This window comes from Protomyctophum parallelum (assembly GCF_964188405.1).
Source record: "Protomyctophum parallelum genome assembly, chromosome: 20".
Lineage (NCBI taxonomy): Eukaryota > Metazoa > Chordata > Actinopteri > Myctophiformes > Myctophidae > Protomyctophum > Protomyctophum parallelum.
This window is the reverse complement of record NC_139718.1, coordinates 19,331,540-19,392,356: the sequence shown is the minus strand read 5'-3', so window position 1 is coordinate 19,392,356 and position 60,817 is coordinate 19,331,540. Positions and strand designations below refer to the sequence as shown.

The following is a 60,817-nucleotide window of genomic DNA, read 5'->3' as shown; positions in this document are numbered from 1 at the left end:
CGATTAAAACAAATAGACCAAGGAGCAACTTATTATTTTGAATGTAATGGCCAATAAAGTTTCCTTTCTTTATTCGTCCCAGTTGCATCCTAGCGATGTTTTTTAGTTCTCTTTATCTTTAAAGGACCACTTCACCACTTTTCAACCTATCTTCATATAGTAGGTTCTCAGTAATAATCATGATGGCACAATGTTTTTCCTACTCAGTCTGTGTCTCATAGGTGGGCTGTGGGCAGTTCAGAAACCCGTCCACCAGTGACATCATCATCGATGGGGAATCCAAGCTAATAGAAACGGCAGGCTTTCTATTCCTGAAAGTGAAAAGTTGCAATGCGAAAATGGAAGCCATTGTTCTAAACATTTTTGTAAAAAAATATTGATTAAAAAAAACAAATCTGCCTAATGATGATGTCACTGGTGGACAGGTTTCTGAACTGCCCACAGCCCTCCTATGAGACACAGACTGAGTAGAAAAAAATTGTGCCATTTTATCATAATTATTAGTGAGGAGTGAGGACCTATTATATGAAGATAGGTTAAAAAGTGGTGAAGTGGTCCTTTAAAGATAAAGAAAAACTTTTTTGGCCATTACGTTCAAAATAATAAGGTCCTTGCTCCTTGGTCTATTTGTTTTAATCGATTAATGTAATAAAGTAAATAAACCATGATGACGGAAATTGATGCAAATTGTGATTTGGCCAGAATGGGATGATGTGATTTTTGACGTACAGTATGAACATCTTCCAACATGGAACATTGTAATAATTGTGACAACCCTAGGAGGAGGAGGAGGCGCAGAGGGAGGACCAGGAGGCCGCTGGGAGACGGAGACAAGCAAGTAGGAGAAGCATCTCTGCTCTATTTTCCCTTGTAAACCACCGCGGACTAGACACACATGGTTGCTGTCTTAACAGCAGCAGTGAAAAAAGTACTCAAATGTATCAATGCTGCAATGTAGAACTACTCCGTTACAAGTAAACATCCGGAATAAAAAATGTACTGGAGTAAAAGTACAAAGGTATTGGCATCAAAATGTACTTAAAGTACCAAAAGTAAAAGTACTCATTGTGCAGAATATTTCAAGTTATTCAAATGTATAAAAATCTTTTAGAAAATAGCAGATCTACGTATCTTTCGTAAATTATGTCTTTTGTAAATGTCACACACAAGTAGCAAAAAAGCCGATCTACAAGCTCAAAGCGTGTCGCACTGCGGCAGGAGGAGCAGTGCGACCCCTTTTATTTCCCCCTTTTTGCTTGTCTTTTGTTTTTGTGACGATTGTACTACTGTACCTTCTGGATTCTAACGTGAATACATGGACACGAGTGAGTGGATCATACAATGAAAAGTCTGGTTGGTTGAACTGATTTTCCAGTTTATGTTTCAGAGGAAAACACACATTATTTATTACCATTTTCTCTTTCTCTCCAGTTCTTGTTTAACTCTGACTGTAGAAAAGCACAAAAAACTAACTAATTAAGAAGACAAAGTTCAGTTGAACTCTTTGAACTCTCTGGAGGAGAGAGTCTCTGGCACCATGATACACAGTGAAATACCCACATCTCCTTGGGGCTACCGCTACTTTGTACTTTAAGGCTTGCAAATTAAGTCTTTGGAGAGTCTAGGCCTAAAGATAAAACAAAGCTGTTCATCTCATCACACGTTATTCATGAGACTAGACTTCCATGTCAGAAACATGCTTACAGTGCATATCTTTGTACGATATGCAAAACATGCTCTCATATATTTAACAGCACAGAACCAATGGAATAGCCACCATAGTAGTGTATAGAAATCACACCTGTATGAAGTGAAGGACGCTCTAATCATCATACATCATCTCATTGGGGACAGCCCCTCATTCCGGCCAATCAGAATTTGCGTCCTCACCTTCGTTTTCAATGTTTGTGTCCATTCATTGTCAAGGGCATTTACATCTGAAATGTTTGTGTTGGGACAAAGTTTGTGTTTGTGTATCACTGCAGACGCAACCGAGTGTGGTTGCGTCTCAAAACAATCACACTCGTGTGAAATGAGGGGCACTCTTATCATCATACATCATCATCATACATTATTATCATAAATCACATTCCGTGCTCAGCCAATCAAATCATCGCTATAGGGGTACACACATTGCTCAGCCAATCAAATCATCGCTTTGGGGTACACACAAAATAATGGGCATAGGAGGGGCTAGCGGTCCCTCAAAAATATATGTATATACATCCACAAATTACCATAATATGGAGATCACTGAACTAGTGCCAGTCATACTACATATTTGGCCATGGCTGACGGCATGACAATTATGACATAGACTGCCCTCCAAGTTACAGTATATGCTAAAGGCTACTTCCAACACATTGAAAAAAGTACAAAGACATGCACATCCAACCCAAACTTGGGCAGGTACCGAACGGTGAGTAGTATACAAAGATGAAAAATTAAGACGCTCGCTCGCACACTGTGTGCTCCGATGCTAGTGATAAGTGCCTTTTATTTGCACAAATAGGTGACTGTGACATTTCGAGCACAAATTGTGCTTAAAACATCACAGTCACCCGGGTGCCGTCTACATTCTGGCTGTCACCCGTCTCTCCGGTGGTCACCAGACTATAGAGCGTCGCAGCCCCGCCCCCTACCAGGGCCCAGGAAATGATTCCCCGTTCATTTTCCTCATAGACATTTCAAAAAGTATTTATTTAAAGACCTTTTAAGCGTTGTACAAAGCCAACTCGAGTTGTGAGAAATCATGACAATAAACAAAAAATTTCGGGCCGAACAAATAATTAGAAAGAAGAAGAAAACGACAGGTTACAACATTTTTTTCTTGTTTTTCTTCTTTGTAATTATTTGTACGACGCTTAAAAGGTCTTTAAATAAATACTTTTTGAAATGTCTATGAGAAAAATGCATTGAGAATTATTTCCTGGGCATGGCGTCGTCATGAAAGGGGGCGGGACTGCGATGCTCTATACCTGGTTGTCACATAGTCTATTCCTAAGAGTCACTATAAATAGAATAACTATAACTAGAAAACATTGCATGGATATCCTCAGTGATGTATCACAAGGTCATCAGGGTTTCGGGTCTCTCGAACATCATACCCCTCACTCAGGTGAGGTGACCCAGCTGGGGTGATCAAGTCCCGACTTATAATATACATTTATGTGACATCAATCACATTCAGTCGTCATCTTACATGATCATGGAGAATGATACACTGTTTTTTAAAAACAAACATTGTATCATGGTTAAAAGATAATAACATAAGTTGACAACTTAATTCATGAAGAAGTATATTATTGTTTTATTGGATGATGTACAACGACAAGAGTGCCCCTCACTTCACACGGGTGTGACTTTTTTTCATGAATTTGCTCCACAAGGTTCCCAGTTCGAACACATTATTACGTTATGGGTCCCTTTATTTTTTTTGTTTCGTACATTTTGTTTGTTTTTTAATTATTATTAATTATTATTCCATGTCCTACCTGCAATAGAAAATAGCTGATCTATAAGCAATAAGCTCACAGCACGTCGCGCCACAATGCATTGCGAGATTGTAGATCTGCTATTTCCGGTGTGTGACAGACCGACGCAAACGAAAACCAAGGCATAATATGGATAAGTGAGGAATGAACAACCTACCAAAGTATACGCTCATATGCTGCTTGGAGATTCCATTGTTCTATATAGGACAGGTGCTGAAACTAATTTATAAGCTCTATTGTGCAATCTGCATATTCAGAGCCATGTTGACTTTTACATACAACTGCTGGAAATAATACGCAACGCAAAAACCCAACAAAGCAAACATTGAACTAATAAGTGAGGGTAGGGAGCCTAGGGAGGCAATGAGCGAATTATGATGCTTCATGTTCAAAAAGATGAACAAAAAAATTGGGGGGTGTAGAAAGAACTGGTGATGGAATTGCAATTAATAACTCAATTAGAAAGGGGTGCAGTGGGTGCACCATGGAGCGCATATATCGGCCAGGCCAGGTGGCCTACCCAGCCAGGACTGTGTGAGGTGGCCGTGGGTTGCAGCCATCAGTACCCTAGGACGTTTTATGGCACCCCCCAAAGTCAGAATTTAATATGCTTTTGGACGTAACCCGGTATAGAGGCCCCTAAACATGCACTTTCACCTTGAGGGTGCGTGTTGCATTCATGATATGACATTTTCTGTCAAACAAATATGCCCAAAATGTGATTACAAAAATAAACACATTCTTCACCCCTGGACTGGACCCCTGGATCTTCTCTTCTGGGCATCCCTGGCACAAAAGACAAAACCTTTTCAGATGGGGCTCTTTGGCCCCATCTAATTTGGAGGTCCTTGAAATGAAACATTCTGAGTGCTGTACTGAATAGCGCTGAGTCCAGTCTGCTGATCCACAGTGGACGCTGACAGGAGAAGAGACACTTTGCACTGCAGTCCCAAACAGTCGTCACCAAGTGAAGTGAAAGCAGCTGCTCCGAGCGCCACTAGAGCCCGCTATAGCGTTCTACTATCAATCTCAATAGACTGGCTGCTTTACACCACTAGTGGAGATTTGGTGTGAGAGTGTATAGGGCCTTAGTCCTACTCCTCCTCCCAGCCAACACTCCCCCCCCACACCTGTGATTTACATCAAAAGGGCATGTGAGCTCAAACCCACAATTCAACATTTTGGTTTTATGATGTTGATATTCATTTTGTATTCATCCTTAGGACCCCAAATCACACCTTGGAAAGCATGAGTGTCTATTTCAAACAAAGTGTTTTTTGACTGGGGGGTCATATTTTGACAGCAGGAATTGCCTATCATAATTTGACCCCCCAGTATTAGGATGTTGATATTCATTCATCAGCCAACACTCCCCACTCACAGGTAGTAGGCTACTCTCTCCCGGGTCTCCCCCCCCCCACCCCCAGAGAGGACAGGGTTAGTTAGTTCTCCTACTCCTCCTCCCAGCCTCCCCACTGACAGGTGTTCGGAGATTTTTAAGCACAAGATGAGAAATTAAAAAGCACTGGAGAAAAAGTCAGGTCTGATGGCAAATTTATTCTAGCGTTATATAGAATAGAAGTGTCTTATTTGTACGTCTCCAAATGTTTTGATGAATTGAACAAGGTGGACCCTCTTGTAAACAAGTGTAATGCTTAATTGGGTCGTCCACTCACAGTTAACAGTCTTTGTATTGAGTTTGTGTTTGAAATGTAGCCTACTGTAATTCTGCAAACTGTTAATAAATATTTCAATCAATCAATCAATTATTTCGATTGTTCACTGAATTAATCGTTCTGTTATTTGTTAATATGCTAAAGAATAAAGATCGCTGAACTCATTGCAGACCGCTCTGATCAAAGACTCATCAGTGAGTGCACCTGTCTACTCTTAATTAGCCTAGAAATCAGCGTTGCTTTTTTGTGCCAGGCTAGGCATTAACATTGCAGCTATGTATAGCATGATTACACTATTGTATCGCTACAGCTGAAGAGGGCAAGAGGCCTACACTCAAGAATGTATTTTGAAGCGAGATAGCCTATAGGCAATGCAGTTGCAGTAGTCCTGACCTAACATATTGATTCTAGGCTTATTTGATCAACATGACTTCCCTGCATTTTCTAGTTTTCTGGACCTGCATGGCTTGCTGGACGCACCGGGAATAAATGAACGGACTAGCCTACTTCGGACTAGCCTACTTTGATAAGCCTACATATGTAAGCAATGAAAAACCTTTAAAATGAATGAAATAGTTTTGTTCTTACTTTTGGGTCAATTTATTAATTTCTGTCGCCATTTAACAAGCGGGATAATCAACGGGGGAGAGACAGAGGGGGAGCAGGTTAGGCTATAGCCTGCTTGTTGATAAATAAACCCAAATGATAAAGTCCACTCTTGGGATCTAGGCTACTCAATCACTGGATTATTGTCATTCCTTAATTGCATGCTTAAAAAGATTGTTTTAAAGATACGTTTCGTGGTTTGTTTAAAACACAATAGGCCTAGACTAGACATCATTTTAGAAGACATTTGAACCATTTTAAAATGAAAATGACAGAATGCTAAAAATGTAAAAAGTAAAATATCATAATGCTGAGAAAACATTTGTTTTATAAATAATCTTTGACAAATTATGTAAAAACAATACATTACAATAGAGGATTGTGTTTTATTACACAGCAGATTCTGATTGTAGCAAATGAACTTGGCACCTGACATCAGAGAGAGCACAAGAAAAATCATTTATTGACAAATCCAACCCAACACAAAATTAATTGGGACACCTATTTGACCAGACAAAAAAAAAGTAACCATAGCTGGCAATTTGGCAAACCTGGCTGCCCAAGGGGACAGACTCTCCCTGAAGGAGTGGAGACAGAGCTTAACATCTTTACCACATGTAAGCTTATAAAATATACAAGAAATACTTGAAGTACTAAAAGTACGGCATTAAAGTGAACAATGCCATATACTGTAAGTGAATACTGTGATTGCACATGTTACCAGGGTGATTGGGATCCTTGATGACCGTCTGGAACACATCTTCCGTACCAGCCAGTGTGCTGTGACTGGCTCAGGTCCTTGCCGATACCCAGAGGATGGAGACGTGTAGGCCTACTCTCTCCCTGCAGACTGTGTGGTAGGTGCAAATGTTTCTGTGGTCGACAACTACTGGATTTGCAGCCACCGAATGGTTTTCACTTCATCGTTTGAACTTAGAACTATGGCCATCCATCACACCAGTGACCAGGTTGATCGATCACATTTCTGCCCATGCCACTGGACCCATGGCTATGCTGTATGCTTGCTGACAGAATTAAAAAAAAATCACACCCGTGTGAAGTGAGGGGCGCTAATATATTAAAGTCTAACTCATGTTGATTAGGTGATGTAATGGTGATGTAAAACAAACGGTGCCAACACAAACATTAAATGCCATTAACAATAAAGAGACAATATGACGTAAATGGCGTTTTTAAAACAAACATTAAAACCTGTACTGTATATAGGAGGGGCTAGTGCCGTGTGTGTGTGTGTGTGTGTGTGTGTGTGTGTGTGTGTGTGTGTGTGTGTGTGTGTGTGTGTGTGTGTGTGTGTGTGTGTGTGTGTGTGTGTGTGTGTGTGTGTGTGTGTGTGTGTGTGTGTGTGTGTGTGTGTGTGTGTGCGCAAAAGCCTATTCAACTTACTTACCATTATAGCTTACTGCCTTCAATAATAACAGCAGATGATACAGACCTCAAGAATTAAGTAATGATGCTAAAAATACATCTTACAACCAGGTTATCTGACTGGTGCTGTTTGTTTAGGTAACCTCACAAAAAGCATGCAGTAATCCAGGTCTCTAAACTGCCTCCCCCTGGCCAGCCGGGGCACCTGATGGAGGGGAATGGAACTGGTTGGAATAACGTGTTCCTTCTACGTCCAACTAGGGAAACTCCCCCCTGCCAGGTGCTGAAAAGAAGTGGCTTGGTTGGCAGAGGAGGTGTAGCGCCCAGGATTACATTAGATAATAACACTGGGTGAAAAAATGGGTTGCAAAATTCTGGGACAACTATAAGAAAAGAAAACCAAGCCAAAATGTCACGGCTAGGAGTTGCTTAGCAACACATTTACAGAGTAGATTATAATCATCAAAACTTGATCTTTTTTTTAATACATGTGCAACCAGATATTAATTACACTGTAGCCTAATACAACACTCATAATGTTATATATATAATTACATTCACATCCATGTATCCATTTGCTAATCTCCAACAACTGACAGGAATCATTGTCAATTTAAGACCCATAGCTAGCTACACAACAGAGAATATTTGAGTAGTGGTTCTCAAACATTTTCATAATAATAAGAATAAGAATAAACTTTATTTATATAACACCTTTCATACATAAATGCAGCTCAAAGTGCTTCACAGAGATGAACATAAAAATAGCAATAAAACACAAGATTTGTGTTAATGAAATTATTTTGTTCCCCTCTCTCAACCACATACAGCATTTGTTCACTTTTGTGCATTAGGCCTATTAAAATGGCATACTCGGTCTATAAAAGGGGAGTTTATTGTTGTTGAGGAATGCCATATTTTCTTCAAGGTCTGTAAATCAATGAGAGGCAAATACCATTTCCGCATGTCTAATTTTGTGACAATGCTGCATCTGTCTCTATTCCAGATGGTATGGCTTTGCTGTGAGAAAGTAATCAGTCTTTCCTGAAGCGCCCTGCTTGAACAGAAGGGTAAACATGTGGCAATGTCTCCCTCTAGTGCTGAGAGATAGAATAGCAGTGGGGAAATGTCCACTGGTTATTGGAGGTTTTTGTTTCGTTTGGGTTTTGTTCGGGAGTGTGGCAGAGGGCATATTATGAATCTTATCCACAATGATTTGAAGTACTGCCAATGTACTTCAATTATATGGCTGTCTGCCATTCATATGTTTTTCACTAGAGATGCATGATATAATCGGTAGCGTATCGGAATCGGCCATAACAATACCATATCTGTATGGGATCGGTCTCAAACTCAAACATCATGGCTAAATTCTACATTTAATTTGTGTACTCCTCTCATTCAGTAGTGAAAACAGACACTTGAAAAAAAAAAGAGTATATATTGATTGATTGAATACTTTATTAACAGGCTAGGGCCTGAGCTTGTTTCCAAATTTGTGGTCCTCTGTATAATATCGGAATTGGCCAGAATCGGTATTGGCAGACATGACGCTGCAAATAATCGGATCGGAGATCGGATATCAGTCATAATTGCATAATCGTGCACCCCTATTTTTCATGGATGCTTTTATAATTCAACAGAACAGGTCTGTTCTGCACAGCAATAAGGACCAATCAATCATCTATGTCTGACGATATCCAGTACTGCACTCTTCATTTTTGACGTGATGTGCTGTTTCATGTCTGCGTTAAAACAACGATGTCGCTAGTGTCAAGTTATTTGTTACCGTGTTTGAAACTATATTGTAGCATTTGAACTTTGTTCGGAAAGCATTCGACATCCTTTGGTACAATTAGCTCAGTGTGGGCTGGCTGAAAGCAACTCAAAGCTTGAGTTCAAGTAATGTGAAAGCTTCTTTAATAGACAGGACACTACAGGTGGTAACTAACTAGTAGCCGCTGATGAGCAACTGGGTGAGAATCGTGGGCGACTGTCAGAACTGTTGCTGCATAGTGAACAGAGAGGGGGCTGAAATCAGACCCGTCTGAAGTGAGTGGTGCAACAGTGACACTTGGTGGTAGTCTAGGACCTGACTAAGATATGTATGCACTTCATTTAGGAGAGAATATCGCAACTGTTCTTGACTAATATGAACCCCGCGAACAACTTGGGAACTGTGAACAATTCTCTATCCGGGGCGAAATACCCGAAAATGACCACGCCCTTTTAAAAATGGCCGCTACTTCAAACATGGCTCTATCTTCTAAACCGTTGGAGCTACAGATTTTCTGAGGTGCTCAAAATGTTCAGAATACTCATGTTTGTTGAATCCGTGCCCGAGCCAGCAACCCTCCGGGTCATCATAGTGGCCAAATCCAATATGGCCGCCAGTCCACCACCTGAAAAAGGTTTTGTCCAGAACCTTTGAACTAGATCAGCTATGAATGCAAACTTGGTGTCTAAATAATGTTTTTTGACAATTAGAAACATTTTGGAATGCTTATCTCTATGACTGGGTGTGGCTGAACCTCTATTTTGCATATTTCAAAGATGGCGACTATCTTACCATTTGTTTTACTTATAAACTTTGTCATTTTTTGCAAACTTGGTGTCTATTTTGTGCTTTTTGAGCATTAGAAACACATTGGAATGCTCATATTCATGATTAAATCTATCTAGAGCACTCTGATTTGCTAAGCTTATTACAAATACTGTCTGGCCTATATATCATCGCCTATATATCATCGTTTCATCCGGATTTGAGTGTAGAGTTGTTGGAATAGGTTAAGATCAAACTGGAGAAAAGAAGCAACCTGTGTCTTTTCTTTCCTTTCGGCTTTTCCCTTCAGGGGTTGCCACAGCAAATCATCTGCCTCCATCTCACGCTGTCCCCTGCCTCCTCTTCTCTCACACCAACTAACTTCATGTCCTCTTTCACTACATCCATAAATCTTCTCTTTGGTCTTCCTCTAGGCCTCCTGCCTGGCAGTTCTAACCTCAGCAACCCTCTACCAATATACTCTCCTCTTTATGTGTCCAAACCATCTCAGTCTGGCCTCTCTGGCTTTATCTCCAAAACATCTGACATGTCCTGTCTTTTTCTCAGTGCGACTGTCTCTAACATACATGTACTGTACAGATGTACTTTTATTGACACAATAGAATAATAGCATAAGAGCATAATAATAATAGCTTAATAATTTATGCTGAGCATTTGTCAAAGGTATCACATTTTAACAGTGTTTAAATTGGAAATGCGAGCGAGCGCGCACACACACACACACACACACACACACACACACACACACACACCATGCACTCCGCCCTTTAGTCATCACGGAGAAGATTTCTTTTTGGTCCTGATCATACAACTTCTATATATCGAGGTGCAAAAGATTCCAGCTTTGCATCATTTTCTGCGTCCAATAGGCCTACATGACTGTTGCAGCAGCAAGTAGGGGAGCTTTACTGGCTGGCATCTACAAGATGGGTCCAGTAAAGTTCCCAAGTCTTAGTCATGGAGTCAGTGACCAGCCCAATGTACTGAAATTTGGAATGTAGTGGCCTTTTGACAAGCTGGATCAAGCTTGGGTAGGAGGAATGTTCTCAAGGGACTTGCTACAACTTTTTTGAGCAACATCAGCCTTCCCTGACTATGTGAAAAGGAGTGCAGAATCTCACAGAAACCCTGGTCACTCTCACCTTGGACTTGGAGCCTGAAAAGATCAACTCTGATTTCCATGTCCAAAGATTGCCGTATGGTCATCGTCATATACAGCAAGAGTCGTAGCCATAGCAAAGTAGATGAAGCCATACAGTGGCTTTCTCAGTCCCTCTATGATAGGGGTGCCCAGTGTTTGTACCTGAGGGGGCTTTAGAATAGCGGAAATGGCGTTACATAATAAGACAAACACACTTGCCTACATATTCTGTTATGAAACAAACACTTTGAGGATAGAAAGAGAATAATTCAAGCTTTCCTTACAGCTGCAATGTTGGTGAGTTTGTCGTTGTTAAGACTATCAGATAGGACCTTTTTGAATGGGCTGCCATTGGAAGTTGCACCTAGGTAGCACCTTGCCATTAACTTATAATGGTAAGATAGTCTGCATATGGAGAATGATAGAAGTGCACTGACATGCCAAAAAGTAAAGCTTCTGGGTTTGCAGTCGTAATAACACGTTAAGTCTTCCTTAGCGCTGCATAATGAACGTCTCTATTGAGCTCCACATATTAAAATCTCTATCGAGCACAATCTCATCTTGACAAATGGGCAGACATGGCAAAGAAAGGGCTCACCATGTGATTAAATTTAATAAACTGTTACTAGCAAAGCAAATATATCTAATATAGTATATTTCATCATAAACTACGTTGGGTTTTCCTTAGATAATCGAGATTTTGGTCAGCACCGTGGATACACGGTGAACTCCGGAACATCTCCTTGTGCAATAATTCTACCTTAATCATCAGCCATTTAACTTTCACGCACACGCTGGCACCCAATGTTCTGTCACTAACCACAGATATGTCGATATGGAGATGATATAATAAGACAACGTGCGGCTGCGCGGCTCTCATTATTTGGCTAATGAGCTGTCTGGATGGCAGTCTGATCTGTCACGCAATGAAGCGCGCCAGACCTGTGGAAGGGAAAGCCACGGTCCAGGGTCACCGAAGCGAAGGTTTTGCAGCGAGGGGCTGGGATCCAGCACTTAACACAGAAGAGCTCGTTAAAGTGTCATTTTTGGCCAATATGCTCGTGTGTGCCGGCGCGGGGAAAGCAGGCATACTGTTCCCATCGCCGGAGAATGATTTTCATCCATCACAGTCAAGCCACATGGTGATATTAACAGGTGTTTATTTGACGGGGCCATTCATAACAGGACTGATGGAAAGTCTAATATGACTCCACCACACATTTTTTGCGTTCTAAAATTGTGTGTGCTCCGTTACCCCCTAGGGTACTTGGGGGAAAAATGTGCTCTTTAGAAAATACACAGCAATTAAATCCTCATGAACAAACACTCAACACCAGCACAGAAGAACAAGTTTGGTGTGGTTGCACCATTGAATGAGCTTCTGTTCATGAATCATATCATTGCTGTCCGGCAGAAATGTCTTACCTCCATATTCTAACTTTTTGTGTTGCCTCAAAAGTAGCAGATCCACATGCTCGAAACGCAGCAAAAATAAAGCGCTTTGAGGCTTGTAGATCTGTTATTTTTGAATATAAACAGTTTTGGACATATGAGGTTTCCACCCGACAGACGATATTCAGTGCTTAAGAGGCTTTTAATTAAAATGTTTTTCAGGTGGCGCCTTCAATCTTAGAACAATATCAACAACTACTAGAAAAAAATTAGCCTTTTTAACATAAAAGAAAATGGAAATCTCAATTTATATCTTAACATTAAGACGGTTTTCACCCCCATGCCATCTGCACTCCCTGCACTGTCAGTCTGTCACTGTCAACATGGTATAATAAATCTTCTTTAGGTGCGGATATATTTCATTACGTGCTCAAGGCTTTCCCTGGCATGTTTGTGGTGCCTGGCTGTACCCATCACACCCAACCAGTGGAAACGGAAAACCCACTAGAGGAAGTGGACCAAAAAAAAGCAGGCAAAAGAGACATGCATTTGCTTTTTTTAGACACTGCCCCTCCCAATGCATGTTGTGGGCCAGCTCTGATCTCACTAGAAAGGCTACATCCACCTCTTTTTTCCAGCCAAAAAAGAAATACCAGCTTCTTCGCTCTTCGTCCAACCAATCCTCAGTGACACCTTTACTCTTCCTGGAGGTTTGTCTTTGTTCCTACTCTCCTATATCTATCTATCTATCTATCTATCTAATTAATTAAATAATTGTTTTTTTTTTTAGGGCTTTAAGCAACTAGTCAACTAATAAATCCACTAGTTGGTACTAGTTGATAAAAAATAAAAAAATCCTCCCATTTTTGTAGGCCTCAAGATCAGCTAGATTAGTCACCAATGTACAGTTTTTAAATGTACAGATATTATATAAAAAAATAAAACTTTTTTTAGGTAGGCCTAGTTAAACTAGTCGGCGACTAGTTGTAAACTAGGCAACTACTAGTAAAAATCACTATGTATAACACACAACTCACCGCTGCTCCCCTGGTGGGTTTACTACTGTACCACCTGACAAAATCATATTTTTGAACAAATACCCCCATTACTGTTTTTTCTGTCTTTTCAACTCTTTCTAAAATAGCAGAACTATGAGTTCACAGTGCGTCGCGAACGATGAAAAGACAACACTCATCTTATGCCATAATAATATTCGTATATCCAAAATCTAAGAGGATATCAATCCGTCTCTTCTAAACGACGTCCTGTCGCACCAATGCCTTTCCGCCTACAGTCAACGTTAAGCCTGTACTCTTCGCTGTGCTTCTCTCGTGTGACCACCGTCGTCCTCATGTCCCGAGACCTGCTAATCTTCTCTCCTGCCCTTTCCTTCTCTTTGTCCTCCACTGCTGCTTTTCGGGTTCCCAAACCTTTTCGGCACGAGACGGACCCAAAAAGATTAGGTGTCTCCACGGGACCCAAACGTAAAATAAATAAATACTAATATTACATTACAAATTTATAACTTATACGACGTATCAATAATAGTGGAAAATAGCTGATCTAAAAGCTCCGAATTGCTATTTTTTTAACATTAAATTGTTTTACACATATATATATAATATATATATATAATTTATTCATTTTATTTTTAGGAACGTGTGAAAATGTTTTGGTATGCATTTCTAAATATAGGAAACGTCAAAGAAAATGGTGAAAAAATTTACTCGTGACCCATTTGAAACACTGCTCTACACCCCCCACCCCCTCCTCTTATCCCATCTCACCCCTCCAATTCCCCAGCAGCAGTCTGTCCTTCAGCTTGTGTGTGGTATGGGGTGTGGGGGAGGCTATGGATGTGACAGACAGCTGCCAGTGGTGCTGCTGTTGCTGCTGCCCCCTCCAGTGTGCTTTCACACCTTGGCTGTCCCCCCTCCGCTCCGCGGCACAGACAGCAGCCTGGGAAACCACAGGCCACCAGCCTGGCGCCAGCCAACGCAGCTTAGTGCAGGGCAGCCGGCCCAATCAATACCGCTGCATTTCCTGTCCATTTGTTCAAGTCTCTTCATTAATAATTACTGCTGGCGGAGCTGCAATACGCTTGCAGGCTGGGCCAGGGCGGTTGGGGGGAAGGGGGGGGGGGGGGGGTTTGGGGCCGTGCAGCATGACCTTTCCCCACCCCGGGTTGATTTGATCATACACACACCAGTGCTGGGACAAACATGATCATCAGGCGACACAGACAACATAATATGACACAATGATGGATGGGTCGAAGTTTTTTTTTTCTTTAATGACGATCATTGCTGGCTGTTTTGCAAAGTGACAGAGCCAAAGAGATCAGTCTTTTCTCAGACAGTGCCACCTGGCTCAAAGAAGTCTTAAAGAGTATTTTTATTGCGTCCGTCCGGGTGACGCATAGGGGAAACATTCCTACCCGCCACCCCCCATGGAGACTGGGATTCAAATCCTTCTCGCTCCAATTGGCTGTGTTCGCGGCGGGCAATATCCATCGCTACACCATTTGACTCCTACAGGTGGGTCTGGCCGGGCGCCTGTTCAGTGGGGAGTGGCATTGGTAAAGTTCCTCCATTCGTGTTACGCCCTCCCGGCAAAACAATCAGGGCGAAATGAAGCAGCTGGCGACGTCCCGCTGATCGGAGGACACGCGTGGTCGTCTACGCCAGTGACGACCATCCTTTCTAATTACAAGTCAAGGACCCCCCAGTTTGATATAGAATATATCCATCAGGCCACTGACCAGAACCAGTGGTCTACACCCCCCCCCACTCCCTAGGGTTGGGATCCTTTTCTGATTGCTTAATGATTCCTTATAGTGGTTTCCAAATGGACCCTTACAGGTCTGTAACTCTCAAATGGTGGTCCTTGAAATTTTAAAAAAAAGTTTGAGAACCACCGATTTTGTAATTGTAATAAAGCACACATGAAGTCCATTACGCCAGCTCTATCTGTGTGATTTAAAAAAAAAAACGTTACGGAAACCGTTCCAGATGTGATGGAACAGATTCCACTTTCCGGTGAAAAAGAGCAGGGGGTCAAGCAGCAATGGTCTCTATGCACAGCAGACATTTTGAAAATAACTTGGGCCCTTTCCCAAGTGTACAAATGGAGTGTACAATGGAGTGTACAAATGGAACCAAATGGACCCATAATGGGTCCATTTTGTTCCATTTGTACACTCTCAGAGTTCTGGGGGTCCTTGAAATTAAAAAAGTTTGAGAACCACTGCACACTAAATAGAACGGAGCCTTAATTAGTATAATTGGTAACATCTGTGAAGGAAGTAGGGAAGTGGCCCGGAAGTAGGAAGAATTATTTTGTGTGCATAGAACCCAAAACAAAACGAGTGTCATTCCATTTAACGCTTTTCGTCCCTGTGGTGAGACGGTACAGTTAGAACAAGGGGAGCGCCGGCGAGTCCGGCTCGGGTCAGAATTTGGTGACGGCACAGGCGATGTTCTCCAGGGCGGAGCGTGCCTCCGACGAAGGGAAAGCCTGGATGGCCTCCAGAGCCTTGTTGCCATGGTGACCGCACAAGTCCAGCGCCGAGCGCACACCTTTCTCCGACTTGATGACCGCCCACAGCTGTTAAGAGGAACACAAAAGGCATGAATTATCCAGACATAAATTATTTTAAATTAGTAGATTAAGAAAAAAAAATTGTCTTCATTCGACCTAATTGCCGTAACCAGTAAAATCCAGAGTGTTAATTTTAATGACCTATAGTGACATTGTCTTTTTTTTTAATCGTCAACAGATTATACAACAATCGATAAATGTGTACATTATTTTGTCTATACAATAAGGTTGTAGTTGGCCTGGGCCGTGGCTCAGCGGTCCAGGCACCGTGGCTGTCTGGCGGTGTGCCGCGGGTTCGACTCCCGATCCCGAGTTTTCAAATGTAGTGGAGTAAAAGTACAATATTTGCCTCTGAAATGTAGTGGAGTAGAGGTAAAAGTATTGGAAATTGGAAATACTCACATACCTCACAATAGTACTAGTACAGTACTTAAGTAAATGTACTTGGTTACTTTCCACCACTGAACATGACCTCTTTAAACGTATTGGAGACTGCAAAAATTCGACCCGGCACTGATTTAATGCAATCATCAGATAGGACCTTTCTGTTTGGATGTATGGGCTGTCAAGGCCGGAAAGTCGTTTTTTTGCCACTCGGTAGGCGTTCCCGCATAACTTCCGGGTATGATGATGATGTCGCACGCATACCCGTTTGTCAACCAGGGTCCCCCAAAGGATCTATACTTGGCTCCCTCCTTTTTTCCCTCTACTCCAACTACTTTGCCGAAAACAGCCACACTACAAGGAGTACACGCTTGTTTTAGTAGTATACAAACTTTATTTCTCTCCTTTTTCAGTGGCTGTCTTAGATACTCCAACATTGTTGTCATGACATCGTTTTTACTTCTTTATAATGATTGCTATCTCAAATTAGCAAAACAGATGGACAGGTATGATGAGACTGAGGGAAGGGACAGGGGGATGCCAAATCCAGTATTTATTTACGAGCTTTTGAAAGCAGTCTGTAGAAACACATATTTTTAACCACTTAGAACGGAGCTATTTCGTTGAACGGGGTCTTCAGTGGTTTATAATAAAGTCCCCTCCTTTTTTGCCCTGGATACAAAATATTGTCGGGGAAAATTGCCTACCTACAAACACAAAGTGACATGTTGTGTGCTTGTAGATCTGCCATTTTGGCCGGCAAATTTAAAACCTCCCCAGAATAAGGATGCTATGGTTCATGTAGTCGATGTACATTGTTGTTGTTCTAGGGAAGAATCTTATTCGGCATATAGAACAGTATCCAAGAAGAGAATAGACCCAAGTAAGAAAGACAATACCAGCAAGTGTCCAGTATATCTGTGGCTTGACATTTGCACGCACGCGCACACAATATGGGTAGAAAAGGGAGGGTTGATTCTTTATTTCCTAGAAGGCAGTACTATAAGTATGCAAGCTAAAAGGAACTGCTAAAAGGGCACTTTAATTAAATTCTGGAGCTGGTTGTTGGACAGTCCTGTAGGCCTTCCCTTTAAAAAAAATGCAAAAAAGGAAAAAATAAAACGGACACAATAAAATCCTTATAGTGTTACTTTAACTTTAGTGTACAGTCTTCAGAGTTCTTTTTACTATGGGCAGGCGAATAGCACCGTACGTACCGGCCTGGTTTTCTTTTCAGCTGAGGGAGAAGGCCTTGCATGCTTCATTTCACAACACACCACCTTCATCTACTTAACGTTATTTCTTTCTTTCCATGCGGCATCCCGCTTCTCTTAATGTTTCCCCTTATGACCCTCCGTTTGATGCTGCATCCCCTCATTACTTTGATAGCCACGTTTTCTTTTTTCTTCTTCCCCTACATCCCCTCTCAATGCCTTCTTTCCACGCAGCTTCACATCTCCTCTAGTCTCACGTAGGCAGGCCATTAGAGATCTCCGCCGGCAGTCTGTCTGGGGAGATCGCCTGGCTGTGCGAGACTACGTCTACTCTAGTATGTATGTGGGGAACATTTCTGGGTAATTGTGACCTACTGCAGGCTATAAGATTCGAATTTCAAACATCTCATATCGATGCTGCTGGGCAGAAACATCTCCATATTTTAACTTTTAGTGTTTTTTTATCATACTACAGCATCTCATAAAAGCATCGAAAGTAGCAAACTTGAAATATGGTGCGAAGCGACAGGTCTTGAGCTTGTAGATCTGCTACTTTTGAATTTGTCCTGAAAAGTTAACAGTTTGGGACATATGTGACCAAATTTGACTGAGGGACTGACTGACTTATTTTTAAAAATATTTCATGCCATATGAAAGCAGGGAATCATGGCTTCAAATTGACATTGGTTGTTCAGTTTAACCCACCAGTTTTGGAGATATGTCTTATTGAATAATATCTTGCAGAAAACAGCGAGTTTGAAAGGTTATACTTCTGTGGTCTCTAACTACACGTAGCTACATGTTCATTTATTTCATATTTACATGTCAATTTCAGCTCTGACACTTATTTTAGACATGCTCTAGTATGTTAAGAGTCTGCCTGTGCTATTAACTAATTATTCTTTTTCAAGCTGGAAAGCTGGAATTTGCACGATGGCAGGCTCTCAGTCAAATCTGGTCACATAATATGTGACCAGAAAGCTCATATTATGAGCTTTCTGCCCGACAGAGACGATATACAAGAATGCAAGTAAAAGTACAATTATATATTGTAGGTGCATGGAGGTGCTGTGTGCATGTGTTTTATGTCTAAATATGATATACATATCGTTGCTGTCGGGAGGAAACCACCTAACTCCATTTTTACACTATTGGACCAAACTGTGCAAAAACAGCTAACTCCACCACCTCTCCCCCTCTCATGCAAGTCATTGACAATATATAAAGTCACAGCGCCAACTTTGATGAGGCAGTATTGTATATACGTTTTTCTACATTTCCTGAAAATTTTATATTTTTCATTTTCTGAAAAATATTAACAGTTAGGTGGTTTCTTCCCGACAGCAGCGATATAGTATATTATGTGTGCATCCTGTAAGCATCTATAACTACTGTAGCTGTGTGTGTGTCATTTGCAGTAATCCCACTCAGAGCACTTCACTGATAATAATGTTCTACGTTTTTCCTCGCCCCGGCGTCCCTTGCGTCTCTCCTGCTCTCACCTTTCCGTCCCGTGTCCCTCATTTGACATCTCACGTACTCTCTGAAAAACTTCTGCCCATGTCCCTCTCTCCCCGTGCTGAAGGAGATTCACTCACAATGCCACTGTCTCTGAGCCTCAGTGTCTCCTCCACAAATAGGCCTCGGAAACCAATCCGCCCTGCTCTGGTTTCAGACCCGACTACATAACCCCCCCCCCCCCCCCCCCCCCGCAATCCCCACCCCCATCGCGTCAGACCCCTTCCCCTGTTGCCTCGGTCTCTCTTCCTCCTGCACCCCTATCGGTCCCCTTCTTCCCTCTCACGCGTTGACTTTGTAAAAAGCTCATTTCTCAACTTTGATATTGGTTACAGAGAAGAGGACGGCCTCCTTCTCTGGTGGCCCCTCTTGCCAACCGTGCAGTGTTGCTGAATAAATGTGGCCAGAGCAGGGTTTTGCGTGCGAAATGGGCCTAGCACGTAACCGTGAAAAGGATACTAGTCTGCCAAGGATACAATACCGTAGTATAAGACTAAAATTAGAATAGAAAGAAAAAAAACTAAACATTTCAGTTAACTGAAGCAAAAATTTGAAAACATGGCTATAATTGTTTTTTTTTTTTATATTTCATACTGTACATCTGCTATTTTCGAAAAGGTTTGACAAATTCTGAAGTGTGCATACTTTTTACTTATTGTACTGTAAGTATATCTTCTTAACCAATACTTTGTACTTTTACTTGCAAGAGAGCATTTAGTTGTGTGGTATTTCTACTATTTTTCTTTTTTTTTTAAATCAGATTTGTTTTACCTACCAGGGACACTGCACATTAATCAACATGTCGCTTTTCACATCCAGTGTATAACTTTGTCTGCTCACCTTTGAATAATCCAGCTGGTTTCTGTATCCTCTCACCTATTACAGTAAAGAGATAACACACAATTAGACAACATGACAATTCCCCATCTCACAAAATAAATATTTATGATTTAGTAAACATTCATAGAAAACACCATTTAGGCATAAAATTATCAAAATGTAGTAAGTTAAGACATTAAGTAAAGTATTATTTAGCCTGCCATTGGAATTGGCGAATATAAAATCAGTTGACAGATAATGGTCTTATCTACAGTAAGTCTCTTTAGACATTTGGTTTGTGCCGCTTGGTTTTAGGCCTTTGATTGGCCTATAAAAAAAACGTTTCCTGTGAGACGCTATGCCAGTATGCCTAGTCCATTAAATATAGAGGCCTTCTGTTATCGTCAAAATAACCAACTTAATTTACACAGCAGTTTATTATTCTAGCCAGTGTTTCACACACACAGAAGCATCATTACCTGTTGTAACTGGCGGTGCCACATCTCTTGGCCCACACTCTGACGGTGGAAGACCACAGGGGCGGCATTTAGGCTGAACGAGACCGGCTCTACCGTGCTGTTCTTCACAAACGGCTGCAGGTCAGAGTTCAACTACAGAAGGGAGCACAAGAACATGCCGGTCATCTTTCAGTCAACCAGCTCCTTTTTTTTCTTTTACAGAGGTTTCACTAAGTAACTCTGTGTTCGTTTCGGCTCTATTCCACTATAAGAACTACTGGTAAGTAAATCGTGCCATGTTCTTGGATTTGTTTCCATTACGCTGCCGTGTTGTCAATGATACTAATGAAGGCTCAGTTCCATTCTGGTCAAAGTGCTGGTCACTGGTCAGGGTGCTGCTATTGTGCATGTTGGCTCACTGGAAACGCGTAAGGATCCATTTGGTTCCATTTGTACACTCAGAGTTATATGGGGTCCTTGAAATTAAAATGTTTGAGAACCACTGTGCTACACTAAATGGAACAGAGCCTTCATTAGTATCATTGGTAACGCCTATGGAAGGAAAAGGCCCAATTCCATTCCGATATGGCTGCTGTGCAAGTGTGCATAGTGTCTATAGGTAGAAGGTAGTATTAACCTAGAGTTCTGCAAACCCATATAAAAATAGCAAAAACATTAGGAGTTTGCTAGGCCTGATGTCAAAATAAAAAAACGTTCGCTCTGAAAGAATATATATATATAAAAATCAAAAATAGCAGACCCACAAGCTCGTAGCGCACCACATGGTGGCGCACTATGAGCTTGTAGATCTGCTATTTTTCAATAGCTAAAGTATAACATAATGCTTAAAACACCAGAATGGGTTAATGTCATAACATCACCTTCAGGCAGTTCTGGTTATAATAGAAAAAAACTATTGTAGAATTTGACGGGTTCTGTAAAGTGTCAGGTTATGGGTTCTGGGTCACCCTTCATAGTCGAAAGGGGGCCAAAGCATGATCAAGTTCGGGTCTAGCGTCAAAGCTCAGCAGGAGGCTCTCTCTATCGGGCCTGGCTCGAGTGAATCAAACATATATTCATTAGAATCACGAGAAGCCAGAGTTTACTTGGTGAAACCCACAAGTGGCATAACAGAGTTAGCCTGATTAGGAGGATTGTTGCAGAAATAATGTATCTATTGATCCCCTGCTGAGATGCCCTGTAGCCACGCAAATCTGGAGCCATGAAGAGCCACAGCAGGAGACGACACAGAAAGGAATAATACTTGCACAAATAGAATCAACCGACTACGTTTCCATTGTTGTTATATAAAGTATTTACATAATTCATGACGATGCTTGTTAGATCGACCAAACTATATTTTCCTTTATATTTTTTGCACGCATGCTTGACGTCAACGAGAGCACTGATCAACACTTCGACAGCGACTCTTTGTTGGTGTTCATTTGACAGCATATTTTATTTCAGTTTTGGTCTTTTGAATAAAATTTAATTTAGTTTTAGTCACATTTCAGTCATCTGAAACGCTTTAGTCTAGTTTTAGTCGGCCAAATGTCATACGATTTTAGTGGACTAATCTACAAATGTGTTTTGACAGGCCTTGATTGCGTCGTAATGCCTGATTTTACACTTGGTTGCACTCCAACAATAGCCGATCTACAAGCTCACAACACGTTGCGAGCTTGTAGATCGGCTATATTAGTTCTCTTGTCCACTAGTCCCTTTTAGCCTAGTTTTTAGTCTAGTTTTTATGTGTTGACAAAATTGTCAATATATTTAGTCATAGTTTTAGTCATCATAGCTTAGTTTTTATTTGCCTTTTTATTCCGTTTTCCCCAGTGAAAAAAGGTAGTCGACGAACATCTTTCGCCATAGTCGACGAAATCAACACTACTCTTTGTACCTTTGCATCGTTTGTAGCTGAAGCCAGAACAACACTTTCACACAAAAAGAAGGTGGTTGGGGGACTTGCCTTGTGGCCGAGGGCGAGGTGTTTGCCATACGTGAAGGCCAGTCTCTGGGACTCCTTGTCGTGTTTGGCCAGCTCCATGGCTGCCTGGCAGCTCTTGGCCAGCAGCGCCCCATGGGAGAGGAACGTCTGCTCCTCCCATGTCGCCGTGCTGACGGTACCAACGCTCAGACTGATGTTCTCCTGCAGGAGAAAAAGGAAAGCAACCAAGTACTTTTACTGAAGTACTGTACTTAATTAACCCATTTAGACTTGAGGACGATTCTACAAAATGTCTTCCAATTCCTAAAGGTTTTCTGAAAAACCCTATGTTTCCATGTCGGTGGTTCTCAAACATTTTCATGTCAAGGACCCCCAAAAATATCTGTAATTGGCCGCCGTACATTTGAAAATATGTTGTTCCAGGGACCCCCCCCCTGAAGATTTGCACGATTTTTCAAAAATAGCAGATCTGCTATTTTTCAATAGCTAAAGTATAACATGATGCTTTAAACACCAAAATGGGTTCCCATCCTGAATGGTTAAAGTGGTTAAAGTGGTTTTTATTCGATCATTCTGCTGGGGGATTCCCCGTGGACTCAAGACCTCAAGGACCCCTCTGGGACTCCCACAGTGCCCACTTTGAAAACCCCTGAAATAGACGTGAAAACCTCATATGTCCAAAACCGTTACTTTTCAGGAGTGAAATTCCAAAATAGCAAAAGTAGCAGATCTACAAGCTGAAAACGCGTCCGTCCGACAGCAACCTTATGACTCATTACATTTGAGCGAAACTTCCTGAAGTAAGTCCTCTTTCACATGCTGGTCCATATTTCAGCATGTAACTAACTGGCTGTGCGACAGCACATTTCACACTGTATTTCATTCAGTGGTGCAAGTAACTAAGTACCTTTTGACACATATTGCACTTTTTTTTTTACTTTACAATTATCAGAGCTTGTGTGAGGTTGTAGATCTGCTATTTTCAAAAGATTTTTTAATACATTTGAAAACTTGTGAAATGGGACATTCTGCAGTATGTATTCTGAGTATGAGAGTACTTCTACATTGCAGATTTGATATTTTTACTTGATTAAGAAATGCGAGTACTCTTTCCACCACTGATTTCATTGCGGGTGGGTCAACTGGGGTATTGGTGCTCAGCGGTGGCTGAGCGAGGTTAGAGGAGCGAGTTTGTGACCGAGAAGCTCCCTGGAGCGATTCCCCGGAATGGCAGGAAAAAGTGAATGGCCACCACTTACCCCGTCCTCCAACACCGCTAAAGTGCCCTTGAGCAAGGCACTGAACCCCCCCAAACAGTGCTCAGTGGCCAAGACCACAGTATAAGACTGTGGTTGTACTGGGAAGTTCCCCGAATTGAATATTTGTGTGTCTTCTGTGTGAGCGGGGTAGTAACTCATAAAGTTAAACGGGCTAGTAGGCCTACTCATAAAGTTACACTATTCGTTTTGGTAATCTAGTTAGGTGGGTTGGTTAATAAGCAGACAAAAAATGGTCAAACTGAAACAAGACGCTGATCTCTGGACATATCCAAGAAGTGTTAAAGTTTAGCACAATCGTTATTGTTTAAAGATATATAGTATGCATTTAAACTCTGGGCCTTTTTCCGGAGAAAGCCAAAGATTTGCCTTTTGTTTGCGCCAGAACACGACAGTGGGCTCTAGTCTGAAAATGTGTCGTCTTCTAGGAGAAACTGAGCTACCTTGTTACAACGCTGCAGAATCCTTAACCACTTTTAAACCTTATAAGGTCCGACAGGGCTCTTTACTATTCTCTGCTCCTTTTCTCTCTTTTTCTTTTTTACCTAAACACCAAATGTCTTTGCCGAAAATAGCCGATCTCCAAGCTCACAATGTGTCGGGCACTAGGGTTCAAGTGGTTAACTATGGAAACCGAAATGATCTCTTGTCTCTCTGATTCATTATGTGGTGAGATGGTCTTAATTAGCCTCTCATAGTAAACATGTCTAGTCTCTCTTAGATGTCTATACCACATCTTTTGTCAGACCAGGACTTATGTAATAAATCCATTGTGTGATGATGATTCATCCCCTTAAACAGATGTCATGCAGGCGTGCTATAATTTGTAAACGGAGTTGACTTCTGGAACCTTCCGACTATGGCTGGAACTATACATTATCTTCTTAGGCATTATTCCATGGATTACTTTTTTTTGTTAATTGAATAATCAAGGAATCTCCACTGTTCTGTGTTTCACCTTCTCAGTCAGTGACTGTAGTAAAAGCTTTGGAAAACCCCACATCCAAGTACCGGTATGTCTGAAAAGTAACCGTTTTGGACATATGAGGTTTCCACCCAACAGACGATCTTTCTTAACGATTATTCTATCGATTACATTTTATTTAATTTGTAATCGAAGATTTGAGAACCAGGTTTTAATGAAAACCTGCTTCTAAAAATATCAGCGATTGGATTAACCTCTTAAGCCCCATTATACTTTGTCACACAATGTATGCTTTGCTTGTAGATCTGTCATTTCCCCCTTTTTTTCTTTTGAACATTTTGGCCTACAATGACATGCCCCGAATAGGAATGAATAATCAATCGATGAAATGGATTAGCTCGATAAGCTGTTGCACGCCTAGTCAGCGTGATGAGAATACTTGATCTTACCTCGATGAGCAGGGTTTTCATAGTAGACACCCTGGACCAGATCTTACCTTGAGATGAGCAAGGCTTTCATAGTAGACACCCTGGACCAGATCTTGATCTTACCTCGAGATGAGCAGGGCTTTCATAGTAGACACCCTGGACCAGATCGCCGATGGCACTTGAGATCAATTCGAGAACCTACCGGGGAGAAAAGTGAGATACTTTTTTTTAAGTCCACTTGTCCACCATCAGTCAGCAAAGTACACAGCAGATGGAAGAACAACAACAACAGATGGAACAAGAACATCAAATTGTTGATGCGTGTAGCCTTTCAGAATTGTTAGTAGTGCAGCGTGCATGCAAGCGTGTTTATGGGTGTGCGCCAGACTGAAGTTGGTTCTCCTCAGCCAGGTATGCTGTTCTAATCTAAACTTCTCAAACATTTCCATCCAGGCTACGTTCCCATAAATATCTGTAGCTTCTGGCCACCTTTTTCTTTGTGAAATGGTTTAAAAGATAATTAAAAAAATTGCGAACCTACAAGCTAACATCCTGTGGCAATTCAAGGTTGCAGATTTGCTACTTTCCCTTTGTATTTTTATTATAATTTTTTGGTATCTTTGTGACGACATTCGCAAAAATAAGGACGCCAAGTGGTTACATTGGCACACCAATGTTATGAATTTGAATTATTTGAAATTCAAATTTCTAGCCTATATACTGTATGACGTCGTTGCTGTTGGGTGGAAACCTTGTATTGTTTTAAAATTTAACAATTTCCACAATGCGTTGTGAGCCTGTAGATCGGTTATTCTCAGTACTTTAGTGTGACACTCTTATATGATGAAGTAATGCGTTCATTATGAGAAAAAACTAAGAAACAGAAACACACACGCCCGCACACACACACACACAAAGACACACACACACTTTGAAAACCTGTGACCTAAAGCCATTGTTTGGATTGAATGCCGACATGGTCCAGTCGGGTTCTGGATACCGCATGCGGGCCGGGGGGGTCAAGGCCAGGTGAATGGCTGCAACATGGACCAGCTCTGATTACTCCTGTTCGCCAGCTCATTATCAGGCCTCTGGGGACCCCCCCTCTACCCCCCTGGTGTTTTCATAAGGACGATCCCACCGTTAATCACACTAGTATTTATAGCCAAGTACGGCTGAGACTCCACCGTAACGTGGGATCGGGTGTCGGCCACGTCCGAGGGGCTAAAAAGGCAGATGGCCAACCACGGAATGAGCCGAGGGGGTTAATGATGACACTCTGGAGTGATGAGATTACATCTGGGCCCCTTACAGTTTAGCCCACGTGTATTTCTTTACCAGTCGAGTATGCTTGAAGATTAGAGTAATGTCGGGTTGATGCGGCGACTGATCGGCATCTTTAGTGTATTTCGACAAGTTTGTCTGTCTCATGCCAAAAGAAGGATAGCGCTGCAACACTGCAAAACAAAGTAGGCGTCATATCTGGGGGCTAGTATCGTATGGGACAAGCTTGGCAGGAGAAAATCACTCCACACACACACAACCATTTTCATTCTATGTCGTCTGAAACCTGTTGAAACCTCCTATGGCCAAACTGTTGTTGGACCATTGAAACACTATTCTGTACATGGACCATTGAAACACTATTCTGTACATGGACCATTGAAACACTATTCTGTACATGGACCATTGAAACACTGCACAACCGTATCGATCACAACGCAGCGGCCGTGCCAGCTTCACTGTAAAAATGCTGTGGATTCCTGAACAGCTTTGCCTTTTAAGTGCTTGCTAAGACTGCAGTTGCCCGTTCCCTCTTACAGGGGGCATGCATGACTACATTTTTGTCCAGATTTCCACGTAACAAGTAACACAGTGCTGCTCCTTATCAAACTGCCCCGGTGACATGCCTGCTGCTTGGAAATGGCTGCTGAAAGCGGCATTGATGACTACCATCTGCTAAATACAGTGGTTGGCATGTTTAGCAGAGCCCCTGCATTCTTCCTTTCCTCGCCATGTTAAGTGTGGACAGAGCAGACCAGAGGAAACCATAATGTATATATCTCAGCTGATCTGAACATCGTCTGAACAACAGCTCGGCTGTGGTGGAAAAAGTACTCGCGTGTTTTATTTAAGTAAAATAATCTATATTGCGATATAGAAAGTTGAAAATGTACTTGAGTAAAAGTACAAAGGTATTTGCATCAAAATGTACTTAAAGTACCAAAATTAAAAGTACTCATTATGCAGAATGTCCCATTTCAAGTTTCAAATGTATACAAATCTTTTGAAAATAGCCGATCTACAAGCTCACAATGCGTCACAGTGCGACGCATTGTGAGCTTGTAGATCGTCTATTTTCAAATGGCCAACATGAAGGGTTGAAGTGGTTACTGTATGTTTTGCAATAATAATCAATATGTACAAACTAGTAAATAAAGTTTACCGATTACTAAACCCATCCCTAACCTCAGTCTTAACCGGCCACGTAGGTCGCTAACCCTAACCTCAGTCTTAACCGGCCACGTGTAGGTCGCTAACCCTAACCCCAGTCTTAACCGGCCACGTGTAGGTCGCTAACCCTAACCTCAGTCTTAACCGGCCACGTGTAGGTCGCTAACCCTCGCCTCAGTTTTAACCGACCACGTAGGTCGCTAACCCACACCTCAGTCTTAACCGGTCACGTAGGTCGGACCAACGGGATGTGGGACTTATGGGCAGTGCCAGTCCCCAATGTATACACCGTCTGAACAGCTCAGCTGATCTGTATATCGTTGCTGTCGGCAGAAACTTCCAATGTCAAGTGTGTCAAGCCCAAGTAGAAAAATGTTAATCCTTTTACAAAGAAATCCTTGATTTCTTTGTACTTTCTGATGTATTCTTCACTTTGTGACCTTGGTCTTGAAAGGTGCTATATAAATAAAGCTTTATTATAAAAACATAGCCGATCTACAAGCTCACTTACACATCATCTACAATGCACTGTGAGCTTGTATATCTGCTATTTTTTTAAGTGACAATAATACATTGGAACAGTGTCTTTTACTACTTCTTTCCTGAAAAGTAACTGCTTTGAAGGGCACACCACGACAGCGACATGATATGTACAGTGTATATACATCCTTCCGAACAGTTCAGCTGATGTGCACATATATACAGTACATCCCAGACACCCTTGTTTCATCATACCATCTCAGCTGAATTGTACATGCACATATACACCCCCACACCCCCCAACCCCCCTCTCCAGACAGACATCCGTGTTTCATCCCGAACAAAGTCTGGTGACGCGAGCCACTTCTGCCAGACTCGCCGTGCCCTCTGCGTAACCGAATCCGTCGGGGGGGGGGGGGGGGGGGGGGGATATTGAGGAAACCCGAGATTCGCCCACAGACCTGGAAGGACAATGTGCCTCCAGTATTACCAGATGTGGTGTCTCTGCAAAGCCTTGCGAAGTGGGGCTGGGTATAGGAGGAGAGGGTCTTTTTTTGGAAAGTATCAGATAAGCGCTCCCCCTGCCTCCCCCTTACTCCATTCCCAAATCCAGCCGGATCGTGTTTTGCCGACAGGTCTGCGAAGGGGAGAAACCGGAGCCGCGCGCCGAGATTACTTTACCGTTTATACAAGTAGCGGCATAGGATTCCTCTCAAGGCCAGGACACATAATCTCCATCACTCTCTCTTGCCTTGAATTTTTTTTTTTTAAAGCCTGGTTTATGAGAAAAACTCTGGAGCCTTCAAGTGCTACCGCTTGCCTCTTATCTGTCAACCTATGTCTGTAATACCATGTATCACACACGTTTTTGTCTACATGTCACAATGACCACACAAACTGTGAAAAAAAAAAGCATACTGTAAATCGGCCATCCTTGCAGTCAAACTGACGACATAAACGATAGGAAAGACACAAATATCAGGTAGACATGAATCTATCATAACTTGTAATCGTCAACATACACATTCTCAAGTTTATCATTGTTTGGGGGGAAATGGCGAGGGTACAGAGCCTTCAGCCACAGTGACAAATGTCCATCACAATGTTCGCAACACAACGTTGCAGCTCTGGAACTGTTATCACTTTGACGAGCTTATGCCAAATGCCTTCTTACAGTGTTTCTTTCCAGCACTACAAACACCATGACAGCCGGTTACATCATAAAGTAGGAGGAGGACACCTTTTCAAATTCCACGTTTCAGACGTAAACCCAGACTGTTGTGCTGAATAAGACGGGGGGAAGGGGGGGGGGGATTGGGGGGTGGGGGACAGGGAAGGCGATAAGGGCTGGTTTGGCTGCCGGGCGCAGGGAAAGGGAAACATGGTTATTTTGATCCACTCGGGCGACCGCATTCTGACGGCAGGAGCTTGGTGACAGAATCTGTCAGCAAGGGGTTACCGGGGTGTGCACCAGATACCGACTGTTGGTGCGCCAAACACACACCAAACACACACATACGTAGTGTACTATACAGTACATACGCGAGCACTGCATGCACACTGGAAACAGACAGACGGATACAGACGTACGGTCGTACACACACACACTTGTCTATAAATGGAAAGTCAATAAGAAGGATTCCCTCTCTATGGTTCAATTGCACAGTAAACATTGCGTTGTGCCGCTAAAAACGATAGCGAGCCGAGTCTCTCCGTTTCCACGATTGCACAAAACAAAAACGGAGCAGGGGGCTCCCTATGCGCATGTGTGTGTGTAATTGAGAACGTGTGCAAGCATGGGGCCGCGAGTGTCACGATGTGGCTTAAGTCAGGGAACGGATCGGTCGATTCAATACATTTAAGCAGGACCAACACAATTGACGGCGATAGCGGGAACCACAATTGCGGCCTCCTGGAGGCCCCCGCATCGATACAGGGATTGTCATTGATATCGGTGTCATATATTAAGAGATTTGTTTTGGCGATGAGTTCGCTGCTCAGACTGCTGCTGACGGGTAGGGGGTTTACCTTAGTGTTGTTAAGCTGGGCCAGTCCGGTACAAGCGTTGGCTAGCAGGAAGTCTCCGCTCAGGACAGCCATCTTGTTGCCAAACTGCATGTCCTTCAGTGGGCCGTCCGAATTAGTCCACTCCTTCAGGTCGACGATCCCGCGGTGCACCAAGAAGGCAGTGTGGATGAGTTCTGTGATTTCTGCCAAGTGCCGCTGGCTATGGGGGAGGGAAAGGGATAAATCATTGTAGACATTTGCCATAATGCCTTAATTAATTGGGGGAGGGAAGTCGGGCGGGAGGTACTCTACACAGGTTGGGGCTGCACCTGACAGCAGGGAGGTCCTCTACACAGGCTGGGGCTGCACCTGACAGCAGGGAGGTCCTCTACACAGGCTGGGGCTGCACCTGACAGCAGGGAGGTACTCTACACAGGCTGGGGCTGCACCTGACAGCAGGGAGGTCCTCTACACAGGCTGGGGCTGCACCTGACAGCAGGGAGGTCCTCTACACAGGCTGGGGCAGCACCTGACAGCAGGGAGGTCCTCTACACAGGCTGGGGCTGCACCTGGCAGCAGGGAGGTCCTCTACACAGGCTGGGGCAGCACCTGACAGCAGGGAGGTCCTCTACACAGGCTGGGGCTGCACCTGACAGCAGGGAGGTACTCTACACAGGCTGGGGAAGCACCTGACAGCAGGGAGGTACTCTACACAGGCTGGGGCAGCACCTGACAGCAGGGAGGTCCTCTACACAGGCTGGGGCTGCACCTGACAGCAGGGAGGTACTCTACACAGGCTGGGGAAGCACCTGACAGCAGGGAGGTACTCTACACAGGCTGGGGCAGCACCTGACAGCAGGGAGGTACTCTACACAGGCTGGGGCAGCACCTGACAGCAGGGAGGTACTCTACACAGGCTGGGGCAGCACCTGACAGCAGGGAGGTACTCTACACAGGCTGGGGCAGCACCTGACAGCAGGGAGGTACTCTCCCCAGGCTGGGGAAGCACCTGACAGCAGGGAGGTACTCTCCCCAGGCTGGGGAAGCACCTGACAGTAGGGAGGTCTACACAGGCTGGGGAAGCACCTGACAGTAGGGAGGTCTACACAGGCTGGGGAAGCACCTGACAGAATGTTGGGCGGGAGGAGTAGGACGAAGGCGCAAGTTGGAAATGCATGACTTTATGCTCATAAATATGGAGTTCTTTGTCAGGCATGGACAAATATGGCGTCTATGCAGATGTCAGAACCTCATTGTTGATGTCAGAACAGACCAGCTCTGTATATGGAGATCTAGGGGTGATCAGGTGCGATTCCGATCCCGGGCAGAGGCTTTTGTCCTGGTTCTGGACAACCGGCTATCCGACGGACTCGACACCAGGCACTGCACTCCCGGTGGGGGTGTGGAACGCGTGTGTCGAATTTTAAGTCGGTGGGGCGAACGTTCATTTATAGAGATAGATTATAGGCTATTTATGAAGAACAATGCTACCTTTATTCAACTAGCAGTACTCATTCTGGTTTTTCGAAGTGACTATCCTGTCACCACTCTGCAGTTGTACATTAATATAGTACCGCAAATTTGACCTACTGTATGTTTATAATGGATTAAGTTTTCGGGCAAGCGGGCATGGCCTGTGGGCCAGTAGAACTTGACCTGTACTTGCCTGACAGGCAAGTGCCTCTGAGACCAACCCCTGCGGTCATGGAGACACAAACATAACTACTGCTGCATGATTTCCACTGTTGTGGCAACAGGACTATGGACCATGCAGATCGCGGCCATCTTACCATATATGTTAATGGAAAGGTGCTAACAGGGTGCAACTTCCCATAGACAGCCCATTCATCTAAACAGAAAAGTCCTATCTGATTGTATTACACAAACGCACCAACATTGCAGCTGCACGAAAAGCTTGAATAATTATTCTCTTTCTATTCTCTCAAAGTGTTGGTTTCTCCACTGTAGACCTGTTCTGAGTTACGTTCTGTCCTTGCTGGTGATTATTTTGTCAAGTGTTTTTTGGAAGTGCTCATTAGATGTTACTCAACTGCCCTGCGTACTACGACCTGTTTACATTTGCAATAAAATTGCAAATAAATAAGAGGCAGCAGGACATTGCTTTACTGAAAACGAGTGCTTCCAAACTCTGATGACAAGATGGCCGCAGTCTGCAAATGGTCAATGGGACAGGGTGAGTAGGGAGGCGGCTTAGAGTATATATTAATAGAGACGGCACCGGATTTCTCCTCCCATCCACTTGCATTAAGTTGCTCAAAAGCGCATGAGGCGATTTCACTCCTCCTTCCGGGTAGGAACAGAGTGCATTCTGGGATGGATTGGGCCAAACACATGAACACGCTGCCGTTGACTATCATTGCATGTGTTCACGTATGAACCAGCGTTCACGTGCCATCATGCACGTGCGCAACGATAGTCAACGGACCAGCTCTGGCCCAGCGCTGCAATACCAAATTCGGCCACTATGTCCATTTCGCCTCAGGGTTTCTCCCGGGTGCCGTCTATTACCGCAATAAGACTACTCCGATTATAAGACGACCCCCATTTTTCAAGACTTTATTTGTGGAAAAAGAACATTGAATGTCAAATAGTGTAGTCCCCGATTATAATACGATTAGGATATTTCCATTGGATGAAAACGTAGTCTTATATTCAGGCAAATAGGGTAATATATACTCTAAGGGAGGCAGGTGCCATGGTTGAGCTGGAACAGATGAGAAGAAGCTTTTAAAGCCTTGTAAGGCCAGGCTCCGAGTTGGATTTGAGACATGCTGGTCCCGTATAAAGTCACTGGTTGTTTGCCTCATTACCTGGAGTGATCAGGCTTTAGTGACCCCGAGCCCTGGAAGTCAGTGTCATCTTTTATATCACTTCTGAAATCCTACCTTTTACATCGTCAAGGCCTATTTTTATAGTGCTTATTTTATTGCTTCCTTTATGCTCAATCAAAAGAGTGCCGGCCAAACACCAACAGTTATGGAGAGGTGGCATGTGCTCTATGCATGGCATCTGACTGTCACACGCCCTTCGGAAGAGCAGTCGTAATATACTGTATATGAATACCTCTATGCGGCATACATACGTACATCACTGTTGATTGCGGAGCTGAGAGTTGAAACCAAGAATTCCATCCATTTATTAAAAACAAAATTGATGCGCCAACTTTTCCAACTGAGCTTTTTTCTTCTTCTTCGAAATCTGGTTTTCAGATTAACATATATACAAAGTATGCATAGAAAAAGGTAAAGACATTTCACAAGCCTCGTTACAGACCACTGAAAAATAAAAATTGCTAAAAGTCATATCATCTTGCAGCAACTTTGTGTGTGTGTGTGTGGTGTGTGTGTGGGGGGGGGGATTGTGAGAGAGAGCTTAACATTCCAAGCATTTCAGCTTCCTTTGTTGTCCTGGTTTGAAGGATAACTAATGGTCAAAAAGTGTTGTAAAGAAGTGTTGAAGTCTGGGCTGCCTGCTCATTGATCACCTCTGCAAGCTGATAAAAAAAACACACAACAGCAAACGGCTTGTACCGCAGTGTGTCAGGGGTTGTGTTAAAAGAATAAAATCATTAGAAAATAACAGCTATTCTTGATTATGGGAGAAAAGACAGGGGGTGAAAAGTGGGTCTATGAATAGAGCCTTTTCAGTGCAGCCTTAGGGAGGTTATAATCAAATGTTGATTCAGTCATTGCTGGGGGATGATAATTAGGCTCCTCTCCATATGGAATGAGCTCGCTCGCCGCTGTGCAACGGGAGGGATCCATTCAGGCAGGGTTGAGTGCGCTGATAGCCACTTACAGGTAATTGCGCATTCGAAGTTGGACCCTAGAAGATGTTATTAAAATTCAATAATGTCATCTATTTGGCTTCTCAATCACCCCCATTGTCTGCACATAGTGAAAGGTTCCTCCGCTCGGTGGCGGTGACGAGACCAGGAACGCAGTCGGGGGGGGGGGGGACGACTGACAGGCGCTGAGTGCACAAGTCACGTTTCAGTGGGAGAAAAAGTTGGGGACTGCGATTCTAAGATTCCATGCTGCTGATGGCTATCTTCACTGCAACACTGCTGCTGATGAATTTCAAAAAAAGCATTCAGGTTTTTTTTTGCACAGTACCGCATGAGAAAGTGCGGTCAAGTTTGCGGTCACCTTTAATGTAAGTATGACTGGAAGTGGAAGCACACTGTCTATAGACTCGGAGATACAAAACAGGCAAAAGTCTGAACCCAAATGTACCCAAGAATTCACAGTGTGCGCCAGAGATGTGCACATGGAGATAAAACATAAACACATGAGTACTGTTTGAGAGAGACACACACACACACACACACTCTTGCAGTCCTGATCAGCGGGCATGGCGTAGCTCGGGGAGGAAAAAGAAATAAATAAAAAGGGGACAAGAGGGCCGATGTATAAATAGCTTTGGTGGCCAGTTGCATAGCAACCGATGCCATCTTGCCGAGGCGTTCCGCCCCCCCGCCACGCCCCTTGTCCTGAGTGTTCTGTTCTCATCCATTTGCCTCCCTCCCTCCTTTCGTGTGTGTGTGTGTGTGTGTGTGTGTGTGTGTGTGGGGGGGGGGGGTTAATGGAACAGTGGTCTGTCCATCACATGGGCTCTCGTCGTGTACCGTTCCAGCGGCACAACGCATTAATTTGTCAAACCACCAAATTAAGAGGTGTGGCTACAGTTTGGAACTATCCGCAATATTTTGCGCGCGCACGCAACGGGGGTGCATGCGCGTTGAGCTCACTCTGTCTCTATCCCATCTACACACTCAAAATCCCCACACGGTGTTGTCATTTTATCCATTTTGAAACTCAAGTGTACTAAATGTAACTAAGAGAGTGTAGGTTGCATTTCTCTACACTCTGAGTTAAGTTAATACTGAGGATTCTTACGGTGTATCTTCAGTGTCTGTCTAGCCCATTAAGACCCCAGACCAGATTCTACAAAATGTCTTCCAAAACAGTTTTCTGAAAAACCTGTTTCTATATCAGTGGTTCTCAAATATTTGCGTTAAAAACGTTTGCTGGGGGAAAGAATATATATATTCAAAGACACATTTTCAGGATAAAAAAGCACATCTACAAGCTCACAGGTATGCGCTTGTAGATATGCTATTTTTCAACAGCTTTAAGTTTAAAATAATGGTTGGAGTGGTTAAAACGCTATGAGGCGACACCGATGCGTCCTCGGGTCTAAACGGGCTAGTACAGGTGCTCTGCTGGTTAGTTAGTTGGTGTCGGGCGGCGCAGTGCGAGATGTTTTACAAATGCTGCCTGTCAGGAGGGAGGATACCGTCCGCTGGAGGTATCAATCACCCCCCCCCCCCCCTCTGCCTCCCTCCGTCTCCCCATCAGCGCAGGTGCTAATGAGACCGGGAGAGGAGGTGGGGGAGTTGGAGGAGGGACAGTGCAGAGAGGGAGAGAGGGAGAGAGGGAGAGAGAGCGACGGAGAGAGCGAGACGGTGCAAATGAGGTGATCAAGCCATGCCCGGCGTGCAAGTGGGAATGTGTGCGTGCGCGTGTGTGTGTGTTGGGGATGATGATCCATCACCCATGATGGAGTGAATGTGTGCCAGCTCCAGTGATCCAGCGTTGCTGCAAGCGATGAGTATATGGCAAGTTGAGAGACATGAGGTGAATGTGTGATAACAGTCGTTCATATCTCGAGCCGCATGGATACGTGAATGAACGGGGGCCTGACGACTCACACCTTGTTCCAATTAGGTTTAACCACTTAGGTCTTATTATCGTCGCTGAAACCCCTTATCTCCATATTGTAACTTTTTCTGGGTGTTTTTTTACTGCGACATGAATTAAATCGCAATCCCCCGTTGAATGCCTAGTTTTTACACTAACCTTTTGAAGAAGCACCCAGGCCGTTATCGCCGTTCCGTGTCACGAAAATGAAAATCCACTTTAAAATAGTGTGATCGTTTGTAATGGTGTTGGGGGAGGGGGGAGATCCGCCGTGCGACAAGCAGCCAGGAAGAGGGAAGATCTGCTATTTTCATCAAAGATACGTGTTGAGGAGGGTAAAAAAAAGGGGGGTCAAGTATGCAACCCCGGGGTACCCCGGTCAACAAAGTGTATAGGGTATAAGTAGTTAATATAGGGATGTGCGTGCTCAACGCGAGAGCCCAACGCGGCACAGCTCCGCACTAGACACACACGCACCTTGTGCCAGCTACGAGCAAGAAAGGAGCCATTCAGGTGTCTAGCGCACATTACCGCGCCAAATACAACAGTCACTTCTGGTAACCACTTGGCACAGCCGTAAAGACACACACACACACAGCGACCCCTGCTCTCACTTCTCGCATTCTGGGACTTTTATGTGACTGCGTGTTGAGGGAGGAAAACGCAAATATCAAAGCGCTGGGAAGCGCATGCCTGTGAATTCTAATTCCATGTACACTTAAGATGGGTCACACTGGGGAACACTAAATAAATAAATAAACATGCGTGCACCCAATAGCTGGGCTTTTATAAGTTGCAACTGGCATTACATTATAGTCTGTATGTAACCTATACTGTAAACTCATCATTAACGTCCCAAGAGTAAATAATATGACATTTGCACGTATATTTAGAAGCCAATGTCACAATTATGTGACTGCAATTGTGGGACGTTAAGTTGGAGCTGTGAACTCCCTCAAAGACCCCACTTAGTTGTGTAAAAACAAAACAACGGAAACACTTAAAAGCAGGAACGCTAGAAGTTTATTAAAAAAAAATTAACCAGCAAAAACACATTGATACTGCGTCTCTGTTACAAGTGGGAACTGGCTGAAATAAAATAAATTACACTTCAATACAACATCGTAAATGTCATAGAAGTCATTGTATGGTATGACATTGCCCAGCCATGTGCAACGCTGTGTCTAATTATGCTTGTTGGCATACTACGGGTTTTTCTGGGTTTAATCTCTTAGTCCATAGAATATCAATAGATGGGTAATAAGTGCCCTTCTAACACAGTCTTGATGGAGGACCCAACGACACTCGTTGCCGTGGCGATAACGACACATCAGTGGTGTGGACAGAGATGTCGTGTGGGAGGTGGTGGCAGACTGGCAGATGGCTCAAATAATGTCTAATGAAGCGATTATGTAGTTGGAGGAAGTCAACTCAAGACAAAGATATATGTGGCAATAATTTCTCTCTCTCTCTATTTATAGGATATGACGCCTATGGTGACTACTCCAGTCAATTACTTATTTTCTACCTAGTAATTATTCCATTAAATTATTTTTAAATAAACTCGGGTAAAGTGACTCAAAGTGACAAGCTATAGCCAGACTATCTCTAAGCTATAGTGGCCAGAGCAAAAGGTTAATAAGAAAATTACCTGAACGGTGTGCATCTGGGGGGAAAAAAAACATTTTTATGCGATGGCTTCTAGCCGTCTAGAAGATTTTCTGTCTGTCTATTTCGCGAACCACTGGACTGATTAACGGCAAAAGGTTGTGTACACAGAGGACCAAGGACGTAAATCCCCGAAAATGTTTCACATACTGTGTATATTTATTCGTACTTTTTATAACATCCAATTTATCCCATTTAGGACTGAGGCCGATTGCAAAAAAACGCCTTCTGTGATTCCTGACCTACGTTTTCTGAGAAACCTCAAATATTTATTCAAAAATTACAAAAATAATATGTTGCTATATACTGTACCGTAGCAACAAGAACCCCAAAAGAGGTTCCCATCTTTAACCCATTTTGACCTGAGGACAATTCTACAAATGTCTTCTAAATCCTACAGTTTTCTGAAAAACCCTTGTTTCTATGTCAGTGGTGCTCAAACTTTTTCATGTCAAGGACCCCCAAAAATATATCTGAAAATATGTTGTTCCAGGGACCTCCCAGAAGCAAAGATTTGAGTTAAAAACATTCGCTCTGAAAGAACATATATTCAAAGATTTGCGCCACATTTTCACGATTTTTCAAAAATAGCAGACCTACAAGCTCGAGCTACGAGCTTGTAGATCTGCTATTCTTCAATAGCTATAGTATAACAATGTTTAAAACACCAAAAGGGGTTCCCGCCCAGAATGTGTTAAAAGGCAAAAGGAAAAAAAGGGGTTCCCGTCCTAAATGTGAGATATTGGATTGGGTTGAAACTCTACAAATATGGAGATAACTCAACATAAAGTGATGTCATAATGTCCCAAGAAATATCACAGCAACTCGCAGCTCACAAAGTGTCGCATGCCGGCAAGTGAGCGTTATAACTTATAGGACCCATTTTTCAACATATTCGTTGGTCCTCACAAATGCAGCTACACTATAAGATGGTACCGTTTAAGACTACTCCATCTCTCAGAGGAGGGCTGTGGACAGGTCAGAAACCTGCCTAATGCCTACCAGTGACATTATTTTTCTTTAATAATTAATAACATGATAACTTTTCAGGAAGAAAAAGGCTAAGCTTGGAACCCCCATGAATGTTGTGACCCACCAATGAGCCAATAAAATGCTTCTTATAATTATATTATATAATCTTATAATGAGCAGTGAGGACCAATTATTTGAAGGTTGAAAATGGATGAAGTGCTCCTCTAGCTCTCTGTATCCAAAACACTTGTATGGTGTCACTGAATTGTACAGCATTTGTACTTTTAAAGCGTCTACTGAGTGCCCATGAAATAGTGACCGTTTGATACAATTTCTATTCAAGAAATGTTAATGAAATCAAATAAAACTGGTGGGGGGGAAACAACAACTCAAATGTGACTGAAAAGTGAAATACAAAATGACAAGATGTTTATAAATGCTGATGCCATGTTCCCTCAATCTATCATCTTCACAACATGATGAAGGGCTTTATTTACTGGAACTGATATGCACGATAACCACAGAGGACAATGTAGAATTACCTGACACAAGGCTTTAGTTTCACTATTCTTTTTTTGGTCTTTTTCTTCCAGCGGCATCGTGACAGCAGTGGTAGAAAAGTACTCAGATACTTTACTTTAAGAAAAAGTACCAATGCCACGATGTAAAAAAAATAAACTTGGGTTAAAAAGTACAAACATATCGACATAGTAAAAGTACTTTCAAAATAAGTCGATCTAAAAGCAGAATAGGCCGATCTACAAGCTCACAACGTGTCACATAGATAGGCCATTTTGAGTAGATCGGCGATATCGTAGATTACTAACAAGTAACTAAAGTCAATTTCAAATAATTGTAGTGGAGTAAAAAATAAATATTTGCCCGGCCCCTAAAAAGGAATAGACTAGAAGTATAAAGGAAATGATTCTCAAGTACAGTATTTGAGTAAATGTACTACAGTACTTGGTTACTTTCCAGCCCAGCACGACAGTGACAAATGACTGGGATTGTCTTTGGTGGACCGACGCAGATGATCCTGTCTTGTCACAGTGGACGGTTCCATGTCATGTGGCCATCATTTTGGAACAGTGGTGGCCCTACAGGTTAGAGAAGCGCCCTTGTGGCCGGAAGGTTGCCCACCGGTTCAATTTCCCCAGACCGGCAGGTTAAACTCTGTGTAGGGAAGTGAATGGTCACCTGTCCCCCAACACCGCTGAAGTAAGCAGGGGTGCACATAACTGGTGCGCACGTTTGGTCAAAAAATATGTTGCGGTCGTGCGTACTGCCGCCAATACCAACATTTACTAGCTCTGGTGTCACGTACTACGGATGTCTATGTAGTACGGTATGTAGTGTACGTCCTGTAAGTAGACATAAAACTAGTGTTGACTAATCATTACAAGTGGCTCTCATTTTGAAGAGGAAGTCCGTTACGGTTGTAACCAAGCTGCCATGAAAGTAATTGTTGAAAGTGAAACTTGTTATGGTGCCGTTCGGCGCTCTAGTCTAAAGAAGTAAACAAGAACCTGCATGAATTAAACATACGTTTTTTAGCCAAAGTTCATATATTTACGATATGAAAAACATGCATCTGTGACTTAAACAATGTGCACACTTTATAGGTACGTTAAACACGGAACCTCCGCGTGGCATTAGGCGAGTAGTTCGTTATTTCTCTTTCATGCTGGTTAAGTAGATTAGAGACGAGGCCTGGGAGAAAGATCTAGTTACAACAACTGATGATGATAGCTGGGAATCATATCTTAACACCATACACAGTTGCTCCATAAACTCCAGACATCAATTGATCCAATTTGAGGTAATCCACAGGCTGTATTATTCCTGCACTAAGCTACACTCATTTTATCCCTCTGTTTCTCCACTATGCTCAAAATGTCACACGACAGAGGGCTCTAGTCTAGGACATCTTTTTTGGTCATGCCCCAAACTAGCAACATTCTGGAGTGACATCTTTACGTTTTTCTCTTTGTGTTATCACCCCAGACCTGTCATTTCTAACTCATTACCAACATAAAGCTATACAATATGGCATGGTTATCGCAAAAAGGAATATTCTGACCCATTGGAAAGGAGTGGAAGTACCCTCTTTTAATGTATGTCTAGCAGAATTGACCAACCTGCTGCAAATGGAAAAGATAAGATATGACGTTTCTCTTAAAACGAAAATGTATAAATAAAATTGTAAAAAAATAAATAAGTAGATTAGAGACATCTGCGCACCAAGCGACATCTCCAGGTTCTCCTCTGAGGGCTTGTCAAAAAAAGGGTATGTGCACCCTCGAGTACCTGTATAAGACTGTGGTTGTACCGGCGGTCACCTCCCAGGTTTTAAAGGAGAATTCCATACTAAAAGGCTTTCTTACCTTTCTTTGTAGTCGTTACGTCCCCACCAAAGAGGTCCAGGTGTTATTTTGTGCAAAAGCTCCTTATTGGCTATTTCCCCTACCATAAGCCTTAAATGAATTGCATTGAATTGAATGGGGCTATGGGGTGTTGTGCTAATTCGCTTATTTCCATCGCTCAAAATTATAATTTCTTGGTATATATCCTCTCTTCATAATGTAAATAATATCCCAAGCGGCACACTTTACTACTTTCGATGGAAATAAGCGAACTAGCATAACACCCCATAGCCCCATTCAATTCCCATTCAATGCAATGCAATTCATTGAGGGCTTATGGTAGGGAAAATAGCCAATAAGGAGTTTTTGCACAAAAAAACACCTGGACCTCTTTGGTGGGGACATAACAACTACAAAGAAAGGTAAGAAAGCATTCTAGCATGGAATTCTCCTTTAACGTGCATGTCTGTCTGTGTGTTTCTATGTGCAGGCAGGGCGTTGCTGGAAATTAGCACGAGCTCGTGCTCAGCTACTACCCTAGGGTAAAGAAAATAATACACAATGAATAACAACCGTTACCTGGGGTAGATGCCGCTGACCATGTCCTGAGGGAGGAGATCGGAGGAGGCCGTGTGGCTGCTGGGCCCCGCTGCCTTGGACAACAGCAGCACCACCAGTCCCCTCATCTGAAGGTTGGTCTTACTGTCGTAGACAAAACCCCTAGGATGGTTCAGACAAGTTCAGCACGAGGTTAGGATTATCACATCAACTTTGTAATGAAATGAGTGTGCTTGACTAAATCATTCAAACTACGTTGGTCAGTAGACGGTAGTACGGTACACAGACATATTTGGCGGCCGGGGAACCGTATTTGTTTCTCTAGTGAAGTCGTCAACCTCATCATTTCTGAATAATAAAAGGCTAAATACTACTACACGTCCAAAGTTGAACGTGCAAAATGTACTTTGATCATGGACAGGAACATGCTCTCTCACGGTGTGTGATGACCTTTGAATAGTATGAATAATACCATAAGAGAAGGATCCAATGCAACAGTCAAACCCTGACCTGAAGTTTTTTTTTTTAAACATAAGGGGCGGAGGGGGCAATACCCAAAATATGGGCACCAGAATTAAAGTGGTTAATAACCAAATAAATAACGAACTATCTAACTAGCTATCTGTGGGTATTTCTATCATTGGCCTGCCATGAGCGGTCCAAACAAATACCACACGACTTACACCATGTTGCTGTCCCTCAATACACAATATATATCAATTGTGCAACTGTGCAGTCGTTTGTTTTAACAGAGCAAGCTCCTGCCTCCCAAACCACTAACCCTCTGATACACAAGTGCAAACACAAACCCCCGAAGTCCGGTCGCCGCTGCGTGGTGGTGGCGGCCAGATTAAATATCTTTTTACGCTCTCTGGGGAGCGGTTTAGACAGAGCACCTCTAATCCTGTCCCCAGGGAGCCCCCCCCCCCCCCCCCCCTGTGCCATGAATCACACCCTCGTTAGAGTCTCCGAGGCAGACATGCGGGTACGCCCCCCCCCCCCCCCCCCCCCTCCACACCGACTACTAGCTCAGACAACGGCCTCCGTCAGCCACCCACCCCCATTCTCCTCCCCCTGACCCAGCCCTGCACCACGGGCGGAGGACGTGGAAGAACGGAGGTGACAAGTGACTGGATGTAAGAGATAAAAGCATGATGGAGAAGTATGTGTGCGTGCGTGTGTAAAGCTGAAGCATACATAGAAAGAAGGAGAAATACTATAGGTAAGGAGTCTTTTAGTTGTACTGGACGAGCAACCTTACTCGGGCCAGCAGAATGCGCGCTCTGAAATGCACCACCACCGCCCCCACCTCCAAAAAAACTGAACCCATCACATTAAATACCACAAGTTGCTTTTGCCACAATTTACGATGCTGCCGACATTAAGTAGGCTGTGTTTCATCATCACGGCGGGGCTCTGGTCGCAGAGTTATTTATCGTCGCTCTAAATTTTGCTTAGTTGGAAAACACCAAACAGCTCCTGGCATACAGCTATATACGAGCTGCTCCCCCGAGCACAGGGATGACGATCTAGGCTATAGAATTATGAAGGTGCTCCCCTCCTGAGCGAGTGTAGGTAAAACCTGTGGCCCGCATTGATGGCAGATGATTCATATTTATGTCACTATCTACACCGCCACACATCAATCAATCACCGCCGCCACCCTCCTGCCGCGCAGAAAGGGGAGGAAGCATGGCGCACAAGAGGGCTGGGAGAGAAGCAGGGTGGGGGGGAGAGAGAGAGAGAGAGCAGAAGAAACGGAAAGTGAGGAATGGACTGCTGTCATTTTAAAAAGGGTTGTGGACAGGTCAGTGCGTCGTCGGCTCTTGCGACTGCGGCAGACTGCAGGGATTCAGGAGCACGGGAGGGCTCGCGTTAATAGATACAAATTTATGACTTGCCGTGTTTGTGCTGTTATCGATCCGCTGTCCGACTTTCTCTTGCATGATATAACTAATGAATGAATTATGCAACAGCCAGAGACACGGGGCCTTCCTACTTCTTAGCGCAAAACCGTTTTGCAAGATGCCATCCATCTCCAGTGGGGTAAAGTGTTGCTGTTTTAGAGAGTGTTTAGTCTCATTTCCAGAATTTGGAGGTTTCAAACCTTCCAACCAAGCACATCGTTAAACCGTTGTTTAAGAAATGAACAAGTCGCAACATGACCTGAAGGTACACTTTTGGTCTTTTGTAACTCCAGTACATACTGTGTAAGTGTCTTAGTGGTAATCTTTAATTCTTCAGATAGCTTAACATTCCCAGGGTGTCAGTCTTATCATGGAACTAATTCCTGATGCGGTTCTGTCTGTTCTCTTGCCATTAGTGCCTTTATTTCATGATTCAAAAGGCCACTGAACTCCTTTCACTTAGGCCTCGAAACCACAACGATGTCCAAACCGCGGGCAGGCAGCTGGAATACCATTCAAAGACAATCACGCTAATGAATTAAGAAAACAAAGGCGGGGGGGAATTCTTGTGTAAAGTCACACTACTGTCAAGGACTGTCCTTAAAAAAAAGAGACAAGAAAAAGTTTCTTCGTCTTTCTTCTAAGGGCTTTGCAGTCTCTTCGCTGTAACACCAGACTTTGGGGCAAAGTTAGCTGAGCTGCAGTTTTTTGAGAATGAAAGGAAAGGAAAAACCGAAACTCAACTCCACGAGGGTCTGCCTGTCTGCTATTGTGGATATTTTTATCCGCTGCGCGTCTAAGGCGGAGACACAGTGGGAAATACGAACCAGCCAACCCAAGCTGACAGTGAGGAGTCAGACTGTCAGAGGTCTGCCTCGGCCCCCGCCCGCCCCTTGCTACAACACCCAAATGGATTGTCATATCAGATTTAGGTGTATAGGTTATTACACCCTTGGGCTACTGTTTCCAACACACCCGTCTGCATGGCGGGATTGTGTTCGAGGTCTCTCTCTCTCTCTCCGTCTCCGTCATTCCTTGCCCCCCGAAGTTGCTGTTTTCTCTTGGTCACTCATATGGAAAAAAAATGGAACCTCAGCGCTTCACTTATCCGATTTGGAAGGTGTGATCCGTTTCAATAGCTCCTTGACCGATGAATAATGTATAACACTTTGGTGTGGCCTTCCACTTATCACTGACTGAACAAAACGTGTGGCCAGTTTTCCAGAACAACACTGATTGGGGATGAATGTATGGAAACTGGAAAGTAACTAACATGTACGGCACTCAAGTAACATTTTGAGGTGCTTTGACTTTACTGGAGTATTTCCATTTTTCTGTACTTTTACTTTGTCATTACTACATCTCAGAGGCAAATATTGTACTTTGACTCCACTACAATTATCTCTTTGAAAACATTAGTTACTTAATAGTTAAGTAACTATTAAGTAACAGTTAGGGGGGGGCAGGGTATACACAATAACCCAGAGGAGGAGAGAGAGCCTATTTCACCATCCCCATCAGACAGGGTTAAGCAAAAAGGGTACCGAAAGTCCGAAACATGCCGCTTATTGCCAGTCAAGTGCATGACTACACTGGGGAGGCTTTCTGCTTAATAAAAGTACTTGAAAAAGCCCAAACATGCCATAGAACAGTGTTTACCAACCTTTTTTGTCCCAGGGAACACTTTTCATAGCCTAAAAATCTCGGGGAACACCTAGGGGGGGAAGGGGGGGGGGGTGTATATATATATATAAAATATACATATATATTAAATATATATATATATTATAGTAAAAGTAAATATATACGTAAAAGTAATATAATAAAATAAAAACACACATGACAGCACTCATCAAATAACGAGAATGAAAAGGACAGAGACAGTGCCTCAGTTTCAAAAAATTGCTCATATGCAATGTGAAATGCCACCTAATCCTTTTCCTTGTCTTTATTATGGGCCAACTTGTGAAAGCTGCATGCTTTTATTGTGAAGGGTCTCAGTTCTCACAGCCTGCTTATTTTCACGTACTGAAAATAGCTGATCGACAAGCTCACAACGCGTTGCGTCTGCAACGCGTTGTGAGCTTGTAGATCAGCCATTTTCAGCATGCAAGCATAACACGTGTACGACGAAGATTAAATCAGGCATCACTGCGCTTCTGTGGAGGGAGGGAGATATATTTTGTTGGCCGAACGAGGCGATCATGTTTGGACATCTATGGACAGCTATTTTGGACAGCTATTTTTCGTGGCACATTATGTTTAATCACAACGTCACATTTACTTTACTTGTTTGGGTCGGGACTACGAGAATCTAAATGTTTGGGCTAGGTCGGGACATGTAGGACTGTATGTGTCTGCTGTCTACGTGCATGTGGCTGCGCTCTGCGCGCTCCAGTCTTTCTGGAGGGAGCGAAATGTAGCCTCTTCTGCATGCATCTAAGCATTGACATTTCAATGGCCGAGGGTCGTTAGTCTATTGTTCCGTGTTGATGTTATCGCACGTCTAATGGTTAGACGTGTGACAACAACGACGCAACTATAAGAAGCCTGCAGCCCAGTAGCTATAATATTGCTTTTGGGGGAGAGTTAGTGTGCCGCCTGATTTGACAGAAAGTAACACTATAACTTAATTTCGGTCAAATTACGCGGAGCACTTGGACACATAAAACGGAGTACCAAAGCTCCGCGACACACAGGTTGGGAAACACTGCCATAGAAAATTAGAAATCGGATCACCAGAAATTAGGCTTAATAAAACATCCGACCGTAACAAGTCAACTGCCTGACACAGGCATTACCTATAATGCCTATAATCCAGAAAATGTAGGGATTTAGCTTCTCTTCCGATTGAAACTCAGATGTGAAAACACCAAAAAAAGCACCAGTCCTGGAGCTCCAGGCGTGCTAATTTGCGCCGCGGTCTACGCCGCTCTCAGACCCTTCCGACGAGGCTCTTTCTTGGGGTAGAAAAGTGTGGATGACCGCGGCTCAAATTAGCGCGCCTGGAAGTCCCTCGGAGCCTAGGAGGTCAGGGGCTTTTTCCCCTGTCCCATGCGTGAAATTCCGCCGCGGGTTTTTCGCCCCACTTGGGCCATCCCGTATGTGATACGCCAATTTCTTGTCACATAGTTGACACTGTACACCACTTGTTCTTTGTTCTCCTTGCATATTCTAAAATGCAACCACACTTTAGATTTATTTTGTGGCGGCATGACTGCAGGCTGTAGCTGGTCTGTGTTGACTTCCTTGTTGTTACCACGAGTGAGGGGGAGAGGGGAGGAGGCGTTGCGGTGCTGCGAGGCGCGAGCATGGCTCACGGACCAAATGGGGCCGTCTCGCGGACCAAAAGCGGACGCTTTTTTTAAAAATGACTATTCGATTCAAAATTTAAAAATCGATTCCCGTGCGTATCGATTGAACATCGGTTAATCGATTTTTTTGGGTCAGCCCTAATATATATATATATATATATACACACACACAGTTAATCGGTCATTATGTAAACCACTGACCACAGTGGCCAGTTATCTAGGCATGCCTAGAGCCTCCACACCACAGAAGATCGTGTTTCCTTCATCAAAGACAATCAGCATGGGACACAGGATAGATAGGTTGCAGTGCAATGCAGTTGTCTTTCTTTTTATCTTGGTCGAAGTATGAGACTGTAAACATCCATACACCACATGCCTAGCCTAAAAAGTAGGCCACAGAAATGTAGAGCCTCGCTATGTACAGTACAGCAAAAAAAATGATCTGTGGAAACCAGGTTAAAGCCTAACAGAATAAATTAACTGGATTTGAAAGGGGGAAAATGGGGCTTGTTAATGTTTGTGGAATGTTTACGTTTCATAGTTGCTACACTTAAAATATACAATTGGTGTGCTGTGAAACCAGTCATATGCACAGCAGCCCCAGCACACGGACACATGCACCCCCCTCCAGTAGGTAGCACCTAGACTAGCCTGAGCTTTGTCCTGCAGGATAGGACTTTGGACTTTGAATAGCTTTTTTGATTTCCATCACTAGATGTTAGTGTTTAGCTGATTGCATTGTGGGAGTATATGAACGAACAAATAGTTAAGTTACCATGTTTTTGTTCTTGCTTACTGTAAATCGCTCTGGATTAAGAGTGTCTGCTAAATGCCTAAATTGTACTAATTGAGCTTCTAGGTCAACTACTTTAGCCTCAGAAAACCGCAGGCGTTGGATGAGCCCAGCAGAAAAAGTGGCACAGGAGTGGGAGTAAACCTTGTATTTCGCTAAACCAATAACAGTGCAGAGGTGCGTCGCTCCAAATACAGACATGCCTAGTATAACAATCCATGTACTGTATTTTCTACCGTTTGACATAAAGAGTCCCAAAAGGAACTGGCATGGCTGTCAACTTCTAACAACAAAACACGTTGTTTACTGATTAAAAACATCTGCAGTAACTCCAGAAAAGCCTGCTACTTATGAAAAATATTAAGTAAAATCCAAGTCAACCCAGAGGAGATATTGAAGGAAGAACCTCAAATAACCTACCCCGTATCTGTGTTCTGGACAAGTAATGAGAGCTGTGTAGTTGACCTTTCTAGGGCTGGGGTGGGGGGTGGGTGGGGGGGGGTCATAATTTTCTCCAGTTTTGTTTTTCCTGTCGCCGTTTGTTACTGTGTTTCCTGTTGTTTTTAGTTTTTCAGTCCGTCTTGTTTAAAAAAAAAAGAAGTGATTCCTTAAAGTAATGATGATTGATGATGTGTGCATTGTCAATAAACAAATCTTTAAAAAAAATAAAAACATCTGCAGTAAAGCCTCCGTGTTCAATTGAACCAAATGATCAACTTGCACCGTGAATAACGTTGCACCGTGAATAATGTCCTTATGTACAGTATATAATACACAGTACACAGCGGCTGCTATGCTCACGCACCAAACATGCTAATGATGCTAGCCCTGGTCCAGCTAGCCCTGGTCCAGCTAGCCCTGGTCCAGCGAGTCTCTCACTCGCCCTGTGGGAGTCCCTTCTGCAGCTCTCTAGCAACTTTCTCACTCCCGTTTACAATTCCCAGCAAATAAACAAAACAACGTAACTACTCTCCGACACAAAGCCTGCTAGACCTTGGTAAAAGTCTATTCTCAAAGCTGGGAAGCGTCTCAGGTCTCCAGCTTCTCTCCAAAATGCCAAATTAAATACAATTAATCCAGTGTCTTAAGTGTTTTCCTACGTTATTTGGTTCACTGTGTAGCCCCTTAATCTAGTAAAAGGCTAATTCTATTTTATTGTATTTATTTCATTCATTTATTATTTATATCCTTTACTACCTGTTTATTTTATTTTGTTGTTGTTGTTGTCTTGTTTTTTGATGGAACCGGGGAGGGTGGGGTATATGTGGTGTTGTTTGTATACAAAAATTGAAAATCTTATTAATAAAGTTATAAAAAAAATAAAAAAAATACAATTAATCCAACCAGATCGGCACAGGCAAAACCCGGAAATGCCGTAGTAGGAGAAATGACTGCCCGGTACATTCAGGGTACATTGCGTTATTAAAATGGCACAAAGTGCATTCTAGAGAAAAGCTGGGGACCTGAGATGCTTCCCAGCTTCGAGAATAGACTTTTACCAAGGTCTAGCAGGCTTTGTGTTGGTGAGTAGTTACGTCGTTTTGTTTATTTGCTGGGAATTGTAAACACTTGCACAGGAGTGAGAAAGTTGCTAGAGAGCTGCGGAAGGGACTCCCACAGGGCGTCAGTGAGAGACTCGCTGCAAGCACTGGACCAGGGCTGCATACTAATCTCAGGTACTATGTGAATTTATTTGTGGAAAAGAGAGTAAGAGACCCTTTGGTTGTACGGCTGTACAGCCTGTAAATAAGATAAGAGAAACCCAACAGCTGTACCGTTTGTGAAACAAGCCTCTTATCTGAAACCCTTTACTTTCTTCTTTCCTGCCTTGATCTCCTTACCACCCCCCCCCCCCCCCCCGCCCATTCCTTTCTTGTAGCTCAAAAAATGACACGATGGGAACTATTCAACAGTTTTCAACTACAAAAACAAATTTCACACTTAGTTTTTTACATTTAAAAAAAAACTGATGTGACAATAAAGTTGTGATTGTTGTGTGCCAGCCACTGCCAGCCAGTGTGTGCAGGGCTTTCGTTTACCTTGCAGTCTTTAGTAGAGGGTGCTTGGTGCCCACCAGCTTCCTGACGTGCATGGCCACATTGCTGAGCTCGTCGCTCAGCAAGCACCGCAGGCTCATGAAGGAGGTGGGATAGCCCACGATCTTCTCCGCATCGGACACCACTTTGCTCCAGTTGGAGGAGGACGATGGCGAGTTGAACAGGCTGATGCTCCTCTGTTGTTGTCGTCCTCCTCCTCCTCCTCCTCCCCCTCCCAGCACACCAATGCAGGACAGTCGCGACCATGTCGCGCTCATCATGGCACAAAGTACTGAACGCATCGTAATCCCGGCGTTGTTTCAGTCAATAAATACTTTGCATTAATAATTTATCTTTGAAGCTTAATAACACAGCCACCCGCAGTACCGTGAAGTTTTTCTCACCACGTATCGACATCAATGTCATGTTGTGACCAGACAATCACTAGATATTACCGCTATTGTGACACACGCGTAAACGCAAACTACGTGTGCGTATTCTGTGACTGACTTAAAATATATACTTACCGATTGCCCAAATGTAATTGCCCTAGCGTTGCTAATAAACTAAAGAACTATGTGTTTCATAAACACACGACCTGACACTGGTGGCCGCCATGTTGGAGAAACGGAATACGGTACGTCGTAAAAACGTAGAGGACACTCCTCCCTTGAAAAGTTTTAACAGAGCTGCTGCTAATCCTGCTATGGTTTGTGTCATTTTATTTTTAATCCAATTGACTATTTTTCAAGCGTAACATTTGCTTCACGTTTCCACTTATTATATAATATTAATTATTATAAGATGATAGTGAGTCTTTCCTGGTGAGAGCTGGTCAAGGAAGTTGAAGGTTGAATTCTAATTTAGCCTTGAGTTGTTGTCTAGTCTAGGCAAGGGCCAAGGTCAATGGGGGGATTGGGGGAATAGGCTATAGTGTAACGACCCTGCGAAAGATCCGGCCGTAACTTGCTCCTCCAAGGGAGCTAGCTCTCTTGGCGGCTTAATTGTTGCTTGTCTTGTCTACTGAGTTGGAGGCCGGGGATTGATAAATAATTGTATTATATAGTTACATTTAAAATAAAGTGTGATGGCCACCTTTATAGTGCCTGGATGGATGCTCGCGTCATCTCACTGACATCACGATAAGTCAGCCAGATCCAGATATGGAGTTCTAGCCTGGTTAATAAACCAGTCTGGTTTATTAACCAGGCTAATGGAGTTCTACATTAGCATGTAAACACTAACCTGGCTCAAATATGGAGTTAGTGATTTCAGACTTGATGGGCTAGTTAGGCAACCTAGAAAAATACCCATATGACTATGATGTGAAAGTGAGTTTAATGCTGTTTTAACTTAGATGGGCTAGTTAGGCAACCTAGAAAGAAATAACAAGCTAGCAACAAACAACCAGGCTCATTAATTCATGTAAAATAAGTTGAATTCTTAAGTTTTCTAACATAGGCTACCCAGACCCAGCATGCTACTTAAGTTTAGGTCAAGTAGTTATGTTCAGCTATATCTACAGTACACTCTTTTAGAATGCTTAGAACTTAAGCTGTTAGCAACTATTAGGGGAAAAAGAACAGGGATTCATAGGTCCGTTCAGGCAGAAGCGCTCCGCTCCGCTCATCTGCGGTAGCGGTACCTCTTGAAGTGGAACCACAGCTGGAAGATGCCGTTGGCGAACTGGCAGCGGAAGCTGTGCCGGTGCGAGTACTCCCACTCGCGGTTGACGATCTTGAAGGCGATGTCCTCGTAGGGCGGGCCGGCGTGGAAGCACAGCACGCCAATGTCCTTGTTGTCGGAGCTGGGCTCCAGGAAGTACTGCGGTGTGGAGCCCTTGTTGATCAGGTCCGGGTAGAAGATGTTGAACTTGTAGCCCTGCACGATCTTGGGTGGCGGGTTGTCGAAGTCGTAGTGCGTCTGGTTGTACTTGTTCCACTCGAAGCCCGTGTGCACGCGGTTGAAGAAGCGTGGCTTGCGCGGCCGGTATTTGTCGGCCCACAGGTACATCTTGCCCGTGACGGGCAGCTCCACGCTGAACTGGGCCTCGTCGTTGCCCATGCGCTCCTTGGCGTGCCGCACAAAGGCGTCCTCCGTGCTCTCTCTTGCGTCGCCTGTGACCTGCATCTGCCTGTGGGCCAGCTCCAGCAGGGTGGCGTCCTCCTCAGGGGAGGTGGTGTGCGCCTCCAGCGGAAGCTCGGAGGCACCGAGCAGGGCCGGACTGTAGCGGCCAGAATCGTACTCCGCCTGGCTCTGCTCGATCAGGTCCTCCTCCGTCAGAACCGACTCTACCACCTCACCCTCCTCCTGCTCCCCCGCCACGTTTCTTCGTCCCGCCGTGGACGGCCCCGCCTCCTCTACGTCATCGTCGTGTGGATCTTTGTTCCGATTGGCCGCGGAGGAGGGGCCGGCCTCCTCTGTGGTCGCCGCACCCTCTGCTCTCTCGTTCATGATGTCCGCCATGATGTCCTCCTCTTTGATGGGGAACAGGGGCTCGCTCTCCACTCCTTGTTCCTGCTTCAGCTTGAACATCTTCTGACGCAGCACGTCCTGGTGTCTCTCCCTCAACCGTGCCCTGGCCATGTACACCCTGACTTGCTGCAGCAGACTCTCCCAGTAGCCGATGTCCAGGTTGGATCCTCTGGCGCGGATCTTGGCCTCTATGTTGAGGTGCAGCGCCTGCAGCTGACTGTACGTCTTGCCCTTGAATACAGTCATGACGTCCGTGCCCACCGACGCGTTGATGCCCTCGCGCCGGTCCAACTGCACGGCTCCCGTTCCCTTCCCAGAGGCCTCCAGCTTCCTGAGTTTACTGATCTCGTCCTCAGTGATGGTTGTCATGTCTCTCCAGAAATCCACGTTTTTCCCATGCTCCAGTTCCATGTACACCTTAATGTCCTCTAGCAGGTCATCCATGTCGGTGACAGTGAGTCCATTGAGGAACATGTAGGGTTCGTGCATCTCCACGGCGAGGTCGTCACCCTCAGCACTGATGTACTTGGCCAGGAGGTCAATGGGTTTGGCTCGGCCGTCACGGATACGGATCTTTGACCTCAGCTTGGCCTGGTGCAGGTGGAAGTTGTCTTCCTGCTCCACCCAGGTCTTGAAGTGCTCCACCTCCTTCTCTCTCTGGAGCATCTCCAGCTCCGTCTCCCTCATGGCCTTCTCCCTCTCTCTCTCCAGACGCAGCTGCTTCACCTTCTGCAGCTCTCTGCGGTTCTCTTCTTGGATGAATTTGTTCCTCTCCTTCAGGCCTTTCTCTGACAGGTGGCCGATTCCCTTCTTATCCAATGCCTTCTGCCACTTAAAGGTCCCCAGCAAGTTGTTGTCTCCGAAGGGGTTGTCGGCGTTGGTGTAACCCATGTACTCCTCGCTCCAGCCCATCTTCTCCCTCTTCTTCCTCTCCTTGGCCTCCTTCTTGGCCAGCCTCCTGGCCCTCTTCTCCTCGGGCGTCTCAAGAGCCTTCAGCATGTCTCTCTGCTTCTTCTGGTCCTCATTGGTCTTCAGGCCTCCTCCTCCTCCGCTGGCCTTGCCCTCTTGGTCTGAAGCAGAGCTATCAGAGGAGTCTGTTGAGGCGTCTCTCCCACGATGATTCTTCTCCCCCCGGTCCCTCGATTTAGGACCATCTGAATCAGAACTGGATCGAACCCTGGGTGCTCTGGCCCCTCGCCGCCTCCTGTCCTCCTCTGATCCGCTCCTGGACACGTCGGGCCAGGCTCGGGGCTCTCTGCTCCTCTCAGGCCGCCGTGGGAGCGCGGATCCCGGGCTGCTGCTGGTCCCACTGCTGTCGGACCTCCCGCCGTGGTGCCTCGGGCCCTCACCGACCCTTACCGGTGGGCCACGGCTCTTCTCAGTGGTACGGCTGCTGCGACCCCTTCTGTCGGGGGATCTGGATCTACTGTCTCTGCTACCGGCTCTCGATCTGTTTCTGGACCTGGAACGGGACCGACGTTGTCTCTTCGACGCCATGGCGGACAGTCGGGAGCAGACTCCAAGTACTAGTGGGAGTACTCGCACCGGCACGGCTTCCGCTGCCAGTTCGCCAACGGCATCTTCCAGCTGTGGTTCCACTTCGGGGTTCGACTCCAGCTCAGGGTGCTAAACGTTACATTGGTGTCTAGCTCGAACTAGTGCTGGTTGTCTAGGCTAGGACCCGCTGCAGTGGTGTCCGATCCGAACTTAAACCGGGATGTTTAACGGCGCTAATTGGAATGGTGGTCTTGGTAAAGCTATGCAAGGTATCTGGGTTGTAAAGCCAGACACCTTGGATCTTGTGTCTTGAGTCTATGTGCTGTATCCTGAATCCTGTGTCTTGCTTGAGTGCTGTAGATTCTGAGGATTTGGGATCGTTGGAGATACTGTGTGCGTTGCTTGGTATCAGAGTTTTAGAAGCTGGGAGCGCCTTGTATGCTGTGCAAATCTAGTGTCACGATGATGTCACCACTGTGTATATCCATCTTTGGAGTTTCTACATTAATCTGATGTCAGCGCTGGATATCGCCGTTATCTCCATATATGGGACTATAGGTTATCCCCATATATGGAGCTCTAAGTGAAGCCTTCGTAACAGCCACCCCCAGATTTCCCATGGAAATATGTACCATATCAAGAAGGCTTGAACAGTTTGCCCCATTGAAAGCGTACCTGGCCCTTCAGGCCAGCCCATTGAAAATGGAAATAACAAGCTAGCTCATTAATTCATGTAAAATAAGTTGAATTCTTAAGTTTTCTAACATAGGCTACAGACCCAGTATGCTACTTAAGTTTAGGTCAAGTAGTTATTCAGCTATATCTACAGTACACTCTTTTAGAATGCTTAGAACTTATTGCTGTTAGCAACTATTATTACGTACAGTACACCCACACTGCAAAAGTGAATATCTGGTTCGACCAACGAGAGACAGAAACATGGTGTGTGGACAGATGGAAACAAAATAATAAATCATCATTTTTTTTCTTTCTTTTTCATGCTCAGGTCAGGTAGCCTAACACAACACAAATAAGAACCACTTGAAATTAAGCAAATTTTTCATCATCCTGGAAATCTCCACACAGGTAGACGCTTTTAGTATAAACTGCAACATTTTGATGTTGTTGAAACCTTGTAGGCCTATGTCCAAAACAATTCTTTAGAACATTGTAGCCCAAAAAATAGCCAAAATAGCAGATCTACAAGTATGCTGATATTTTCTCTACTTTTGTGCGACACACTTGTATGATGAAGCTTATGAAAAATGTTTGGAGATACAAGAAATTTGGTTTCTGCCAATGATGGTTGCCCATGTCCACATGCACTGCATCAACGGTGACCTCAGTCACCAAGCTGTGCATATGAAGTATCAAGTATGACTATACACACTATCAAACCTCCACTTTTATCTCATTCTTACCACTTCGAAGAACAAAGACCCACCTGAATACATCATAGATACACTACACAGGAATTGTTCTTTAATGTCGCCATCGAAAGCTAAATGCTCCACATAGTGATGGAAAAGATTGCGCAGCCCTCATGTTTCACTTCATGTAATACAATCCTTGTGACAATATAACAGTTACTCGCAGAATGATACGAAACTGCCCAGGCAGGGTTATGTTTAACAATGCTTTCATTGAATCCTACTCCATCTGCTTATAATTGAGCCTGGACAAGCACAGTCTGTCAAGGACAGCTTATACTGCAACCAAGGAGCTGTATCCTCCTTTGTTGAATAAGCTTAAAAACAAACCACAGAATGGTTAATCTCCTCTCTGTGCTATGATACAGTGTTTCACAAACCTTTCCATTATCGAGGACCCCCAAATTGATACGTATTTGGCCACGGACTCCCCCATTTTTAATGTTATAATTCCACATAATGTTTTCACATTATTCTTTGAAAATAGCAGGTCTACAAGCTTATGCTTTGCAATTTGACACTATGTGAGCTTGAAGATCAGCTATTTTCAAACAGCTGATGTATAAAGGTTTAAACTAAGTAGTTAAACTGATTTTGCTGTTATATTAACGACTCATTTTGAACCCCTTCAAGGACCACTTGGGGTCCCTTGGACCCCTCTTTGGGACCATGCACTGCCCCGTTCAGAGGTACAGTTATACAATGATGCTAAAAGGATAACACAAAAAGCCCTGAGGACTTGTTTCCAGTATTCAATTCATCAAAATGTATAAAGACACACTATACAATAGATCATCAATATTAGCAATAAAAGTATATTTACAGAGAGAGTGAGGGGGTAATTTATTTTTGCAAGCGAGAAGACTTTGCAAGCGAGAAGACTCTATATAGGTCCAGTTGCAAATTGCAGACAGGTGATCCTTATCCTTTATGGTGGTTTTGCAAGGTGGGTGGAAGGGAGTCGATGTAGTTTGAATGGCTGTTGGTAGGGCATTCCACCTTTTGATGGCATAACGGTAGAAGGAATTCATCCCCATGTTTGTGCCGAATCTGGTGGGAATGAGATTGTTGGAGCTCCCTCTGGTGTTGTTAGTAGTAAGACAGGTACATACTGAGTATCCTGAAGACCAGGCCCATTGCAAGTTGCTGTACTCTGTTCTCTACCCTGAGCCATCCCACCCTGTAATGAGCAGGGGTTAGGTTAGGTGTTGTTCTCCTTCTCTTGCTTCAGGTCATCTTGTTCCTGCTTCATCTTACTTCATCTTCATCTTCATCTTAAAACAAACTAACCTGATCAGTTTGTTTTGAGAGGTCTGAAGCTTTACTTTGAATGCCTTTGAGGTGATAGTAGGGTACTGTACCATGAAGTGCATAAATGACATTGGATGAGTGCGCCAGCTAGTGTCCTCAGTGCATTCCTGCCCACAAATCTTGTACTTTTGTTGACTTTCTTGATTACTTTTGTATAGTGGTACATACATCATGTGACCTGTCTTTTACATAATGGCTTACTCAATTCAGTGTAGCTCATCATCACATTACACTGTGTCCGGATAGCTGTGTCCTCAGCATTCCATCTCCCAGGGGTCTAGCACATTGTAACGGGGACAGACTCACGCGTGTTACTGGCTGATACCGACAATAAGCCACTCCCGACCTACTTCTTCATCATCATCGCATACATAACAGCAAGTGATTGCTCAGATCTTTCTTTTATTTGCTCATACCATTCATAGGCATCTAAACGTAGACGCCCTTTCCGGCTCTGGAGCGTATGTGCTCAAGGGAGGGCAAAACTTTCCTAAGATTCCTTGCGAAGCCCCGCGGAAGCATGAGCGTGTGTCACAGAGCGCATGTTCGGGTCTGTAAGTCCCGGAAAAGATGCGCTGTGATTGGCCAGTAACCACTTGAGTGGCAGCGTGACGTAACGTGTCTTGGCTTCCACACTCCGGCGGAACTTGCTCTCCCAGTGTAAATTCTTCCGCCCTCCTTCAACACACATCACTCCAACGAACTGTAGTGGGCAATGAGGCATCTATTATTTTTTTATATCTATGATACCATTAGCTGCTGTTGCCACTTGCTCCGCGTTGCAGCGTTCAGAGTATGGGTTTTTATGCCTTTCAGACTCCCATTGGCTTAGGAGGCAGCCAATCATGACTAGGTGGTGTTTAGAGTCGTCTTTACGGTCGTCAGTAGTGGTGCCTGCAAATGTAGGCCAGGCTACTTTGCACCTGGCAAAACGTTTGAGAATCCCTGCTTATAATAGTGTACCAGTAATGCAGTATGAACACAGTGTAGCACAACAGTAAAACACACCCTGACCTGTGCTACGGTTCACAGCACTTGTTCCAGGTGATTTTCCAGCTCAAATTAATGTCACCGTAGGATGAGCGCATCGCCAAGCATGCTTCGCTTTCCAACTGCCACCTCATTGTAATTCCACTTCACATCAGAGGGCCAATTGTCGAGGCTTTAAGCATAATAAATGCCACCCCAAAGTAACACATGATTTGCTTGCCTCGTGCTTGATTCTGTGTCCCCCTTTAAAAAACACACACACACACACACACACACACACGCACACACACACACACACACACACACACACACACACACCCTTAAATAGGAATCATATTATGTCTGGATTATTGAATACTGTACAAAGCGTTTCCCAAAGCTGCATGGAAGCAAGTTTGAAATCTTTGATCTTTGAAGTCTTCACAGACAATGAATGTGCTATCTATGTGGCCCTTAAAACAAGGCTCCAGACCTCCCAAAACAAACTGGTCAGGCTCCTACTTGGCCTCACCCCCCGAACCCACCTCACCCCTGCCCACTTTGACAGGCTGGGATGGCTTAGGGTCGTCGACAGAGTACAGCATCTTGCAATGGGTCTGGTCCACAAGATTCGATACACCACCAAGATACCCATGTACCTGTCTAAATACTTCCTTAATGTAAACGAAGTCCACACCCACAACACCAGAGGGAGTGCAACAAACCATGTACAACCCAGATTCGGCACAAACAAGGGACTAAATTATTTTCGCTCCTATGCCACCAAAATGTGGAAAGCCCTACCAACAGTCATTAAGACATGTGAATCCCTTGACTCCTTCAAAACCGCTCTCAAAGGGCACCTACGGATGGCTGCAATTCGAAACTGGCCTCTGTAAAATCTGAATCCCCCCCACCCCCCCACCCCATTTTCCCTCACTGTATATTGTATCTTTTCCCTTTTTTGCTTCCCATTATGATGAATTACTGTTCTGTTCTTTAGCTACATAGAAATGTCTATTTGTATGACTCTAAATGTTTGTATGTCTTTAAATGTTTTGATGAATTGAACAATGTGGACCCTGTTGTAAACAAGTGTAATGCTTAATTGGGTCGTCCACTCACAGTTGACAGTCTTTGTATTGAGTTTGTGCTTAAAATGTACTGTAAATTCTACAAACTGTTAATAAATATTTCAATCAATCAATCAATGTGCACTATCATAAAAAGCCTTCCTAGACTGCTCCATAACACCTGAATAACGACCTGAATGCAAAGTGAAAATTTTGTTTAACTGAAATGATTGGTCTTTATTGACAAAATGCATGAACATACAATATTTGAACAGACATATAAAACACAATCAAGCTCGAGAGCTTAATTATTACCATTTGATTGTTTGTGAAGTATGCAGCCTATTTGCTTAAACAACACATTCGATATACTTGATTATATCATCACTAGCAAAAAGCTCGCAACATCAGGACACATAATAGCAGATCTGCTATTTTAGAAAATTCCAAACATTTAGACATGCCTACAATGGGGATGCCAGCTTGAAAGTGGTTAAACACCCAGAAACTCTTTTATTTATTCATTTTGGATTTGCATTGAAACACAGCTTTAAAGCTGTCCTGTGTTATAAGAATGATAACATTAAACCTATCTTTACTTTCTTTTTTCAGGTTGATTGTCTGGGAGAAGAAGATCTTCTGCCTCTGTCCTTGTGGCTACAGATCGAGCCACGGTCCATCCCAATGAGGCGGCATCTGAAACAGTCCGTCGTCGGGATGGCTACGCTACGGTCTGTGAAGATTCGGTGAGCTTTGCTGACACAACGTCCGTGGTATTATGTCATCAGTGGGACGTGCACGCCCACTGATGCGCTCGGCTGTGCGCGTGACCCTTTGCATCGCTTTGCGGTTGAGGTCAGTGCATCTTTTTAAGATGTTGATTTGAGAGCTTGCAGGGGAACTAACCTCTTGCATACTACAGTCCTATCCCATTTGTGGTTTAAGTGAAAGTATCGATACTGCTGTAGTCAAAATGTACTTGAGCAAAAGTACAAAAGTATTGGTATCAAAATGTACTTACTGTACAAAAGTAAATGTAGGCCTACTCATTATGCAGAATATCCCATTTCACAAGTTTTCTAAAGTATAGAATGTATAAAACTCTTTTGAAAATAGCAGATCTACAAGCTTGTGAGGCTATTTTTAAATGGCCAAATTACTGTATAGGGCTGGATTTATAGTAGACTTATAGTAAACTTTACTTGAGTAAGTGTACTTAGAGTAGTTACTGCATTCAATCACTGCATTTCACCACCTCAGGAGAACCTCTTGCACAGCACAGTCCCCAAAGTGGAATCTCCCAGGAAAATGGATCTCTTTTTAAATATAAAACGACCCCTGGTTGATATGCATTTGACCACAGACTCATTTTATCTCTGGGATCCTCTATGCTGTAAAATCCTCTCAGAGTGTAGATTTGTACATTTACAGTTTCACGTTTATTTTATTTTTTAATGATGATTTTCCCCCAAGCCTCTTTTTGCCATCTGCTTCTTCTAACCTGTAGAATAGTGACACTCCCACTTTAGTTCCCAGTTCAAGACAAGACAATCCAAGTATTGTTTTGGTTCCAGTTCCGAATCAACGTTTAGGGTTCTGAACCAATTCATTTTCAGTGGAATCAGAAACAAATGTCTGTCTGTTGCATTATGGAAATGAGACGGGGGTGTAATTTATGTCCCTTGGCACCGACTGTCCATTTCCGCTAGGTTTTATGTACAGGCGACAGCACTTAATTTTCTGCACCTATAACTTTTATAGTTTTGGAGTTCAGAGTTAATTTGGTTCAAGATATGTGAATGATTACTGTCACCCCAGCTAATTGGGCAGAGAGAGGCCATCTGGGAATCGGAAGGTAACCGGTTTTCCCCCACCAACCCTGCCAAGTGTCTCTGAGCAAGACACTAACTTAACTGCTCCCCATGGAGAGCTGATTGATTGATTGATTGATTGATTGTACAGGTCAAAACAAGAAATGCTACTTGAGGATAGAACCAGAAAAAGTACAAAGACTTGTTTACATAAGGGTCCTCCGTTTTCAATTCATCAGAACATTTAATGACGTACACACTCACACGCTCATGAGGGAGCTAGCCATCTGCCCCACGTGGGATGATAAAGATTTTTTGATTGTACAATGTGCTATATCCTTTATCAAGATACTTTATTGATCCCTGGAGGTGCATTATGGCTGTCATGCAGCTGTGCAGAAGAAACATATCATATACTGCAGCGGTTCCCAAAGTGGGGTCCGCGGACCCCTAGGGGTACGCGACGCATAGCCAGGGGGTACCCCAAGCCCCCTCAAAAAAAAAGTTTTTTTGAGGGGGGTAGTGAATCATGGTGTGTGTGTGATATGAAATGTCCAGTACCTCCCCAGTGCCTCCCCAAGTGCCACCCCAGTGTCTGCCCTGCAGTGTCTGCCCAGTGTCTGCCCAGTGCCTCCCCAGTGTCCGCCATGGTGCCTCCCCAGTGTCTGCCCAGTGGCTCCCCAGTGCCTCCCCAGTGTCCCCTCAGTGCTGCCCCAGTGCCTCCCCAGTGTCCCCCTGAGTGCCTCCCCAGTGTCCCCCCAGTGCCTCCCCAGTGACTCCCCAGTGTCCCCCTGAGTGCCTCCCCAATGTCTCCCCAGTGGCTGCAGTTTCTCCCCAGTGCCTCCCCAGTGCCTTCCCAGTGCCTCCCCAGTGTCCCCTCAGTGCCTCCCCAGTGCCTTCCCAGTGCCTCCCCAGTGTCCCCTCAGTGTCCCCCTGAGTGCCTGCCCAGTGTCTCCCCAGTGTCTCCCCAGTGTCTCCCCAATGTCTCCCCAGTGGCTGCAGTTTCTCCCCAGTGCCTTCCCAGTGCCTCCCCAGTGTCCCCTCAGTGCCTCCCCAGTGCCTTCCCAGTGCCTCCCCAGTGTCCCCTCAGTGCCTCCCCAGTGTCCCCCTCAGTGCCTCCCCAGTGTCCCCCCAGTGTCTCCCC

At 44.0% G+C, this 60,817-nt stretch overlaps 2 protein-coding genes across 3 annotated transcripts; both read right to left on the bottom strand.

Moving 5' to 3' along the window:
• Positions 1–13,903: 13,903 nt before the first annotated feature.
• pdss2 (prenyl (decaprenyl) diphosphate synthase, subunit 2) lies at positions 13,904–49,730 on the bottom strand. 2 transcript variants are annotated; one of them, XM_083791568.1, is made up of 9 exons: positions 49,635–49,730; positions 49,111–49,399; positions 41,079–41,219; positions 29,795–29,993; positions 24,956–25,030; positions 22,224–22,403; positions 20,273–20,404; positions 19,815–19,850; positions 13,904–15,864 (listed from the first exon to the last, which is right to left on the bottom strand). In XM_083791568.1, the coding sequence occupies exons 2-9, from the start codon at positions 49,386–49,388 to the stop codon at positions 15,709–15,711; spliced, it is 1,197 nt and encodes a 398-aa protein (XP_083647694.1). In that variant the 5' UTR covers positions 49,389–49,399; positions 49,635–49,730; the 3' UTR covers positions 13,904–15,708. The 2 variants fall into 2 exon arrangements, with proteins under 2 accessions (XP_083647694.1, XP_083647693.1); XM_083791567.1 differs by having other exon boundaries at positions 49,111–49,724.
• A 955-nt stretch (positions 49,731–50,685) lies between these two features.
• LOC310877683 (splicing factor Cactin-like) lies at positions 50,686–53,079 on the bottom strand (the record flags this gene model as incomplete). Its single annotated transcript, XM_083791634.1, has 1 exon — positions 50,686–53,079. One exon carries the CDS (start codon positions 53,077–53,079, stop codon positions 50,734–50,736), a length of 2,346 nt encoding a protein of 781 aa, XP_083647760.1. The 3' UTR covers positions 50,686–50,733.
• Positions 53,080–60,817: the final 7,738 nt, after the last annotated feature.

Coding starts and splice junctions, on each gene's coding strand:
- pdss2 (XM_083791567.1), bottom strand. CDS start 49,409: ATGCGTTCAGTACTTTGTGCCATGATGAGCGCGACATGGTCGCGACTG. Junction 41,220..49,110: donor CCTCTACTAAAGACTGCAAG/GTAAACGAAAGC, acceptor GAACCATCCTAG/GGGTTTTGTCTACGACAGTA. Junction 19,851..20,272: donor GGCACCGCCAGTTACAACAG/GTAATGATGCTT, acceptor TTACTGTAATAG/GTGAGAGGATACAGAAACCA.